We start from the raw sequence: 60,000 nt of genomic DNA on the forward strand, positions 1-60,000 counted from the left end.
TGCTCAAATTTTATAATCTTTCTTTGCCGGTGTAACTAAACTATTTTTTTTTATCTATGAGAGAGAAAAGCTATTTTATCGATTTTCCCTACTTATCAAATGAATTTTTGTACAAAGCTTATCTAAGAACACTGCAAGATATATAAATTAGCTTTGTGTGAAATTGGCAAAAGATATGCTCAGCTGTTTCGGAATCTATGAGGAAGTAACTTATATACTTGGTTATATTTTGGGAAAAAAATATTTCAGGAGAGTGCTTTATTATAAGGAAAACATTTTAAAATAAGAACATATTATTTATATTTTTAGTTTCAGAAAGTTTAGATGAGATAAGTCATCAGTACCGTCTGTTTCAAACCTGACAATAGGGAACCGTTTTCGGTCCCCATATCAAGCTTTCTTCAGCCAAGCGATCTCATCTGTTTATATTATTAACAGATAAGAAAGATCAGCTGAAGAAAGCTTGATATGGGGACCGAAAACGGTTCCCTATTGTCAGGTTTGAAACCGATGGTACTGATGACTTATCTCATCTAAACTTTCTGAAAATAAATAAATAAATATATATATATATATATATATATTCACAGCCAAACAACATTGCAGCTCACCAAAGCTATGACAGCCAACAAACCGGAAACATGTAAAGCAAGTACTCTGCCACTTGAGCAAGAGACTTAGTTTTTGAACCCTGAGTTCGGATGTGTTCAACTGATGAGCTCAAATAAGGGCAAAACTCGAGTGTTGGACTTCTGGTTTGTTGGCTGCCATAGCTTTGGTGAGCTGCAATATTGCTTGGCTGTGAAAATAATTATATCATCTCTTGCATTCTGAATATATATATATATATATATATAGAGAAAATAAAAAAGGAACAAACCGTATTATGTGTTCACCAACGTTTCGTCTTTATTTCGAGACTTCCTCTGGGTGAATGAGATTAAGAAACCAAAAAATATACCAGTACAAAAAATATTTTTTGTACTGGTATATTTTTTGGTTTCTTAATCTCATTCACCCAGAGGAAGTCTCGAAATAAAGACGAAACGTTGGTGAACACATAATACGGTTTGTTCCTTTTTTATTTTCTCTATTTTGTCGGAATACTATTTCCATTATTTTCATCATATATATATATATATATATATATATATATATATATATATTTATATATATATATGTTGCAAATAGAATTGTTGTTTTGTACACTTTTTTTTTTAATTCAAAGCAGTTATATTGATCTTTTATTTAAATAGTCTTTATTTTGATGAGTTGTTGAGGTGTGTCTTATTTTATATTAATTTAGTTTGAAAGACAGAATTTAAATTTTAAAAAATACAAATTTATTATCAAGATAGGAATGTGATTCAAATTCAAAAAGTATTTTCTGTTGGACATGTTAACGATTGTTTACGAAAAACATGCTAAACAGTTGTTGACAATCATTTACAATAAAACATGTTAACAACCATTTACGATAAAACATGTTTAGATTTGTTTATGATAAACCATTTTAGAATTGTTTAAATATGTTAACAATTGTTTACAATAAAACCTGTTAACAATTGTTTACAATAAAACATGTTAACAATCGTTTACAATAAAACATGTTAACAATCGCTTACAATAAAACATGTTAACAATCGTTTGCAATAAAACATGTTAACAATCGTTTACAATAAAACATGTTAACAATCGTTTACAATAAAACATGTTAACAATCGTTTGCAATAAAACATGTTAACAATCATTTACAATAAAACATGTTAACAATCGTTTGCAATAAAACATGTTAACAATCATTTACAATAAAACATGTTAACAATCGTTTGCAATAAAACATGTTAACAATCGTTTACAATAAAACATGTTAACAATCGTTTACAATAAAACATGTTAACAATCGTTTACAATAAAACATGTTAACAATCGTTTACAATAAAACATGTTAACAATCGTTTACAATAAAACATGTTAACAATCATTTATGATAAAACATGTTAACAATCATTTACAATAAAATATGTTAACAATCGTTTACAATAAAACATGTTAACAATCGTTTATGATAAAATATGTTAACAATAAGAAATTTGAAACAATAGAAAATCAAATCAAAACATTAGTTTGATTTTATATATATATGTATATATATATGTATATATATATATGGGAAAGGTAGTTTGCTCAAAACATTGCTGATAAACAAATATGGAGGAGTATAAGAATATGGTAAAGTCTTCTTATACTCTTCCACATATATATATTCATTGATTTTGTACCGTTATACTTTATACGCACTTCAATTCGAATAAAGTAAGTATTTTGTAATTTGTTTTTAAATCGACATACCCTCAGGTATTGCATGGCATATGCAATTGTAAAATTCATTGCAAATGTTTAGCTAAAACAAAAATTGGTAATTCAGAAAATTTCTATCCGCAAAAAGAAAATCAACTTAAATCATGTTTAAATAGATGTAAACATTCTTATAAATAATTGATAATTCTGAAGAAATTTTGAGGGCACCTTAGCAAAAACATTGTCTACCTTAATAAGGATGACAATCTTAAAAGAAAGCTGGCCAAGGAACGTAATGTTCAAAATCTGATAAAAATATAAATATCAGTTTTGATGAAGACAATTTTTGCTCTTGATCTCAAAATTTCTGACAAAAATAAACACTACATTGCTTGTTAAACTGTTGATTGTATTCACAAATGAATAAATATTTCATTTTGGTTAATTAAAAGATAGTAATAAATTAGCATTGGTAAAGTTACTAATTTGATGGGAATTTTATTTCTATAAATTAAACTAACATGGAATGAAATTTCAAAAAAATGTGTGATTAGTTTTGATTTTAATTTTATTTAATTTAGCTTTATTATTTTAACTTTTAAAAATTTGAATTCTATAATAATAAAACAGTATTTATAAACGATTTAGTTTAGTATTTTATCATTTGGACGATTTTAGTGCATGCAATGTATGAATTTATTTATACAAATATTGATTATATATGTGCATATGTTTCAGCTGTGATTTCTTTAAACCACAATCTCGGGCCACAGTCTTGACTGAAGGAATATATATATATGAAATTTTAAATAAAATAAAATAAATACAGGCATATATGAATTTATTTACCAGTTCAATAAGAAATAAAATCCTATAGAAAGAGGGGTTATAAACGTTCTTTATACCTAGGCATTTCAAAACCTAATGATGTTTTTCCTTATTGAACCAATAAATAAATTATATATATATATATATATATTTCTGTGGAAATATGATTTTTTCCATTATATATTACTATTTTTTGTATACCAATCCTTAATTTATGAAACTCAATGTAATTACAGAGCATATAACAAACAAATGACAAAAGTCTATATTCTCAAATGTTATTGTGTTGACCATCTTAATATTTATGCCTTTAATCACGCTGATATTTACAATTTTTGACAGCAACTGTCTCGTAGCGTAAAATCATTTATTTAATTATTATATCAATCAATGAATCTATTTTGCCCTTAACTTGTCAGAAGAAAAAGCAACTATGAATCCACCAAAAGTAAATAAAATGCATTTGGGCATGATTACAAAGTCTGAAAATTGGAAGAGAAGTTGCAATTACCTTTTATTTTATCTTTTATTACGCCACTGTCAAGAATTGTAAATGTCAACGTAATTGAAGGAATAAATTGTAAGATGGTCAACATCATGAAATTTGGAAGATAGACTTTTGTCATTTATATATATATATATATATATATATATATATATTTTATTTTGTCTTAAATTTCATTTTATGTTATGCTCCACCCCCTTTTGTTAAGTTTCTTATATCCTGATAAGTTTCTACATAAAGGATCTATCCGTATTCTTTAATGCATATGAATTTTATACAAGTTTACATCCTATGTTATCAATGGTTTCATAAACAACTGTACAAAACTTGTAATCATTAAAAACATTTTAAAATGGCTGAAGAACAATAAATCGGATTTAAGCTGAAAGTTTTTCATTTTTAAATGTTTTTCACCATGTTTTAATTGTTTGTGAAACCATTGCTATTTTATGGTCTAAAATGATGTACAATTCATGAATATTTATATTTTCCTCATAAAAGAATTGCATAATATTGGATTTATTTCCACACAACAGAAACTATATATAAGAAAATTGAAGTTGAGCTATATATATATATATATATTATATGGCTCAATTTGAATTTCCTTATATTTACAGTAGAAGCCCAGAATACGGCATTAATCCGTTCTGAGGTTGGGATCGTAAGGTGAAATCGCCATATGGCGGGGCCTAAGCAAAATTTTGTACAGTACATATCAAAAATTAGTAATCAAATACAGTACAGTATATAATCAAATAATATTATAAATAACACTGTAAGGCGGGGGAAAATACCATAACCAGGATCCGGGAAAACATTGTATTCTACATCGTAACCTGAAAAAAACTATCCTGAGGTTCTACTGTTATATATATATATATATGCATATATATATATATATATATATATATATATGCATATATATATATATATATATATGCATATATATATGCATTGTTTCTGTTGGATGAAAAAAAATCCAATAGTATGAAATTTTTTATATATATAAAGAATCCAAAATTTAAAATTTTATGACCAAAAAAAGTGCAGCATGTCTTGCAATACATGAACATATTTATTAAAATTAAATTCAATATTTTGATTCATAGCAGAATCTTCATCAGGAAATGCAGTTTTTTTTATAATTACGTGCCATGGTAATGCTTGGCACATCTTCAGATTTTGGTGACGTATAAGGTTTAGATGTCCAGTACAGTATGAGGTGCCAGTTGTTAAATAATAGAAAATCCACTGTTTATATATATATATATATATATATAGTCACCACTTATCACGGCTAAAAACCAGTTAAGGTTTAATGAAAATGATAGGGACTCACTTATGCAAAAGCAGGAAACACTTGTTAGACAACAGTCGATCCACTCTTTGGTGGTTATATTTAACAATATATATATATATATATATATATATATATTGTTAAATATATTGAGTAAAACGATTCATAATTGTGAATTATATATATATGTATATATATGTATGTATGTGTATATGTTTATATATTACTATATATAGGATTCGCTCTTATACTAATTAACCAATCATTATGAATTTTAGAATACAACTGTTAGGTGTTAGGGTTGGTAATGTCGGCTATATTTAGTTTTATGCAAAGAAGGCAAAGATAAAGTTAGAACCTTTTTAGATATATGCTTAATTTTTGTAGAATTTATACTGTAGGTATTAGATATAAAGTAATAAATATTCTCCAAATTTCTTTTTATTTTTTCAGTATTTGAAATGGCTTTTAAGGGGGCAAAATATGGACAAAAACTCCCATTTGAAAATTCAAATATTTCAGATTTGCATTAAATTTACTTGTAGCCATTAGGTACCAATTAAGTATGTTTTTTTTTTTTAATTTCACTTTCTTCTTAAGCTTTAAATTTGAAATATTTCTTAGTATTAAAATTATATAATAATATAAGTAATAAATTTTGATCACAATTAGAATAAGGATTCTAGACATCCGGTTTAGTATCATTACATCTTGACGTGAATCTTTGTAAAGGGACATAAAACTGTTGAATTTATGAATTAATTTTACCCTTCATGGAGTGTTTTTTTTTTAGTGTGTGTATATATATATATATATATATATATATGAATTAAAAATGGAAAAGGAAGATCCAATTACTCAACGTTTTGCCCAACTTTTTTGTGGGCTTTTTCAAGAGAAAAGAAAATAACTATTTATCATGCACCATTGTAGTGGTTTTCTTTGCTCTTGAAAAAGTCTATGAAACAGACAAATGTTGAGTAATTGGTTCTTCCTTTTCCATTTTTAATTCATATCATCAGATTTGTTTTTCATATATATATATATATATATATATATTATAATAATGAATAATACATTGCTCTTTTACACTCCCTCTCGGTATATTCTAATTAAACAGCTTTGCTTATTAACTAATAAATTTTATCCGAACACTTGTTTATGGGCATGATTCTGTTTCACTGATGCCAATTGATATTGTGATTGAAATCACTTAGCAACACATGAGAAAAAGAAATCTTTCAGGAAGATGTAATTACTTTTTGAATTAGCAGCATTACTTTTTGATTGTCCTGAATACAAGTTTTACTTTTCAATAAGAAAATTGTTTTCTGACTGATCCGTCATTATGTTAACTTCTGGTTAGTAAATCAAGGACTAATTAGGTTTCCTGAGAGGAAGAAATCTGATGTTTAGGAGACCTAAAACTTAAAAGCGCCAAACCATGCCATACAACGCTAAGGCATTGTTTGAATGTATTTTCATAACTATTTATCCATTATTTTAATTCAGTCTTTTATTTTCATATATTTCAATAAATGAAATGGATTTCAAAACAATGAATATTTGTGATCATTAATACAAGCGTTATTCCACTTTAAACTTTATCAATTATTTCATTTGATTCATAGCTTTTTAAAAATTTATTTTTACACAACCATTCATCACATTTATCATTGTTAGAGCAGAATCAACCAAAGAGCAGTTTTTGTTTTTCTTTTGTTTTTTTTTTGGGGGGGGGGAGTTAATATTAACTTTAGGAGCGTCTGAAAATAATTCAACTCGGCACTATTTCAAAACGTCTTGTCACATAAAACCATTTTATTCAATGTTTTTGACAAAAAATATGTGTAATTTAATTTCATAAAAATTACCATTGGTGTTTCTTCATGCTAATATAACTCTGTAGTGTTTAACTTGCTGATTGGAGATATTTCAAGATGGCAGTTCTACTGAGGGAATAAATTATAGGATTGATAGAATTTAAAAAAAAATCTTTTTTTTTTGTCAGAACAAATAACTTTGCAGAAAAATGAAATTACAAATTTAGTAAGTGAAACGTGTGTAGCAATGTTTTCTTTGTTTTAAATTTTTAATAAACAAACTGTTTTGAAACCACATTAAGATGCAAATATTTTATTAAAAAGATAAACACTCAATTCTTTTAAACTTTGAAATGTTATTAATTTTGGATAATAAAATATTCATCACCAAAGTAAAAAGAGTTTTTTTTTTTTTATTCTTCAAAAATGCATATACCCATGATGGAATGTAAGATGACTATCTTAAAATATCTCCAACCAGCATGTCAACCAGTGTAAACAAATGCATTCATTTTAAAATTAGTTTCAAATTAGTGGAACAAAACAGCCATGGTCATTATCATCATCATCATCAATTCTTTTTTTTTTTTTTTTTATTAATGTGCAGGTTGAGGGGTATCATATACACTATTGTCCCCCAATCCCCGTCCAGGTAACTGACTAGCTGCAAGCATGGTAGATCTCATGCCACACATCCAAGAAACTATTATGAGCAACAATTGCAGAAAGTTATGCAATCTCTGCAGTAGTTTTCTATCAAGATAACTTAGATCAACCTCTCTTTTGTTTACCAGGGACTTCTAAATCTCAAACTATCTTGATACCACTCTAGTGTCCCACATGTTCATACCAACAAAAACCTTTCCTTTATTAATGATAATATCAGTGTCCATGAGTCTAAGCTGTTCAACTGCCTTATCTTCTGGCTTGGATTCCAAATTTGTCTAATCGTTGCCCTGTCATTGTGCTGCAATCATTGCAGGTCAGCTTTGCCCAAATGCTCAATCTCACTTGCATGGACTATTACACTGCAAACAGTGGAGCTATAAGCGTGGCCACAAGTCTTTTTGACTCCTATTCTGCTGGCTAATTTACAACCCTAGAAGCTGAGCACATGTCTCCTAAATAGCAAACGGGAGCTGCCACCTCAAACTCATCAGAACCAGCTTAGACACTTGCCTGTGCTTAGCCATCATGGTAATTCTTTTAATTAAACTTTTGAAAATTATTATATTATTCACAGGCCTTTGAAGATGAGAGCATGTCTTCTAGATAGTCAAACCACCTTGAAGTTATCGGGGTCAGCTTGGACACTTGGTTAATCATCATGGTAATTTTGCTAATTAAATTAAAATTATTAAAATCTGTTAGAAACAAGAAAATAATTTTATTTGAAAAAAAAAAGTCTTGAATTGTGTTATCTGGTTTCTAACAGACGTTCATATTTTTCATTAACCGATGCATCTGATGTGGCGCTATTGCAGTCAATATCCATGCATATGTGCCACCATTTTTTCAGTACATCTATCCGTATATATATATATATATATATAAAATGCAGTCCCATTGGGTATCCTCAACAGTGACGTGATTAGAAGTTGTCAATGAAAAAAAAAAAAAAAATGAAAGCTGTCTATATATGAGCGAAAAAAGGCTTGCTGAATTTAATTTAATTTTTATATTTAAATAAATGTTTTCATTTATTTGAAAAAAAAAATTTCATCATGTTATCTGGTTTCTAACAGATTTTCATATTTTATTAAACGGTGCTTCTTGCAAAGTACTACTGCATTCAATCAAAGATTTTTTTAATAAAATGGTTTTATGTGTTAAGGTTTTTTGAAATAGTGTCAATCAACCTTTTTTTTCAATTCTCCTAATGTTTAATTGGTTCTTGTTCAGAATTCTCCCTACATTAAAAAAAATAACAAAAAAAAAACAAAAGTCTGTATAAGGTATATACCCATGATGAAACGAATATATCTTATTCCAAAAATCATGTAAATTGATCAAATAGTATTATTTTTATAAAGAAAATTATTTTAAAATGAATAATGGGAATTTGTAATTATCACAACATAAATTTCACAAGTTTGAATTATTGAGTTATCTCTCTTATTTATTTGTTTTTTTTTTAGATTATTTTCAAAATGGTAAACAAGACGGCTATTCTTCTGTTACTCATAAAATTTGATTTTTTTATTTAAAAATAAAATTACTTGCTCAATTTATATGATTTTTTGAATATGACATTTTCGTTTCATCACAGATATGTATATCATACAGACTTTTTTATTCTTGTTTTTTATGTGTGGAAATTCTGGACAAGAACCGTTGGGCATTTTTTACTATAGACAATAAACCAAAAAAATGGTTAAAAACAAATATATAAAACAAATAAATGTTACCAAAGGCAATATGAGTTACTCTTTTACCTACCTGGATAAAGTGTAGGTGTTTTAACTTATTTTAATCAATTTATTTAATTTAAAACGCAATTAGTGCTGAGCACTTAAATTAAAATGACAAAAAAGATGGCAGACATGAGGCTGTTACCTTTGGAGTCTTGAAAATCACTGAAAACTTGAAAATAAACAAAAATACTGGTAGAAATCTACCCAATAAATGTTATATGTGATATTTATTGGGTGAGTTTCTACCAGTATTTTGTTTATTTTTTTATTTTTGAGCAATTATTGAGACTTTAAAGATGACCATCTCATGTCAACCATTTTTTTCCCAAAAATAAGACTCCATCAAATTAATATGACTCTGATATTTATTTGTTATATATTTGTTCCTTGATCACTTTTTGGATATGTTGTCTATAATAAAACATGTTGAAGCCGTTAAATTTAATTTATTTTTGTGTTTTGTTATTTTAACACATCATTCGTCTAAACATCTGGCCTTTAAATAAAAAAAAAATGAAGCATATTTTTCAAATAAAATCAATTCTATAAAATTCATGTAAAAAACGTTTTTCAAACTAATTTCCACTTCTCGACATTCGACCATTTAATTTTAGTTATTTTGTTAAGATTTAATGTTGCATCATAAATAAAAGATTTATCCAAAACTTTGTTCCGACTTTCTTTATTTTTTTAATTGCAATACTCCAAATGCTATGATTATTGATGTATTAAAATGTTTTAATTTGGACCAAATATATTTTCAGCACCCCAAATTACAGTAGCATCTGAAATTAATGAATTTAGCATGACACTGTATTACTCGTTACCTGAGCAACAAGAGTTATTTTATTTTTTTTTCATATATTTGCAAGTAAATATAAATTGTTTTCGACGACTTAGATCTGGTGATCTCAGAGGAATATTAAATCCGAACAATATAGAGAAATGTGTGCAGAACAAGAGATTTCATTGGTTTGGCCACACTGAAAAAATGGATGAGAATGCTTGGGTTGTAGAACAGTTGCAGTCACAGAATCAGTTGATTGAGGAAAGCTAAGGAAAACATTGGAGGAAAGTGATGAAGATGGATCTGAGAGAAAGATGGATAAATAAAGACCTGATCAGAAATATATTGATTTGGAAGTCAGTTTCTAAAAGCTGTCCAAAACATGCCAGTATGTAAAATGGATGTTAAACCAAATATTATTATGATGATGATGATGATGATGATGACTGTATATGGAGATGTGTGCAGAACAGGAGACTTTGTAGGTTTGGTCACATTGAAAGAATGGATGATAATGGTTAGCAGGAGACGACCAAGCAAAACATGAAAGGATTTGAGAGAAACAGGGATGATAAAGATAGGTTAGTTTGGAAATTAATTTTTTTAATTCAGCCATCCAACCCATGTGAGAATGTAAAGCACATGTTAAATATGATGATGATGATGATGATGCTGTGATGAATTAAAAAACGGTTTTTCTCAGACCAAGTGAACACAATTAGTATTCAAGTAACTTATACAGTGTAATGCTAAACTTGTTCTTTTCAGCTGTCAGAATAATTGTGATGTCATATGTACATTTAGTCATTTTAATTTAATTTGCGATTTTTCTGTTTTAGTTTTTTTTTTTTCATTTTTATTCACAGTCTCCTTTTAGTTCTTTTGGTTGATTAAATTTCCATCCAAATAAAACTAAAGAAATAAATGGAACAGTTTTTAATATTATTCCCCAAATTTATTGGCAAAAGAAATTTCAAAAGTTAAAGCTATGATTTTTTTTTTTCCTAATGTCATATATTTTTAGAACAAATTAGTTTAACTTTGGTGGCAATTTGTTTAGGGTTGAATAAAAGTTAAGGAAAAAAAAATAAACAATAAACAAATTGGATAAATTCTGTAAAAAATTTGTTTAGGGTTGAATAAAAGTTAAGAAAAAAAAACAACAATAAACAAATTGGATAAATTCTGTAAAAAATTTGTTTAGGTTTGAATAAAAGTTAAGAAAAAAAAACAACAATAAACAAATTGGATAAATTCTGTAAAAAATTTGTTTAGGGTTGAATAAAAGTTAAGAAAAAAAAACAACAATAAACAAATTGGATAAATTCTGTAAAAAATTTGTTTAGGTTTGAATAAAAGTTAAGAAAAAAAAACAACAATAAACAAATTGGATAAATTCTGTAAAAAATTTGTTTAGGGTTGAATAAAAGTTAAGAAAAAAAAACAACAATAAACAAATTGGATAAATTCTGTAAAAAATTTGTTTAGGTTTGAATAAAAGTTAAGAAAAAAAAACAACAATAAACAAATTGGATAAATTCTGTAAAAATTTGTTTAGGTTTGAATAAAAGTTAAGAAAAAAAAACAACAATAAACAAATTGGATAAATTCTGTAAAAAATTTGTTTAGGGTTGAATAAAAGTTAAGAAAAAACAACAACAATAAACAAATTGGATAAATTCTGTAAAAAATTTGTTTAGGTTTGAATAAAAGTTAAGAAAAAAAAAACAACATTAAACAAATTGGATAAATTCTGTAAAAAATTTGTTTAGGGTTGAATAAAAGTTAAGAAAAAAAAAACAACAATAAACAAATTAGTAAAATAATAACTTTACATGGATATTTTTGGGGCCAATTTGATGAAAGATAGTCGTGAAGCATATTCAAGCAAAATCCTCTCTCGTGTTTTAATAAGAATTATTATTATTATTATTATTATTATTATTATTATTATTCGTATCATTATATTTCTTTTTTACTTTGAAATTATTTCATTGTATAAACTGCATGCACAAAGGTGAACTTTTGTAATATTTAAAAAAAAAAATGAAAAATTAATTATGAAAATAAAAATTAAATAGATTACAATATCTATTAATCCAACAAAAATGCACACAAGGAATTATAATTAAAAAATTCCTTAACCCATGGATTTTCAAAAATAGGCTCTTTTCATTAGAGATTAAAAATTAGCAAAAAAAAAAAAAATGTATCACTGATTCTATAAATTTGAAAAAAATATATATAAAAACCTTTTTGTGATCACAAGTGTTCATTTTATTTTGTAAAGGGAGTTTTTAAACCATAGTTTCGTATATGAATTAATTGGCATAAGTTTTTGGAACAAATTACTGAGTCAAGTCAGTTTAACTTCAGTAACAATTTGCCTTGTTTTGAGGTGAATAAATTTAAGGAAAATAAATGTATGAATTCCAAAATAATAGTAAAACTTTTTGTGAACTAGTGTTCGTTTTATTTCGTGAAGAAGTCTTTAAACCATACTTACATATATGAATTGGCATGAAGTAATTGTAATCATTTTGCTTGAAACTTCTTTTGATTATGAACGAATCAATCTGTTTTTCTAATATCTTTGCAACTATAAATAATCGAATTTTCTTTGTTAAAAAACTATAATTTTTGTCATTCAACTTGAAAAAAGAAAAAGTTAGCAATTAAGAAAAAAATCAATAAATCAAATTTATTTGATAACTTTTTTAAAGTTAGGATAATCTCAGTCGAACATTTAAGTTTTAGTATTTTTTCTGTGTCTGACTTTTTAATTTCAATTTTTCTTGTGATTTTTCCAAAGTTTTTAATTTGATTGTTTTAATTATTGAGCAACTAATCTAAAATGATAATAAAATTCAACCAAAAATGAACAGAAACCAGAAATGATAACGAAATGAGAAAAAAAAGAATTATGAATGCCTGCTTGACTTGAATGACGTCTCTATTCATAAAATTGAGTTATTCGTCCCACTAACAGTGGGATTCAAAGTAAAAAAAAAATAACTTTATATTAATCATGTGTATGTAACAAATGGCCAGAGGTTATGAGTGCTTTATGCCAAATTGATGGTTGAATATGGTTAAATTTGTGCTCATTTCTATGTTAAATATTAATTCCTATTAATCTCTAACTGCATTGAACAGATAACTGCACCTTATAACAAAGGTCAAAATTTTAGCCAGATTGGATCAGTAGTTTCCAAGAAAAAGTAGAACAGACTAAGAGAAATATTATATAGAAAATCTGTGCTTAACACAAAAAACCAATACCAGTATAACTGCTAACGTAATAACAACCTTATTGCTACAATTCTCTATTGATTATTATATTGTACCCAATATATAGTAGTGATTTTAAAAGTTAAAACAACATTAAAATATGACTTGGATGCCATCAGCTAGAATAGAAACCAAAACATATAGCTTCCCCGCTTTATTCGTTACCATCTGATCTAAGTCCATATGCATATAAGATTAAAAAAATAGCATTATGAAAGATATAAACGTATATGTGTGCGTGCATAGAAGTAACACGTTTAGTCAATTTATGCCTACTAAGTTTCAATTTTTTTTTTATTTTGACCCGTAGCAGTTATTTTTACCGTCTAAAAACCAAATTGAATTTGTTCAACAGGTCCGAATTCCTAATATATCTAGTTTCAAGCCTGTTGATCAGAAATTAATATAGTAGTATAGGAGACTATTCGAAGCACATAAACAGATAGATAAGGTCACTAATATATATATATATATATATCTGTTCATGAATTAACAGAAATTTAGATCTCCTGGAATCAAAGATACTGCGGCTAAAATCAAAATGTGCAACAAAAGGATCCGTGTAATCTGTTCTAAGATGGAAAAAATGGCCAACGAGCGAGAGAACAAATGAAACCCAACAATATTTTTTTTCAAGTTACATTTTAGTTGCAAAACCTTTGGTACTCTAAAATTTTGTAAAGTCAATAAAATGGATAAATATGCTTTTATCAAATAATTGAGCACTTTATGAATTTCTTTTCCACTAACTATATAATATATATGTATTGTATAATTTACTTTATTTATACACACATTATTGTCTAATTTGTATACATGTTTCAGCTGTGATTTCTTTTGAAATTCAATGTCATCCGGCTACTAGTCTTGACTAGTTTCACTTGCAACCAGTGGAAATTAGTGGATTGATGACATTGTATAAAAGAAAATTATGCAATAATACAACTCTACTTGTTATTGAGCACTATTTTATAAACATGAAAGTTTTATTAGATTAACATTTAGGAAACCATAGCAATACAAAACCCATATATATATATATATATATATATATATATATATATATATATATATACACACGCACACACACAAATAGATACATTGATTTTTATGATAGAGGGAGATGTGGTGTGCATGTGCATATATAAGTAAAGTCAGTTTCTTTTGTCATCGATATTTACAAAAATCTACAAAATCACTATTTGATTCTGGTCATTAATTTTGATTGTTGCAGTATGTTTTTAAAGACAATAAAATCTGATTCTTTCAAGAAAGTATTTTGCTGTGATTGGATTGGAATTATTTTCATCTTAAAAAAACAGGGGACGTAATTCTATATTCATCAATAAAGAGTTATTTCCTGTTGGAACAAAAACAGCATATTTGAAAAATAAAAAAAATTACAAGTAAAAATACTACTGCATAAATACGGTGTGTGTGTGTGTGTATTAAGACAACATTCTTTCATTTAAGCAAATAGATTTTCAAATACATTGCATACTGTGACACGACTTCTGATCTACATATTGGTTCATTGTTTTGGCATCTTTTCATGAATATTAGATGCTTTTTGACATTCTTTATTTTTCTACTGTTCTTTTTTTTTGTTCATTTATTTGGATCACCTGAAGATAAATCGAAAATGTTCATGATACATATGAAACATATGTTAAATTTTTTGATTTGAGCACAGAAAGAATCATTAGAAAAAGTGGAAAAAAAAAGTATAATAAAACAAGAATTCTGTTATGGTTAACATTATCTGCTTACATGCATATATATATATGTCTATGTGTGTGTGTGTGTGGTACAGAGGATCAAATTAACATTGGTACCGTCGGTTTTAGATCCAAACAAAGAGGACCAATCGTAAAATATGCTTAAATATAATATTTTAATTTGTTTAGATTTTGTAAAAATTATTATAGAGTCGTGATTTCAAAAGTAAAAATAAAAAAAGTATTTGGGTGCCTTCAGCTGGAATTAAAACTGAAACCAAAACTGAAGCATTCAAAGCTGGTGACGTTACCACTGTACCAAAGTGACACGCATATGAACTGATTAAAAATTAAAAATAAATTAAGATGAATGTACACAATGTATAATGATTTTTTTTCAATTTGGACCCATTTTTGACCCCGTAAAAACTAATTTAACTGGCTAAAGATCCATAAAAGTATGGCCCATAAAAAATCCAATCATTTGAGACCCTTAGCACTGCTCTGCGACTTTTAGTTTTGAACGAGATAAAGTTTGAAAATATGGAGATAGACAGACAGACATACATATATATAGCTTTTTATATATTAGATTTTCCAAAGGATTGTCTCCCTTACAACTAAAATGGTATTTCTTTTTTGTAAAAGTCTTAAAAAATGGCCAAGCAAATAATTAAAAAACTACACTGACTTTACTGTATTCTGGATGTTGGGTTAAGACAAGTTAATATGTCATTAAACAGATAAAACAAATCAATAAAGAAAATATTTCCACATAAAATAACTGAAAAGGGGTTGATATGCCATAAAACAATCCAAGCCAAACGTACACATGAACATAGAGTTCTTTATGCATAAATCAGAATAATGTTGCTACACAACGTTTCTTTTTGTTTTTGTTTTTTTGTTTTATTTTTTCAACTTAGTTTCATTCTACCAAAAGTAGGGGCAATAACCACACTGCTGCTACTACTACTAGCAGTACTACTACTACTACTACTACTACTTTACTATATATGCCACCGGTGGAACTCATTGAAAAGAGAGGAAAGAGAGAGAGGGAGAAAGAGGTGAAGAGAAAGATATAGAAAGAGAAGGATAAAGAAATAGAGAGGAGGGGGGAAACACAAAACTATGAAAAAAAAAAAAAAATGGATGATGAAAATTCAGAATCATCATTTATAAATTTAATTTATTTGATTCTTGAAATCATGAATGTTTAAAAATTTATTTTTGAAATAATTCGTTTCAATATTTACCCAAATGAAATTTGGAAATTTGTTTAAATTCAAATTCTTTAAAAGTTTAAAAAAAAAAAAAGTATCTTTTGTGCCAAAATATTTAATGTTACCAAAATGTGTAGCAATAATTTTTCCCCATCAACTTTCATTTCGCATTTAGCAAACAGAAAGGAATAATAATTTTTAAAAAGCCAAACCACTTCATTCTATTAATTTTTATTTATTTAATATGTATCTTTATATATAACAATCAACCACTGGCCTATCTAAGGTATACTAGATTAGCACTCATCCTGAACCAGGCATTGAACCTAATATATATATATATATTTCAAAACCCAAATCCTGTCTTCCTGTGCTCTATCTGTGCAAAGCAGTGTAGATCACACACCAGGCTTCACAGTCATCAACAGTCACAGTTAATTTAAAAAAAAAGATGAAGAAGACATCATCATCCACATGGATGGAATACCATAGCTTACTTATATATATATATATATATATATATATACACACACACACAGATCATCATATAATGATTAGATCACTCTGACAGACATTAAAAAACATTAAAAAAATAAATGTTTAAATTTCAACAGTATTTCTTGTGGTTAACGGTGGCCAAATGGATTAGGTCCTTGCTAATGAAGCCAGGGATGGCTTCTGTTGCTGGGTTTGAATCTATCGACCGGTGTTAATCATGACACCCTGCACTGATGATTGCCGAAAGGATGAAACACTAGTGTTTGTAGGTATTTAATAATTATTATAGTAAATAATTTTATATATATATACAGGGTGTTTCAAAAGTCTTGGGAACATAACGATTTTTAATATATGTATGTTTCAGATCTTACATAAAGTTTAAAAAAAAAAATGATTCATACATAGAAATTGAAAAGATCTTTCAACTCCAAACTTTAAATTTATATTTCATTTTTCTACCTGGAATAGTTCATGAGATATACGCATTTGTAATGTTCCCAAGACTTTTGAAACACCCTGTATATATATATATATATATATATATATAATACTATAGGGACTTATTGATATACACTTTTTATTCTTTAAATAAAAATTTGATCGTATTTATGTTAGTAGGGAAGCATCTACCACGTATGTAAATACAATGCGATGATGTATGAAGGTGAAAATTGGCCAGTGAGGGTTGAAGACATGCGTTGCATGGAGAGATATAATATAAGAATGATACTATGGTATAATGTGAGTCTTAAAACAGGCTAAGATCTAACGACCTCAGAAGAAGATTAACTGTGAATAATATAAAACAGGACTCTTTGATAGTATGGTCACATAGTTAGAAGGGAAACAAGTTTTTAGGATTAGTAGATATAGAACAGTTAACGTAGCATGTTTAGTTCAAAGAACGCAAGTGAAAACATGGGGAAAAATGGCAAAACTTGACTTGGAAGACAGAAGGGCTAAATAAAAACCTGGCCAATGATTAATTTATATTAAAATGCAGGACCGAAAGCAAGACAAAATGAAAGCAAAAGTGAAAAAACTTTTTCTATTTTAAAAACTTTCACCTTGTTATTTTTTATTATTAATCATACTTGTTTTCAGTGTCACTTGATGGTGGAGTCCTTATAATAATATTTCGGGGAAAATTCCCTTCTTCAGATGTTTGTTTTATTCTGATCTTAAAAGTTTTAAGTTTGATGATATATTGTAAGTTAAATTTTCTCATAAAATTGCCACGAAATAATTGCACCTATAAGAGACATTATTTGTGCATGTATTCACATATCATCACTACTAATATATGCTAGTAATTGGGGTGACGGAAAGCATCAATAGTGATATATATTTTGCTGAGCTTATCAAAGAATTTTAGATTTTTCAACATATTTATTACTTGCCAAACTAAAAATGCTCTGTCCCAAAGATTTCCTTTGTTTTATATTTTTAAATGCGAGAGAACATTTGTTTTTATTCATTATAGATCATGCTGCCTCGCACCTGATTGGATGTTGCAAAAGAGCAAACCAAATGTGATTTATCGATAATTTATATTGTCTATGCAGAATTTCCTCTTTTTTATCAAGTTGGCAAAATACTCTGGTGAAATGTAATTTGACAATATTATAACTTTATATGGCATAATCACATTGAGATACCGGTTTCTGTTAGATCACCAAAGTTAAGCAACGTTGAACCTGATTAATGAAAAAAAAATGGGTGACGATTTTTAATACCAGGTGCTGTATATGCTTTGAAATCTGGAGAAGGATGGGCGTCACCAGGCTAATCTTGCCCAAGAAACGCTGCATGAAATAATGTAGCAACCCCCACCCCTACGACTCTGGAGGTTTAAAGGACTCCTCTATCATCATCATTGTCCTTGTCATCATCATCATCATTATCACCATCCTCCTCCTCCGTAACTTCATGGATACCATGTTTTACCAAATTATTTGATAGTATTTTTATTGGATTTAATTATTAAAGATCAAACAACATCTATGTGGTGTTGTATCATCAACTGGAAAACAATACACAAATGATATACAATAGATTTATTGCGATAGGTACAATTATAGACGTTTGTGTCGGGTAGCAACAACTAGGTATTTAATTGGCAAATAAGCTACTAAGGTGTTTAATATAAATTTCCAATTCAGTTTCATCTGATAACTGTCAGTTTCACTCTCCTTAAATATACATGAACCGTAGCCATGTGTTTGAGCCACGTCAGAACAGATCAAGAATGCTTCTCATTTCTAACGAGAAAATTTAAAACCTATCACAGATTGAGTGAACATAATGTTGTGAAAACATAGAACCTTCATAATTATCCAAAGAAATGAATAATCTAATACAATCATGTTGTATATTCGAATGGAAAACAATACACAGAAATATTAATATAGAATAAATTTATTTTGATAGGCATAATAATAGACGTTTGTGTCGAGTAGCACCAACTGGTAATTGAGTTTGCAAGTAAATCGCTAAGGATTCGCTATAAGTTTGTATTTTTAACTCACAGCTACATTCTCTTTATATATACGTGAACCGTACTTATGTCTTCGAGTTTGTTTATTTACAAAGATCTTTGCATTATGCTAAGTAAGCAACAGGTGAGATCATTTATGACAGTGCTCTACCCAAGAAGGGTTAGGGTTTATATATAGTCATAGACATACTTATGTCTTCGAGTCGTGTCACACAACACATAAAATCAACTGCAAGTGGTGACTGCCACTTCCTCTTCCTGAGTTCATTAAATAACTGGCGAGGTGTACACAAGATGAGAAACTGTCGATCGCATCGTAAGTGCTGTTAATTCTCTGCCGACACTCTGGGAAAAAAATATGCATGCTCTATTATTGATATTGAAAACTATTCCTGTAAAAATGCAGTAACTAGTGCAACATAAATGTGCACAGAATAATGTAGAAAAAATACACCAGTTAAATACATTAGAAAGCTCCATAGCGTTATTATTGAGCACTATTAACAAAGACAGCAAACTTGATTTTAATTTGAATTATTTTTATAAAATTTAAGAAATTGTGTTTTTTTAATTATGACCCCCTCCCAATGCGATGTTCGTCCCTCATTTGTGAAGATGACCATGATCATGTACTTGTTTTATGCACTCAGAGATGGTTCATTAGCCTGATCCGAGCTCTGAAGTATCTCCCACATGTATCTGTGGGATAGTTCTATAGCAGAGATGCTAAATACTCTCCCTTTTCTAATAATACGTTTCCTCCTCTTGTGTTCTTCAAGGCATGCAGATTCAGCATTTGTGACTTCTTTGTGCCTTGTGGTATACAAGGAACATCTGATTTGGGCTAGTTTTTGTACAAATCAAAATACACCCCCAAATTAGTGTTTACATGAAAGAACCCCATAATCACTGTGTTTGATATCAAGTCTTGCGTTTTTAAATTTTTGTAAATAATATCATAATGCCCAACAATCATTGTTATAGTTGGTCAGCATCTTTTGTTATTGTCAAATACTGTATAATAAGTAAAAATTACTCTGCCACTAATTTCATTTTTTTTATTGTTTTCTTTTAATAATCGGATTTCTAGAATGCTAACCAATAAATTGAATGAAAAATAATTTTTATCGTTTGAGGTTTTTTCAGATTTTTATTTCTTTTATAAGTTGAAAGTTAACTTGTTCAAAATCTAGAAAAAGTGTTTGTGAATAGGATTATTTGAGGAAGAATCCAGTCCAAAAAACCAGATAGACATTTTTTGTTTTAACTTGTATCTGAACATTTTTCCATGAGAAGTTTAATAACAAACATTTTATGTGGCAACTGGTTTTTAATTCTGGCTGACCATTTTTTTTTTGTAGATACTACATTCTCTTTTATAAAATAAACTTTAAAGTCATGAAATAAAAATGAAAATTTTGATATACTGTATGTTCAAAAGTCAAAATACTCTCAATATGTATTGTATGAAGAGAAATTATAAGGATGCATTTGAGAAAAAAAAAAAAGCGATAAATAAAGATCTGACCTGAACAAAAATTAGATTGGAAGTCATTTTGTGAAAGCCATTCAATACATATTATTATGTAAAACAGGTTAAACTAGTAACAATATTATAACAATATAATAATAATTAACATTAACAACATTATAATAACAATATTATAACAGTATAAAAATAACAACATTACAATAACAATATGATAAATAACAATAAAAATATGATAATAATATAACAATAACAATATTATAATAACAATATTATAACAGTATAACAGTAACAATATTATAATAATATGATAATTATTGTTATATATAATATGATAATATTGTTATATTGTTATTTTACAATAACAATATAACAATAACATTATGATAATAACAACTAAAAACATGGGTCAATCATTTTTGTTTATTATCAAAAGTTATATATAATTTTGTTTATTTCAAATAGAATTAGTTCTTAACTTTTCAGTTTAACTTGACTGTGATTGGTCTGTTTATGTCCTGCGTGATTTCTCATCAAACTGCGGATTGTCCATTTATGTCCTGCGTGAGTTCTAATCAAACTGAGATTTGTCCGTTTATGGCCAACGTAATTTCTAATCAAACTGCGAATTGTCCATTTATGGCCAGCGTGATTTCTAATCAAATTGTGAATTGTCCATTTATGGCCAGCATGATTTCTAATCAAATTGTGAATTGTCCATTTATGGCCAGCGTGATTTCTAATCAAATTGTGAATTGTCCGTTTATGTCCTGTGTGATTTCTAATCCAGCTGCGATTGGTCCATTTATGTCCTGCCTGTTTTATAATCCAATCGTGAGGTCTATTTCTGTCCTGCGTTATTTCTAATCCAACTGTCATTGGTCCATTTATGTCTTGTGTGATTTCTAATCCAATTGCGATTTGCCGTTAATATCCTGCGTGATTTCTAATCCAACTACGATTGGTCTGTTAATGTCGTGTATGATTTTGAAACCAACCGCGATTCACACACACACACACGAACACACACACACACACACACACACAAATTGTGATTTGTAAATGATGATTAAGACTTTTCTTGTCAAAAACAAAGTTAATTTAAAATGGTTAGTTTAAGAAAAATGCTTATCGTTTGGAATAGAAGACACATTAAATTTCGGTTTTGTTTTGAATAAAAAAGAAAAGAAAAAAAATAGATTTTCTTCTTTTTCAAAATTCAATATGGCTTCTATTCCAAAACTAAAATGATTGAATATCATTAAAATCTGATGATTGATTTCCTGTGTTCTTGTTCTTCTTGCTGTCAGAATGATTGTCAGATAAATATACTTTAGATAAATAAACCGAATGCCCTTTTAAATCGACAAAAATGACAGAATTATATTTATGACATTTTATTCGATTTTAGAACAATTCATTTTGAAAATGAGTAAAACTTTTTACTTTTTCTTTTGCACTGAGTGACACTAAGTAATTGTTAATTATCTTAGACAATCGGACGATCTCATTTTGTCTTATATGGGTGTGGAAGGGTATAGCATATGTACAGACAAAGGTGTAAATGTATCGTTCTATTGATCTTGATAAGGTGCCAGGATTTGCAAATGTCAACTTTAATAAAACATTTTATATTGAATTTAATTCAAGAAATTTTTCAACGATAAAATTATCTGCAAAAATAAAAATAGAAAATGAATAAAATAATACTAATAAATTCATTAAACATTTCTTAGAATAATTTAATTCATGTGTCAGTTGTTTTCTAACAAAAAAAAAGATTAGAATATGTATTTCCTCTTTTTTTTCTTTTCTTATTTTTAAAATTTCTTGTTTTATTTTATTACTATTTTCAATTCCTGTTGATTTACTACTTCTGGTGTGTAAGAGGTGTATCAAATATAAATGCGTTTAAGAAGTAGAAGATAAAAAAAACAGGACCCCCCCCCTTCCCCCGGTGAGTTATTGCTCTCTACAAAAATATTAAGAAAATGAATTTTAATGACCATCTCTTCTGAAAAATTCTCTATTCAATATTTTTGTCGGAATCACCTTCATCCATTTGAATAAATAGCCATTAAATGACCATTAAACAGACGGTCATTAAATGACCATTAAACATTTGGCACCATTAAATAATCATTTAACACTGGGCCATTAAATGATCTTCAAGGAATGACCATTAAATGATCATTAAACACTTATTTTTTAAAATTATTTTCCCTTTTGCTAAAAGCCTTAGTAGATTATCCCACCCTTCTCTTTTTTCCCTACACCCTACACACTCCAATAAATGAAAGCCACTGCCTACTCTATCTTTATACCTATATATATATATATATATATATATATATATATATATATAAATGAATAAATAAAATGGTGCTTCTCAAGATAACAATGCTCAGTAAGTACAGTAAATAATTTTTAAATTTATCTCATGCAGGTTTGTTATTGTGTCTTTTTTTTTTTTTGTAGGATTTTCAAATTTTTAAATGACTGCCATTTTGAATGTTTACATGTAACAGAACTAAATTTCAGCAGAAATTTGCAATTCGGTCAGACTAAATCACGGTCAACTATTCAAAATGGCTGACTGCCAACTTCAATTTGTAAGCAAAGAAATATTAAATATAAATAAATATAAAACAAACTATTCTTTTATTTTCACTACAACTTGAAATGTTACTTTTCTACGTCAAATAAAAAGTCTGCATGAGGTAGAATCATAGTTCCTGAGGATTGTTATCCCAAGGAGTATCACACACACACATATATATATATCATACTCTTCTTTTTTAATTTTCTCACACATTTGTTTATTTGTTGAAAACTCATGTATAGTATTTGTGATCTCATACGTTCATTAACATAATTTTTATTGTTATTGTGATATATAAACAGGATGTTTTTTGACTCACCATTTCGGGTGGAATTAAAGCTGTAATTTTTTTATCAAAACTCACTCACAAAATTTCACTGAATGTTTAAAAAAACAATAAAAAAAGAACAATTGAAATATTTGATGCTGAAAAGCATTTGTAGAAAAAAAAAATATTTGTTTGCCTTGTTTTTGTTATCTTTTTTGGATTTTATTATTTTATTTTTTTATTATTTTATTTTTTTATTTTTCCAAAAAATTAAAAAAAGATATTTTTTGCTGTACATGTTTTGCGTAACAAAAACATTCAACTACATTGCGTCTCTGTTGTGAGACAAACAAATACATTGAAGATATTGCAAAAGATGCTGCAAAGAATATGGACTCTCTCTATCATACTAGAAAATTACTGACACTTAAGAGTATTCTATATCTCTACAAAGCCACCATTTGCACATGCATGGAGTATTGTTGCCACATCTGGGCTGGTGCATCTGCCATTAGTCTCTCACTCTTAAGGCAGGGTCCAAAATAGAGTCTCCAACCTAATATTTCCCGCACTATCACCCAAGCTCCAACTCTTGTCCCATCACCACAATGTTGCATCTCTGTGCCTGTTTTACAAGTACTTTAATGGAATGTGCTCTAACGGACTTATAGCACTTCTGCTCCCTCGACATACATGCTCTCGACTTACATGCTCTCGACATACATGCCCTCGACATACATGCTCTCGACTAACTCTGCAAGCAGCAATATCCCACCTTCCTACTCTTGCACTTCCTGGATACCGGAAAGCCTTCTACTTTAATTGTTTATTCCCTCGGACTGCTAGACTTTGGAATTCCCTTCCAGTTTCCTGCTTTCCTGACTGTACTAAGATGCAGAAATTTAAATGTCATGCGAACAAATATCTGGCATATTTCCTCACATCATTCCATGTAGACATGCTTCTAAATAATAACTCCTTTATGTGCAAGTGGCAATATCCATTGTCTCGAAGTGAACAAGTGTAAGAAAAAAAGCAGCAACAGAATAAATTTATTATACAAAATTGATCTGTAACAAGAAAATTGTTGCTAATCCTAATCCTAACCCTAAACCTAACCCTAAATCCTAACCCTAACCCTAAACCTAACCCTAAATCCTAACCCTAACCCTAAACCCACCCTAACCCTAAATCCTAACCCTAAACTCTAACCCTAACCCTAAACCCTAACCCTAACCCTAAACCCAATTGTACAAATGCTTAGTGTGGTTATATCTGGAATATGCTGTGCAAGCATGGAACCCTGTACTGCAAGACATTCAAAAGTTAGAAAAAGTACAATGAAGGGAACAAAAGAAATAAGGCACTTGTCATATGAGCAGAGACCAGCAAGGATAATTTTTTTTCTCACAAGAATGCCACTGTTTATCTAGGTCTGAAGGCCACTCAAGAATAACGATTAATGCATGCCAGGAGGTTGGTGAGACAACACTGTAATGATTGGTGGTGGTGGAATTTGGATAGAATTTGATTATTAAAGAGGACAGCTCAACAAAAACTTGTTTTTGACTTGAAGATGACCATGTTGTAGTCAGCTGGAAAGCAGCCCTGTGCTATAGGGTTCCACAGGCAGGCAGCTCTAGAAAAGAAACTTTGTTCATGGAATTTGCATTTAATTTTAGGCACAGATGAGTTTTTTTAAGAAAAGAAAGTTAAGGGGGGTGACTTTATAAAAACGTTCAGACTTCTGCATGGTTATAAATGTATAAATTCAAAGAAACGGTTTATTCATTTTAATTAAACAAAAAACAAAAAACAACCCATAGGTTGAAGCTGTTTTCTCTGCATGTCAGACTGGAAGTACAAAAACAGTTTTTCTCGTATACACACCAACACCAGATGATAGCTAAGGTTTTAGAAGCTTTGATTGATCATGGTTTGAAGCTGTTAGTTATCTAGTAACTCTGAAGGACTTTGATACAGCCAAACAATCTGCCTGTGAATCTTATATATATATATATATATATATATATATATATATATATATATATATATATATATATATATGTTACTTGTTTTTGTTGTGCGATACTTTTTAAACGAATTCAATTATTTATACAAAAGTGCATTTTTACCTAAATGTGAGTAGAGAATAATTTCCCCTTTGACCAATTATGTACCCCCAAATGGCATATGTATTGTTCCGATACAATTATCCACTGGCACGTGTTTCGTCATCTACGACTCATCAGAGTATTATTAAGTGCAACGGAGACACTTTTATTTTTTTCATAGGCATCACCACTTATCAAGGCCAAAAGGCCACTCGAGGATAAGGGTTAAAGAGTGTACAGTAGAAATTGGACAATATAGTAATCGTTAGTAATGGAAATTCGGTAAATTTGTTAACTTATATGGAACGGCTCATCAAAAACTTGTTTACGTTAGACTTGAAGACAACCATATTGTAATTAGCTAGAAAGCAGGAAAACGGAAGACAATTCCATAGGCGTGCAGTTCTAAGAATGAAGCTTTGCTCATGGAATCTACGTTTAGGTTTAGGCACAGATAAAGAGTGGGGGAAATTATTGATAGTGTTTTCTGCTAAACGGATGTTTATTGTGAAAGTTTGACAAGATGGGACCATAGATTGGAGCTCAGCTGAGCACTTGCCATGAAAATAACGATACAGTAGAGACAAACTCGCAACATCTCTTCTGTGAGAAAGAGGTTTCAGGGAAGAAAAAAGGACATCCCCTACAAGGCTACAAAGTCTATTTTGAACTCTATCAAGGCAGGATAAGTCCTCTCTAGCAGCTCCTGCCCAAATGTGGCAACAGTACTTCATCCTTGGACGTACATGGCTCTTATATAGATAGAGAATTGCATCAGCAGTAAGATATTTACTGGATCGATAGAAGGATCCCACCATTTTTCCAGCAGCCTTGGCAACGGATTTAATGTATGTGTTCCATTTAAGAGCAGGAGTAAAGGTCAAGCCCGGAAGCTTGTCAAAACATGAGGCCTCCCCAAGACGAGAGCCATTCATTTCAATTGATACCAGATGGGGATCAGAGCGTTGATGATGTAAAGATAAAAGCTTGGTTTTAGATGCATTAAAAGTAACCAGCCACTTCTTTCCCCATTGTACCACTTGCTCAAGATCAGAGGAGAGAGAATTGGAGAGAACTTGGTCGTTTACTTCAACTTACGGTCTTATATGTGCTACCACAGATAGTAGTGTCATCAGCATAAATGTCTACGAATGATGTAAGGATGTGATTTGAAAGATTATTGATGTAGATCGGGAAGAGAGTTGGGCCCAGGATGGACCCCTGAGGAACTCCAGCATTAATACCTTCTGATTTCTGCCCATCAACCACTACTACTTTGCTTTATGATTCTTTTTTTTTTAATTTTTAAATTTTCCATATATTCTTTTTTTTATATCAAAATCAAAAATATTAATAAAAGTTCCATAGTTACGAGCGTTTTCGATTCGTTCATGAATCATCTTCAGGTGTTGAAGTAAAAGTGTGAAAGAGCAAAAATGAGAATTAAAAGTGAAAACTAAAACATACCATAAATGACGTCAAGTGATGATAAGTTAAAATATATAGAGTCGATGAAAAGTCGATTAAAAATATATGGTGACTGAAAATTTGAGTATTAAAATCAGCAATTTCATGGGCACTGTTAACGAAGTCCGTCCACTACTAACTATGCAAGACATTTTAGAACGTTATTTCTTTTCTCGAATGCGATATCATTTATAGTGGCTCGAAGGGTTTTAATATATGACGCTTCAAGAATTTTTAATTTTTTAATATTATTTTCATGTTGTATATTTTTTATGTTGTCAACAACGAAGACCTTTCTAAGATTGGGGACGGTTATGTTCTTTTATCAAATGTTTATAAATAGCACTAGTATTATTTAGATGCATTGTTATTCGCCGGGACAATGTTGTTGTTGTATGCCCAATGTATGTATTATTTTCTGAGTTACATTCTCCCATAGAACATTTAAATTTATACACTACATTAGTTTGTTCCAACGTTTTTATAGCCGGCGAGGAGTTCTTTCTAATCACAAGGTTTTGTGTTCTAAACTTCTTGTAGTAGATAATAAATTTAATTTTAGAATTACTGTCAACAGGCGTCAGATATCTATGTACGATATTTTTAATTGCATTTTCTTCGATTCTGAAGTTAGGTGTCATTTGGTTTTGATAAAATATGTTAATCTCGAAAGTGAGAGCTAAATGCAAATATTTATTCAAAAACTATACATACATATTCCAAAGATGAACCAATCGTCTCATTGTATTGGAACAGCCTTCTGTGGTTGACTAATATCCGGTACAAATCATAAGGATCTGATGATTTCCCTCCTTCCACAAGGCGCTGATGATTTGTGTCGGATTTTAGTCAGCCACAAAAGGCTGTTCAAGTACAATGAAATCACTAGTTCGACTTTGGAATATGTATGTATAGTTTTATATATATATATATATATATATATATATATATATATATATATATATATATACTTCAGAATAAAGAGTATTACTCAAAATACAGATAGGATCACTTTACCACACTGCTCTCAAAGACATTCACTTCAGATTTTACCATGCAATTTGGATGTGAATTTTTATATCCTTTTCATTAACTTCCCTTACTCTATGACATTTAAATACTTAAAAAAAACTTTAATTGTGATTTTCCATGTCTCACTGACTTTAGCAAATAAGGTGTAAACCATTATAACTATTTGCTAATATTTTCTCCTCTGAAGAGATGGTAGACATCGAAATCCTATAGGATAAGGAGTTATATTTCAAATGTATTCTTTGTCTTACATAGAATAATAAAAATATTTGATTTGAAATTTAAACATTTCACGTCAGAGTCAGTGGAAAAGACAAAAGCTAAATCTTTATGTACATAAAAAACTTACTTTTTAGTTAACTTTTAAATTAAAAAATTGAGTTTAGTTTGTAAAATTGGATTTTAATTGTAATTTTAAATTATCTTATTATCGATTTTAAATTATTGTATTATATAAATTAAAAAAAAAACATCTATAAAAGCGAAAATGTATGTTCGCTTTTTGTGTATGTCCAAGAAAGGCTTTTTTCAGAGAAGCGGTCGGTCGCCTAACAACTTCTTAAAACTTTTTATATCACATATAAATCGTAATATCTCAGAGTTAACAACGGAGCTCGCCTGTCTATTTAATTTGCTCGACTTCGGGAAGATAAATGTTCAACATTTGTCGCTCGCCGCATGTGGGTTAGTCTTTTTCCTTGGGAAAATAAAAATAAAAAAAAGCGCTCCCGCAGTAAATGAAATACTATCCCGCAGTCAAAATTGACCTCATTAAATCATTAAAACGTACACCTGCCAAATCCAAGTAATTAAATAAATTCAAACGTGTTTCCATTAGCATCTCGCGGAGGCCCAATGGTTAAAACCGTCGCACTCTTTTTTTTTTTCATACTTTAATTTACAACTTTGCCTCAAGGGTTCGGGTTCGATCCTCATACTTACCTACCAAAACATTTTTTTTTATTTTACCCCCCCCTCCCCCCGGAGTTTTGATTTACCCAAAACCACACACACCTCCAAACACCTGGGCAACGCCGGGTACCCCTCGCTAGTACTTTATAAATCTAATTTACAATCTATTTCAATTTTTAAACTACAGGGAAAAATACAATAGTATTGAGATTAATATATTAGGAAAATCTCTTGGGCTAGATGGGTATCTCCCCCCCCCCCAAAAAAAAACTTTGAAAGAGTTGAAATTTTAAACGGATTTTTAAATGCATTTCGATATAATTAAATGGAATTTGACGTTTTTAATCGACATTGAGGCAAATTTTAAGCTTTAAATTTGGAAAAAAAATTAAAAAAAAAAATTTTTTAATGTTAAAATTTTAAAATTAATTTTGGTTTTAATATTAACATAAGAAATTTTAATTGAAATTAGATTTTAAATCTAATATAATTTAATTTTAAAGTTAATAAAATTATCACCATCCAATAAATAAAAAGGGGAGGGGTCCGCAAAACGAGAATTAAGCATGAACTCGTGATGTATATATATTTCCACTTCCGGTTATAAAATAGATGAGTATTGGCTGAAGAGAGCTTGATATGGATATCTAAAACGGTCCTAATTATTGTGTTTTAAACCGACGGTATCAATGACTTGTCTCATCTAAAACTTTCTGTAAACAAAAAATGTATAAAAATCTTATTATTGAAAATCAATTGAAATTTTCAAAAAACATTAAAAATCTGTCAGGAAGGTATACATAATTTTTAATTATCCGACAAGGAGTAAAAAATAAACTTGAAAGACCTTATTTTGTGGAGTTTTGAAAAATGCAATTCTTAACATCAGAGTTTAAAAGTTTTGAAAAATATACAATAAATTTTTCCGGTTAATGCATTAAAATAAACTACAGATATGGATTAAATCATATTTGCATAAAAAGATTTTAACAGTTAGTTTATAAAGTTTCATAATGATTATGAAAGTAGAAACAAGAAAAAAAGTAGAAGAATGAAAAGGATAAAAAATCCATTGAAAAAGAAGGTAAAATCCCGGAAGAAATAAGATAAATCCAAATAAGTCCATTGATAATCCATAAGAACGGGAAAGAGAATTACAGATGTCCAGAGTAAATTCAAGCTTCCAGAAAATCCATCAGATCACAGAGAAGTAAAATTCAAGTTTTTATATAGTCATCCACATGCAGTATTATTTCGCTATATCACAGCTCATCAGTGCGGTTAGACCAGCAACTACCTCAAGCCAGGATTGAAACTCGCCCAAGCGGCAGTTAGCATTTCGCACTGTTACGCTATTTGGCTGCTGCTGCTGCTGCTGCTGAGATGAGTATGCAAACTTACAATATTTAAACATTGTCCAAACGACCTAACCTCAGTTTGTTTACACAAAGAGCATTGCTTTTTTATGCTCGCGACAGTTTATTATTTCGTTCCCCAATATGCTCAACCCAAGATTAGAAGCATTTATAGTCATCTACATACAGTACTGTTTCACTGCATCACAGCTCATTAGTGCGGCTAGATTAATTGAAGTCTAGACAACAAATGATTATACTATGAATACAGATTCATCGTCCATCTTGAATCAATCTAAAGCAGTTTTTTATTTAAAATTTTTACCTTCACATCACATTAAAAACAAAACATGAACAAAACTATTAGTATCCTTTAGAAATACCAAATAATTACTTGATCAAAGATGAAATAATTTCTGACAGAAATGACTATTGCAATATGTTTACATGTAATATGTAACCATTCCACTGGAAGCGTTTTGTTTATCTACTTAGCACCAACCATTGTGACATCAGTAGAAAACAAGAAGGCCATCTCTTTACAAAGGTCATGGTTGTGTACCCAGCGATGTTAACAGTTTGTTTTCGGCCGTAAAAAACGTTTTCACACAGGAGGATATTGAGAAATACTCCTCCTCCTCCTCCTCCTCCTCCTCCTCCTCCTCCTCCTCCTCCTACTACTACTACTACTACTACTACTACTACTACTAAATGTCTTCAAATTTGTGCTTTTGTTAGTTTTTAGTACTTTTGGCGCCTCATATAAAATTGCACACAGCCTTTTCATTCGTTTAGATCGCATTTTAACAATACTTGCAAGTTGACATTGACATTAAAAGCCTACTTTTTCTATTAAAAAAAAAACATAAAAACGAAATTCTATTTATGCATAGTTTCTACATTCTGTATAATTGCGTAAAATTTAAGATGAAAACGTTCTAGCATATGGAAATATTCTCATATCTATCTCTCTCTCTCTCACTCTCTCTCTCTCTCTCTCTCTCTCTCTCTCTCTCTCTCTATATATATATATATATATATATATATATATATATATATATATATATATATATATATATATATATATATAAAGTGGTGGTTGTGTAGTTCCAATGACAGAAAAAAATGTATATTTAAAAGAGTGTAGCCATTAACAATTGTAGGCTTTTTAGACTTTTATCATTTTTTAATATTTAAAAAAAAATTTTTTGGCCAGAGAAAAATTTCCAAAAAGACATTACCTTAAAAAAACTTTATATAAAAATATCTGAAGAGAGCTGAATAAGGCTTGAAACGCGTTATAAAAATATTTGAAAATATTGAAAAATGATAAAAGTCTGAAAAGCCTACAATTGTTCATGGCTACACTCTTGTTGGTGTGTGTGCAAAAAGTCTCTACTAAACTCCTGTCTGAATATTTGGTATACAGAGTTGAAATTTGAAATATATGGTATCAGGTGGACAAAAAGTTTTTGCAGTTCCTAACTTTTCAATTCAGATGAACATCTCTTAACTCAAACAAAAATTTAATGATCGAAATAAGCACCATCAGAATCAACACACTTTAGCCAACACAAAACAAGTGTATTTATGTCAGTAACGTAAAAATCTTGCTTTCTGATGGCAATGAATTCGCTGAAGGCATTTTTGATATTGCTTCGGTTTTTGAAGCATTTCTCATGCAGAAAGTTGTCGAGATGATTGAAAAAGTGGCAGTCGGTAGGTGTGAGGTGTATGGCAGATGAGGTAGAGTTTCATAGCCCAATTCGTTCAACTTCTGCCAGGTCGGTTTAGCAACGTGCGGTCGGGCATTGCTGTGGAGGAGGATTGGGCCTTTTCTGTTGACTAATGCTGAGTGTTGTTGTCGAAGTTTCTGATGCATTTCATCCATTTGTTGACAGTACTTCTCTGCGATAATGATTTCACCTGTATCAAAATAACTATAATGGATGAGACCGATCGCAGACCATAAAATAGTTAGCATGACCTGTTTTTGGTGCAACTCTCACTTTGAGAAGTGTCATGGAGCTTCGTCAGTGTCTAACCACTGAGCTGAGCATTGTCCATTGTCATAAAGAACCCACTTTTCATTGCAAATCACAATCTGGTCGAGAGAAGGGTCGTTCTAGTTGCATAAAAAGGGAAGATGACACTTCATAACGGCGTTTCTTTTGGTTGTCGTTCAATTCACGAGGCACCCATTTATCAAGTTTTTTTGTTTTTCCAATCACTCTTAAGTTGTTGGAAATCGTTGTATGCGTTACGTCTAATTCAGAAGCAAGTTCTCAAATAGTTGTTGGCTTCGACTAAGACTCTTAATTGATTGCTGCCAACATCTGATGCCCGATCACTACACTCATTATCTTCAAGACTCTCGCCGCCACCATGAAATTACTTAAACCACTATTGTGCCGTGCATTCAGTAGTGGTTCCTGAACAAAACGCTTCATTGATATCGCGAGTTGTTTCAGCAGCTTTTTGGCCTAGCTTGAATTGAAATAAGAAAATTGTGTGATTTTTCTTTTTTCCATCTTGTATTTTACGTTCTGTAAAGAAGACAATTGTTTTAAAAATGATTGTAATTTAAACGATGAGAAAGAGTGAAAAACGCTCTTTAAAATGATATATTGAGTAAAGGTTTTATAACGAAAATTTATTCGAAAATACATCATTTGAAATCAAAATGAAAAATTTTGCAAGAAATTTTTTCTCAACCTTATATTTGGATCCGTAGCACACTTTTGATTTAGGTTTTCATCTGCAAAAATTACTTATAAGGAGTCCAAATTGAAACAACAGATAAGGTAAGTCGAAGAAAACATTACCTCTGCTATTACTGTTGGTCATTATACATTCATGGCTCAAAGTCGCTTAATTTTTAACCTTTCATACCCATCTGTCGGTAGCTCAGACGATAACGATGTGGGAGAGATAAATAATGACTAAGGCTGGAGCATTTAACGTTGTAGTTTCAGTTCTAGCGAATGGTACTCAAGTCATATTTTTGAAAACAATAACTTTTTTTTTTACATAGGCATAACCACTTATCAAGGCCCAGAGACCACTCGAGAATAAGGGTTAAGAGTGTACAGTAGTCAATTGGACAATATAGTAATCGTTAGTAATGGAAATTCGGTAAATTTGTTAACTTATATGGAACGGCTCATCAAAAACTTGTTTACGTTAGACTTGAAGACAGCCATATTGTAATTAGCTAGAAAGCAGGAAAACGGAAGACAATTCCACAGGCGTGCAGTTCTGAGAAAGAAGCTTTGTTCATGGAATTTACGTTTAGGTTTAGGCACAGATAAAGAGTGGGGGGAATTATTGATAGTGTTTACAGCTAGACGAGTGTTTCTTGTGAAAGTTTGGCGAGAGGGGACCATAGATTGAGGCTCAGTCGAGCACTTGCCATGAAAATAACGATAAAGCAGAGACAAACTCGCAACATCTCTTCTGTAAGATAGAGTTTGCAGGGAAGAGAAAAGGACGTCTCCTACGAGGCTACGAAGTCTATTTTGAACTCTATCAAGGCAGGATAAGTCCTCTCTAGCAGCTCCTGTCCAGATGTGGCAACAGTACTCCATCCTTGGACTTGAAATTATTACTATATATTAGATAATAATAAAAAATGAATTGGTTCTATAATAATTAAAAAAAAATACATGAATTAAAAATATAATATTTATGTGTATTTTACGACCAGATAACGCCGAGCGGCCTGCTAGTATTAATAAATTTTCAATTATGTTTTCCCTAAAAATCTTACACCCGGTCAATATATCGCCAACCTAACAACACAAAAATTGAGGGCGGACTAGTAACCTGGGTGTACCAACCAAGTTCGAATCCAGTTCGTTCCACAGAAACTCTTTTGCTTACAAATGTTCACGTGGCCCCTCTAGGTAAGTACCCGATGTTTTTCTATAAATATTTCGATGCTTGTTAAAATAAAGTCGACATATCGATTGTTAGAAAGCTCGTTTTAAACAAAACATACTTAATAATTGTCATGTCGAGAATAGTAACATATCCAAAAATTACGAAAATTCATCGAGTAGAAAGTTATTTATAGTTAAAATTATTTTTTACGGAAAATTGGGTAAAATTGCATTTTTCTTAGATGTCATAAAGTAGACGGTGAAGAATTCACGCACAGGCGACATAACCTGAAAAGCAAATTTTAGATTGCATTTTAATGGCGACCAACATTGTAACTTATAGCGATAGATTTTTTTTTTTTGTTACTAAAAACACAGTAGAAGCTATTCTCTGTTGTCGACTCTATTTCAACAAGCACCAATATTTCTAACTAGAAAAATACCAGGGAAACGAATGCCAACAATAATCGTATGTTTCATGTGAAATGAAAGAATGATGATCACCATCAAAACAGACACACAAAAAAACAACATTATCGTCACCATCGCGTAAATACTGCAAATTGTAAACGAAGCAAAATAATAAAAGCAAATAGCAATAAAAATAACAGAAAAGGACAAAATATAAAATAATCTTTCATTTATTGAAATTATGAAATAAGATAAAATACTTATTTGATCATTTTACAATGAATTCGGGTTAAAACAGATTTCTTCCTCTGAAAAAATATAAGATTATTCCAAATGTTTTCGCTTTCAATACCAAATCGATATGAATGCCATTGCGACCCTATTCATACACCCTTTCACTGCTCAGCATTAAAAAAATAAAATAAAATAAAATAGTCGTAATATTACGGTTGGTTCAAAACAGGTAGTTGCTGGCAGGTCAGATAAAAAGCCGAAAACATCTTTAGGACCTCGAAGTGAGGGCTCATTTTACAATAAGTTAACACCAAAAACAGAACCCTTACATATTAATGACAGTAACTTATGAAAAAAAAAACATGTTTCCGATAATTGTGATCTTTGGTTAATAATAAATAGTAAACTGAAGAAATATTACAAACAAATCAATAAAATTCTTTTCGATGTGGATGTTTGATTCGAAGTTCATCTCAGTTATTTATTTATTTATTTTGCCAACTTTCACCTCAAATAAAGCATATTGCATCTTGGACCATAATGGCTACTATTTGGGATCGTGTCTAACTGTCTAACAGATGACTGTGGGAGATTGAGCAGCAAGATGTCTGTTCCATTATATTTAAACTTCCATATGTTAGAATAGTCAGGGAAGCAGGAAGGGATTTTTCAAAATCTAGCAGTCCGAGAGAATAAACAATAGAGTAGAAAGCTTTCCAACATTTAGGAACCGCAACAATAAAGGGGTGGAATTTTGCTGCTTGCTATATTAGTACATCGAGAGGGCACAAGTGCTATGTGTTCATCAGACACATTCCATTAAAGTACTTGTATGTAGGTACAGGGTTGCCGTATTGTAACAATTGAACAGCGGTTGGAACTTAGCCAACAATGCTGGACCTATTATATTTGAAACTTCATTTTAAACTCTGTTTATGAGTGAAAGACTAGTGGTTGATGCTCCAGCCCAGATGTGGCATCAATACTCTATACATGGATGAATTGTAACTTTGGAAAGTTGTACGATGCTCTCTGGTGTGAGTAATTTTCTAGCACGGTATAAGGAGCACACTTTCTTTGCAGAAGCCTTGGCATTGCCCCCAGCATTTAGAAACCCTGTGAAGAATTATCCAGCCAAAAGCAACTAGTTAAGAAAATGGACATCAATTAGAATGTATTTTAAGATTGTATGTTTCACGATGCATAAACATTTCAAAATTAACCTTGACCACCGATGAACCAATGATCATAGGCCGATGTGTGAGTACTTCTTGGATATCGTGGTTAATTAATCGAATATTTATACAGATAGAATCATGTCGACACATTAACTGTAGTTAAGCAACGTTTAGTTTCGTCAGAATTTAGATTAGTGATCAGGTGGTGTATATAACAACTGGTCTTAGTAGCCTTCTAAGCCAGGGGCTACTACTACTACTACTACTACTAGTCTGCATCAACACGTTTCTTGTCTGTTGTGCTCTGCTTCTACTATACATTTACCGCTGATGGCAGATCGCTTTTACATATTAGAAATGCACATATTAATAGAATGCACTTTCTTGCTTTAATATTCCTGAAGTGTTTGAACAATATGAACAAATAATTTAACAGATTTTAAAAAATATTTGAGAAATTTCAATTTACAAATCGATATCATTATGTCAAATCAGTCTTTCGATTTTCATCAAATATAAATATATTTCGATTTTCATCAAATATAAATATATTTCGATTTTCATCAACTATAATTATCGTTCGATTTTCATCAACTATAATTATATTTCGATTTTCATCAACTATAATTATATTTCGATTTTCATCAAATATAAATATATTTCGATTTGCATCAACTAAAAATATATTTCGATTTTCATCAACTATAATTATATTTCGATTTTCATCAACTATAATTATAGTTCGATTTTCATCAACTAAAAATATATTTCGATTTTCATCAACTATAATTATAGTTCGATTTTCATCAACTAAAAATATATTTCGATTTTCATCAACTATAATTATAGTTCGATTTTCATCAAATATAAATATATTTCGATTTTCATCAACTAAAAATATATTTCGATTTTCATCAACTATACTTATAGTTCGATTTTCATCAACTAAAAATATATTTCGATTTTCATCAACTATAAATATATTTCGATTTTCATCAACTAAAAATATATATGAAACCATTGCCAAAAGAGAAAATATGATGGAAAAAATAAAATCTGCTTCATTCGAAACCTTAACCCTGATCTAATAATTATTTTTTTAAAAACAAACATTTTCATCTGGTCAAAATGATAAGACCACTGATAATTTATCTAACAAAAGGCAATTATAAATTACTAAAAAGGGTCTCAGTATTTAGTATAGCCTCCATTATTACGAATTACTTCAAAAATTCTCTTCGGCATGCTTGCGACTAAGTTTTTTATCAGTTGCGAAGGAATTTTATCCCATGTACTGAAAACTGAATCAGAAAGTTCCTTTATCGAATCATACTGGGTTCCATCCTTGAACACTTCTTCTGCCATTCATCCCCAAAGATTTTCAATGGGATTGAGGTCCGAAGAACATGCTAGATGATCTAACAATTTTATATCATTTGAAGAAAAGTATTCTCGTGCTTGTCGAGAAGTGTGTATCGCAGCGTTGTCTTGCTGGAAAATCTAATTTCTTCCACACAGACGTGGACCTTCAGTCCTGATAGAAGCATTTTCAAGCATTGAAATGTACTTCAATGATGTTTGCCGGCCTTTCACTACTTGCAACTTTAGGGTCCCAGCTGATGATAAAGCACCCCAGATCATCAAAGACCCTCCTCCACTATGCCGAGTTGAAAAAATCTCTTTGGGCAAATTTTTATCATGCCAATAGTGTTGAAATCCATCTGGACCATCTAGATTAAACTTTTTCTTATCAGAGAAAATTACATTTTCCCACTTCTCTTCATCCCAAGTCTGGTATTTGGCGGCATATTTAAGTCGATTAGTTTTGTGCTGTTCAAGAAGACGTGGTTTCTGCAGTCGCTTTAAATGATTGAAACCCTTCATTTTCAGATGCCTTCTGATGGTTTTAGGACTACATTCTGCTGCTGTTTGGTTTTTCAATCGACTTGAGCTCATACTAGAGTTTTTTTTTTTAAACTTCTTCTGATACGGCGATCCAGTGATGGGTTTTTTTTTTTTTTTTGGTCGACCTGGACTCTTTTTGTGCCCATATTGATCTGGATTTCTTAAAAAATTTGTGATGACCGTTTTGCTACGATTCACTTCGTTTGCAATGGATCTATAGGAGAGTCCACCCCTATTAAGCTCAAAGATCCTTCCTCCCTCAAACTCTGATAATGGTTTCCCTTTTGCCATTTATAATTTAGTAAGATGTTTTTTTATCCACTAACAAGTTGCTTTTAGTAACATAGAAAGCTTTTCGTATTCATTTTTTTCAAAATTAGCCGATTTTATTAAAGTGGTCTTATCATTTTTACCAGGTGAAAATGTTTGTTTTTCAAAAAATAATTATTAGATCAGGGTTAAGGTTTCGAATGAAGCAGAATTCATTTTTTTCCATCATATTTTCCCTTTTGGCAATGGTTTCAACCATTTGTTTGATTAAAAATTCGATAATATGCGTAAACGCTTACTTTCTTAAGTGGTCTTATGATTTTGACCAGGACTATATATATATATATATATATATATATATATATATATATATATATATATATATATATATATATCTCGATAATTCATTAATAATATGTTTTACATTTAATACTACTTATCAGGTCGCTGCGCCATTTTTCGAAGTTGGGCAGATTCTTACATAAGAGTTCAGCACACAATTGCTGCAAATCGTTTGAGCATCGAAATGTTTAGCCGACAATTAATTTTCGTCACATGTCCCTTCAATAAATCTTTTTGTAGTTTTTTTTTTATTCATTATATAATTTTGAGCTGTCGTTTTTTTTAGTTGATATTCATAAAATGCCAATACATTATTAAATGTTTTCAGGGCGTTTCCGGTATTTATTTCAATAGGTCACAATGTAGTAGTAGTAGTAGTAGTAGTAATAATAATAATAATAATAATAATAATAATAATAATAATAATAATAATAATTGTTAGTGCGTGTTCTGTACTTACTCAAAAAGAATACAAATGTCGCCATGACAAAGTTTGTACAAATCTGCACTAGAGTGTGTGCCAAAAGTTTGGAATCCAAGTGACGGACAAATGGTACCAACATCACCCTGAAGGGGTAGTGGAAAATGAGGACATTAAGATTCTCTGGGGTTTCATGATTCAGCGTGACCGAAAGATAACTAACAGGAAACCGAATATTGTAATTGTAAACAAAAAGATCAATAAATGCCAACTTATTGATATGGCTTGTCCAAACGACATCAACTTAACAGACAAGAAAAATGAGAAAATATCAGTAACTGAGGATGAAGATTATGGAATAAGAAAACTTCCATCATGCCAATAATCATAGGTGAGCTTGGCTTAATTCCTGATGATCTTATGAAACAGCTAAACCCCTTGGGAATCAGATACAACATCACTGTACTCCAGAAGTCAGTTCTGCTTGACTCAGCAAGCATCCTACGCCAGGTGCTTTCCATCAAATTGACTTTTTGACTATCCTCACTAGCTTTGGTGTAAGAGCCCTCTCTTGAGAAAAACAACAACAAAAAAAAAAAACGGTGTAAAACATCACAACACTGTGAAGTTAATGTAATAATAATAATAATAATAATAATAATAATAATAATAACAATAACAATAATAATAATAATGATAATAATAATAATAGTAAATAACCATAACAACAACAACAACAACAACAACAACAACAACAACAATAATAATAATAATAATAATAATAATAATAATAATGTGATCAATCCTCAGAAGATAAATCTGCTGTTGCACCAGCATTGATTGATACCACAGAAAATAAGCGTGAAAGGTCTGTGAAGATGGAAAGAAAGCACCGTTCACACCTCCACGGGAAGGGCATGCTGCTGTGATAACGCAAAGCTATTTACTAAGGTAATAGAAAGAGGTCGAGAATACTGGAAATCTGGACTCCAGGGAACACCACCGGTTCTTGTCAGTGAGTGATTTCTGATAATATCATATGTGAGAACTCCTAGTGAGTACAATTATATTGATTACGCTATTCCCTGTATTATTCGTTTGGACAGCGCCTCTTCTCTTGCTGCGATGATCTGCCGTTCTGTGTTCTGTGTTCTGTGTTCTGCGTTATGCATTTTTTCGGTTTTTTGTGCGTTTTTGTCGACACAGTAATCTTTACTCATCTGTCCTCTCTCTTCATTGATTTTACAGAAAGTGGATCAGTATAATCCTTTGAGTATGATGCACTGTGCATGATAGATTCTGTTATTATCATCATCACTATTATTATTATTATTTTTATTATCATCATTAATATTATTATTTTTATTATTTGTATTATTATTATGATAACTATTATTATTATTTTTATTATTATTATCACTATTATTATTATTATCATCATCATTAATATTATTATTATTTTTATTATTTGTATTATTATTATGATAACTATTATTATTATTTTTATTATTATTATCACTATTATTATTATTATCATTATCATTATTATTATTATCATCACTATTATTATTGTTATTATTATTATTATTATTGTAATTGTTATTGTTATTATTATTATTATTATTATTATTATTATTATTATTATTATTATTATTATTATTATTATTATTATTATTATTTTATTTTATTTTTTTTCTACCTATGGATTGAGACTTTTGAAATGAAGATTTCAAAGTAGGTTTTAAATAGTTGACTCATTTGGATAAATATATAATCATGATACATGCAGGCTTTATATATATATATATATATATATATATATATATATATATATATATATATATATATATATACATACTTGTATATGTTGTGCTCCTTGTACTTAAATCGTGTCAATATCACCTCCAGTAAAAGGACAGCGAATATATTAACTGGAGTTTTGTCTATTTTCTTTTCGCGCCAATTGGTCCTTGTGAGAAAATTTGAACTTCATGTTTTGTGGCCAAAACGCTGATCTTGAAGATAGGGCGACCGAATTAATGGCCCCTCTCTTCGTTGTACGTGTTCATTCTTTTTTAAGAATTGTGTGTCCCAATCGACAGTGTGTATTTGTTCTTTGAAGAAATCGGAGCAAAAAGTCAATAGTTTATGGGACTTTTTGTAAATCTGAATTTGAGGTCATTAGGAGGATGGTACTGCAAACCTGGCTGAATGTCAAACGAATCAGATGGATATTCGATTGTGTACTTGCTAAGGATCTAAAACAAGAGAAAAGAAATACATGTATTTAGAAAAGATAGGTATATAAATAAATATTTAATATATAACATATATATTGTTACGGATGCATAAAGTCGCATGAATATGCCTATAAAATATTCTAAAATGAAATAAAAGAAATACATGTATATAGAAAATATGTGTACATAAAAATATATAGGTTTATGGGAAAATATGCATTTTCAATTATATTTCACCCTTTATTTATAGCAATCTTTTCATTTATGAAGCTCGATATGTGTTAAATGTAACTATAGAGCACATACAAATAGATGAAACAGCCATATTTAAAATTTCAAGATGTTACTCATCTTACTAGTTATTTCTTTCCATATTTTTAAATGCCCAAATATTAACAGTATCTGTTTTGTGGCGCAGGAACAATATTATTATTATGTCAATTATGAATATTTTCAGCATAAACTCCTCGCCAGGAACTTTTTTAACTTAAAAAAAATAAAATAAAATGGCGTGATTTCATAAATCCGAAAAAAAAAATCGAAAGAAATGTTTGCATTATGTGTCATAATATATATATATATATATATATATATATATATATATATATATATATATATATATATATATATATATATATAATGTCTAAAGAAGCTTTGAATAAAAAAATGCAAAATAAAAATAAAGCATGCAGTTTAAATTCCCGGAAGGAGAAAAAAAAATTAACTTTATCGCAGACTTAGCACCTACATAATCCGACTTCTAAAAAGTTTATAATGACAAAAGAGAATTCATTTATATAAGGATGAAAAAAAAACGAAAGCCAGTAACTAAAATTGTTAAATAAAAATAGACTTAGCACTTGCATAAGCCGATTTCACAAAAGTCTTCAATTTTTTAAACAGAATTTTACTACATAATGATGAAAAGAGGAAACCTTAACTAAAATTTTGTAAATAGAAAACGGAGATCATCAGCTGCTTACCATGTAGCTGTTTCGCTGTACATATATATATATATATATATATATATATATATATGTGTGTGTGTGTGTGTGTGTGTGTGTGTGTGGGTGTGTGGGTGTGTACAGCGGTTAAAGGGAAAATTATTCCCAACTCGTATTTAGGTAAAAATGCACTTTTGTAAATAATTGAATTCATTCAAAACATATCGCTAAAACCAAACACAAACAACATCTAAGTAAATCGCGATATATCCACACAGTCGTACGAGATAGGTGAGCGGTAAGGGCTTTAAGCTCATTGCCGTGGGTCTCGATTTCGAATCTCGCTAGATTCAACCACTATGATGAGTCGTAGACAACGAAACACGTGTCAGTGGATAATTATATTTTAAAAATAATATATATACCGCTTCCCATGTGTGTGTGTGGGGGGGGAGTAACAAATTGGTGAAAGGGAAAATTATTCCCAACTCGCATTTAGATAAAAATGCACTTTCGTAAATAATTGAATTCATTCCAAATATATCGCTAAAACCAAAACAAACAACATCTACACACACACACACACACACACACACACCTATATATATATATATATATATATATATATATATATATATATATATATATATATATATATATATATATATATATACGAATACAGGAGATCACGTTAATATACTAATAAAATATTCGAGGTCACGTTAATATACAAATAAAATATTCGTTCCTTTAATAACTAAATAAATTTCATTTTACTACAATCCAGATTTTCACATAAATATTTTTTTAAAAACTTCAAAGTTATTTTTATCTACGATCGATTGTTCTTAAAATATAAAATGGATAAAAACTGTTTACTTTTCAGATTGAATGAACATTTTTTTTATATTTTTAAGCGTTAGCAATCGTCTTTACTTCGTACAAATATCACCCAAAAGTCATATCTTGATCCATGTTTAGAAAAAAAAAAAAAAAAAAAAAAAAAAAAGAATGGACCAATCCGTTTGGATTCTACGTTTTTTTGGGTAACGTTTCTTAATCTTTTTGAAATGGATTCTGATAACTTGGAAACTGATCTTAAGTTTTTGGAAATCGATGTTGATAATTTGCAATTGAATCATAATATATTAAAAGAAAAATTAGTTCCCCCCCCCCACCAAAAAAAAAAAAAAAACCCCAAGGCATATCGCCACTGAAATTTAAAGACTTACTGTCTTACGTTTCGAGTCTAAATTTATGAGGTCATCCTAAGATATTTATTGTGTCAAGATAGGACATTGAAAATTGTTGCATATTGGTAGAGTCAGAAAAGCAGGGAGCAGGGAGGATTTCAAGTCAGATGATTTGCAGCACAAGAATTGGCGCCCTTTTGCGGAGTTGAGTTTCCCCATATTAAAGGTGGACCTCATGGGGAGGCAAAGAAGTAAAAACCCGCTGTTAACGTATTTCGTCAATTAAATTTCTTTTGACGTGGAAATGACAATTGTTTTTAATACTCAAGGCTATTGAATGCGTCGAAAAGTCGGAAATATCTACAGAGTCCGATATACCAAGAGCAATAAGTCGCTTTGTTCTCATTTCAGGTTAAGCATGAGTTAAAATATCTTTTTTAAGTAAACGGTGTTCGTGCTGGTCATAGCACCTATACAATATAGGTATTGCACTCATCATGTGTGTGGCCACTGTAGCACTTTTGAAGTCCCTATCGACACCACAAATCGGCACCACAAATCGGCACTTTCAAATACTATATCAATCTCTGTACAATAAATATGAATTTAAAGATTTGCGGTTTGACGTCGATGAATTGATGGAATGCAAAACACTCTTTGTTTTCTTTTTATTTCCTCTCTTTATTTTGTCCTGCATTACTCATCTTTCTTTTTGTTGGACTTTCTTTCGATGTCTCCCTTTAGGAAGGAAAAAAAAACAGGCAGTCAAAATTTCGTTACCAAGAGTAGACGCGTGCCTAGCGTCGACCAAACACGTTTTATTTTTTTCCTAAATGCGGCAATGAAAAATAAATTCTATTTTTTTTTCTCCGGAGAGAATTAATGACGCCATTCGACGAGTGAATGTATTATTTGACATGATTCATTCAGGCCGTTGAGGATCGAGACAACATGGGTTCGAGAGGCAGAACAGTCAACCTCTGCTCGAAACAAAGATCTGATTAATTCCAACTTGGGTGGCTTTTATGCCTCCCTAGGAGCTGGTTAAATTGTGTTCAGTGTTCAGGAGGAGAGGATAACACTCGGGATATTTCTGTGGGCGCATAATTATTGCAAGGGACGTCCCCACGGCACAGATGCACTAAGACACTCCACGGACCACGATAGTGTCACAGTCTGAAAAAAATCTATTAGGATAGAAAGTTTCCGGAAATTGGGGATCGATACTATGAAATGGCGGGATTTTTCTGCTAGTCGGGTTTGTCGGGAGTACTTATAATAAAGGGGCTCAAGTGCAGTAAGTTCGCCCAGGCATGTTAAGCGAAAGTACTTAGAAAATAAGAACAAAAGATGCAACACTGTGGTCAGGGGACAGAGGCTGGAACTTAGTAGACAGTACGGGATTTCTTAGATTAAAGACTACTTTTTGTACCCTGTATAAGAAGGAGGGATTATTGATTGGTGCATTAACTCAGATTTGGAAACACTTCCCCCATGGGTGAATGCTGGATTTATAGAAATTTAAAAAATTTTACTGGCGGTTGAGGAAGCCAACCTTCTTTGCAGTAAACCCATAATGCTAATGAATGATCAAGCAATGTGTTTAAACGTTGAACTATCGGGAAAAGTTAGGGTTTAGGGCAAGCGTTAGGAAAGATGCTATCAGCCATGGCGATCGGTTGTTTAAAAGCGTGTTTATAATTGTTAAAGGAACGAAAGTTTAATCGTTTGTTGATAGCATTAAATGTAACCATTTATTTATGTCTCCATTCTAGTACGGCGTAATCATGTTGACACACTGGTTTCCGTTAGAACACCCAAATTAAGCAACGTTGAGCCAGGCCAGTACTAAAATGGGTGACCATTTGGGAATTCCAGGTGTTGCACGTGCTCTTCGCTTATCTCGGCATTGTTTTCAGTTGTCCTGGACTTCTCCTTGCCACTGGACTCAAGCAGTGCCGATTCAGAAGAGGTGTGGTTGGATATTGCGCAACCATTGCTTCATAATTACACGCGCATCTACCGTTAGACAAAGTATCCATTATCTTTCGAGACTGAACGAAAGCATCGATTCTATTACTGATTGAGAATCATTTTTAAGGATTCAACTATTGTCTTGCATGTGTGTGTGTGTGTGTGTGTGTGTGTGTGTTCGATTTACCCACATGCTTAGAATAGAGCGTCATACAGTCAGAAAATATATCCATCTCGGACGGAATTGCATCAGGTCATTTATGAAGTTTAGGACCATGAGAAACACTTGCATTCATTCGGTATAGTTTTGGTGTACAGCAATCGGGAACGAACCGAATCTTTCAGCTAGACAATCTGATTATATTAAATATCCGTTCAGGAATACCAATACCACATGAATTAATTTTCACGAGAAGCTTTGGATGTCAAGCGATACCGATATACATTATGCATTCATAAATGACCATTCAGGTATTTGCACTAATGCAATATTGCCTAGAAGTGGTCGCGGGATTGATTTATGATTCAAAGATATTTGCGATAAGCGAGAATATGATAAAAAAATTTGGAGGTCAGCTCTTTTACTAATGTATTTAAAACGTATCACTGACGGAATGTTTTAGCGAATAGAGAGACAACCATTTAGCGAGGTATTTGCTATATTGTTTGCAAATGGAAGGGAATATATGAATCTTACTAATTTACTAATAAAACTTGATATTTTGTTAATGGATTTAAAAATTGAAAATGCATGTTTCTAATTTAGAAATGGACCTTATTATTTCGAAAACAGTTCCTATTATTTGGGAAATTAATCGTAATAATTTAGAAATGGATTTCAGTATTTCAGAAATTGATCTTAATATTTTGGAAACGGATTATATTATTTTGGTAATGGATCTTAATTAGAATACGATATGCCGATTTTGTCGGTTGTTATTGTATCCAGTTTGTCTATCACGCACACCCTCATTCGATGATCTTAAGAGACGATATGACACCGAGATGTGTGATATTTCTTTGTTGAGCTTACCTTCGTTATCAATAAGTAAGCCTCTGTGAGAGCAATCCTTTTGCCGAGACAGCTTCTCGGACCAAAACCAAACTGAGTCACCGCAAACGGATGGGCACAATTCATCTGATCCGAATTTCTCATCCATCTTTCCGGTTTGAATTCCGATGGATTTGCAAATTGATTTTCATCCTCTGATGGATAGACATGATGCATCTTCACGTATGTCTAGAAACACAGAAAAGCAGTGAATGGAGAGACGTAATTTTTTTTTTAGATAATGTTAGGATTATAATAAGACATTCAATAACGCACTAAATTCACAACAAGAACAAAACAAACGTGACTGTGAAATTTCTGAAGCATTGGAATATATAACAGGGCCAAGAGGTGAGGAGAAAAGAATTGGTGATTGACAAGCTATTTATTTATTTATTTATTAGATTTTCTAAGATGAAATTATTATTTACATAAGCAATCTTTTAGAAATGGAAATTATTATTATTATTATTATTATTATTATTATTATTATTATTATTATTGTTGTTGTTGTTGTTGTTCTTGCTGCTGCTGTTGTTGTTGTTGTTGTTGTTATTATTATTAAAAATTAAAAAAAAAAACACACACCAAATAACCCCGGTCATAGTTGGTATGCTAAGAGTAGTATCAAATCGTCTGGAAGGACAATTGATAAAAACTACGAAACCCCGATGTTTTAGGCGACCTTCAGACCTGCTATTGTAAGTATCACCAACATTCTTAGGAAAACCCTTGATCTTTGAAGCTCCTAGTTTGGAAGGAAATCCTCTGGAAATGAATCCCATCCCTTTACAGGGAGAGGTTGATAAACATCATCATCATAATAATAATAATAATAATAATAATAATAATAATAATAATAATAATAATAAGAAGAAGAAGAAGAATAAGAATAAGAAGAAGAGGAAGAATTATTATTATTATTATTATTATTAATTATCATTATTATTATTATTATTATTATTATTATTATTATTATTATTATTATTATTATTATTATTTGTACTTACTAGGAGTTCTCACACATATCATCATCAGACATTACTCACTGATAATAACTGATGGTGTTCCTGGAGTTTGAGTGACAACAAATCTCCTCAGATTTCCAGTGCATTCCACCTCTTTTGATAACATTTGCAAATGAATTTGCATCATCGTAACAGCCGCTTTCCATTGACTTCTCATTGGCAGTGACCATCACTGGAATTTAGGTAGGAATAAGCCTCCCCAAAGTCCCAGTATTCTTCGCACTGCTCCATTGGAGGTTTGGTTAGTGCTTTATCTCCTCGGTTTTTCCATCCTAACTGACCCTTCTCGATTATTTATTGTGGTTTCAGTTGATGCCACCATACATTTTTGATGCCACCATACATTTTTGATGCCACCACTACATTTTTGATGCCACCATACATTTTTGATGCCACCATACATTTTTGATGCCACCATACATTTTTGATGCCACCACTACATTTTTGATGCCACCATACATTTTTGATGCCACCATACATTTTTGATGCCACCATACATTTTTGATGCCACCATACATTTTTGATGCCACCACTACATTTTTGATGCCACCACTATATTTTTGATGCCACCATACATTTTTGATGCCACCATACATTTTTGATGCCACCACTACATTTTTGATGCCACCATACATTTTTGATGCCACCATACATTTTTGATGCCACCATACATTTTTGATGCCACCACTACATTTTTGATGCCACCATACATTTTTGATGCCACCATACATTTTTGATGCCACCACTACATTTTTGATGCCACCATACATTTTTGATGCCACCATACATTTTTGATGCCACCATACATTTTTGATGCCACCACTACATTTTTGATGCCACCATACATTTTTGATGCCACCATACATTTTTGATGCCACCATACATTTTTGATGCCACCACTACATTTTTGATGCCACCATACATTTTTGATGCCACCACTACATTTTTGATGCCACCATACATTTTTGATGCCACCATACATTTTTGATGCCACCATACATTTTTGATGCCACCACTACATTTTTGATGCCACCATACATTTTTGATGCCACCATACATTTTTGATGCCACCATACATTTTTGATGCCACCACTACATTTTTGATGCCACCATACATTTTTGATGCCACCACTACATTTTTGATGCCACCACTACATTTTTGATGCCACCATACATTTTTGATGCCACCATACATTTTTGATGCCACCATACATTTTTGATGCCACCATACATTTTTGATGCCACCATACATTTTTGATGCCACCACTACATTTTTGATGCCACCATACATTTTTGATGCCACCATACATTTTTGATGCCACCATACATTTTTGATGCCACCACTATATTTTTGATGCCACCATACATTTTTGATGCCACCATACATTTTTGATGCCACCATACATTTTTGATGCCACCACTACATTTTTGATGCCACCATACATTTTTGATGCCACCACTACATTTTTGATGCCACCATACATTTTTGATGCCACCATACATTTTTGATGCCACCATACATTTTTGATGCCACCACTACATTTTTGATGCCACCATACATTTTTGATGCCACCATACATTTTTGATGCCACTATACATTTTTGATGCCACCACTACATTTTTGATGCCACCATACATTTTTGATGCCACCATACATTTTTGATGCCACCATACATTTTTGATGCCACCACTACATTTTTGATGCCACCATACATTTTTGATGCCACCACTACATTTTTGATGCCACCACTACATTTTTGATGCCACCATACATTTTTGATGCCACCATACATTTTTGATGCCACCATACATTTTTGATGCCACCACTACATTTTTGATGCCACCATACATTTTTGATGCCACCACTACATTTTTGATGCCACCATACATTTTTGATGCCACCACTACATTTTTGATGCCACCACTACATTTTTGATGCCACCATACATTTTTGATGCCACCATACATTTTTGATGCCACCACTACATTTTTGATGCCACCATACATTTTTGATGCCACAACTACATTTTTGATGCCACCATGCTTCTCTATCTTTTGCTTTACTTCTGTTGCTATATGATCGGTTAACGTTTGTAGTTCATGTGTATTAGCCTCCACATTCAAGAGTTTTCCTTTATATTTCAGCTGCTTTCATTAGTACCACCCCCTGATTCCAATTTCTTCCATTCTCGTTTTGACATTTTGGATTGTTCCTAGTGCTCCTACGATTATTGGTGTTATCCTGACATTTTTCATTTTCCATATGATTTTCAGCTAGGTCCTTGTATTTGCTTTCCTTCTACATCTCTTGTATAGACACCCTGTAGTCTGCTGGACGATGAAATCTACGATCTGTCAGGACTTTTTCCTCTTGTTAACTATTATGGCATCTGGTCTCCTTGCTTAGATGAGTGTATCTGTTTTTACATCCATGTCTACAAGATTTTATGATTTCCGTTTTTAAGTACTGCTGCTGCTGGTTTGTGCTTGTACCATTTGTTTGGGTGTTCAAGATGCAGTATTTGCATATTTCCCAGTATATTATTTTCCTCGCGTCTATTCTTATATTCTTTTGAGGCTAGTTTGCCGCATTCACTTATTATGTGGTTTATCATTCCGTCCTTTTGTCCACAAGGTCTGCATTTGTTTTTTTTTTGTTTTTGTTTTTTTGGCTTGTTGATCTTTGCTTTGATAACGTTGGTTCTTATTGCATTAAACTGTGCCTCTGTTATTAGTTATTCAGTTTTTCTGTTTAGGTTTCCTTTTCGTAGCCATGTCCAAGTATTTTTGTTAGTCTCATCTTTATGAATCATCCGTGTAACTGTTTCTCTTCTTATTTTCCTTCTCTCGTCTTATCTCTTGTTTCTTTGTTTTCTGTTTTGTTCATTTTTTACGGTGTCTCTTGCTGCGGTAATTAGCCCTTCTGTATTCTGCGTTATGTATTTGTTCTAATTTTATTTATGTCATTCACACAGTCTTTTATAATAACTGACCCCTTTTCTCATTTTTCCTTTTTACGCTGAGTCGGTCGGCATCATCCTTTTGATGTAATGCGTGTTGATGCTCATAAGTTTCCTGGTCCTCTGGAGATGCCTTAGTTCTTCTTTCATCCAAAAACTCTATTCAACATTTACATTTTTAATAAAACAAACAAAAGCGTAAACCAAATATAACATGACTTAAAAAATACTTACGCCTTCGGTTAGTACGAAATCTTTTATTCGCAAATCTTTGTCCAATTTTCTTACGTTGCCTGGGATAACCGGGTAGCACCTGACAGCAAAAACATTTAAAAACATGTTTGTTATGGACATATTAAGCAAATTGTCAAAAAAATTTTAACACATAATTCATTTTGTAGTTGTTCCCTGAAACTCATCAACATCTATAATATAAATATCACCTGTCTGCTTAAATGTATGTATGTATGTATGTATGTATGTATGTATGTATGTATGTATGTATGCCTAAAGCTTTCGACAAAGGCGACGGGTTTTTACGAGATCGGTATCATTTTGAAGCTCGACATCTCGGACAACAAATATTGAATAATTGGCTAAACACATTAATTCCTTCACCCTAAACTGGACACATTTCTACAAAGAAGGGTCGCTTTTTTCGCCAATATTTTCGAAAGTCATCTCCTCTTTTCGATTGATTAGCCTTAATTTAAAACTTCGCCACTTCCGGTTTGGCGATGGACGCAACGGCAAAGACACCACATTTTTCCACGTTCTTTTCCTCCTTCGCGGTACAGGTTCGAGCCTGCCTGCCTCTATCACTTTTTTTTTTTTTTGCTCAACACCACTCCAAACACCCGGGCAACGCCCGGTCCTGGATATGACCTAAAACTACATCCGATGGTGAGGCCCCAGCTTGCGGGCCTTGGGGAGTGTGGAGCCACCCTTTAATTGTCATTGCTCCCAGGTCCACTCTGACCCGGAGTGGTAGTACCTGTTAGGGTCCCAACTATGGGTTAAATAGAATCCAACTTAAAAAACAAATATACTCCATTAAAAATCGTTCCTCAAAATAATTAGATTCGGCATTAAATAACCTGAAAAAGGTTGATATGCCGTAAAGCAAAAACTACCAACCGGGCAACGCCGGGCACCCAGGTTAGCTGTGATAATAAAATATGAAGTTGAAAAGTCGAGAATTCGAGGCGTAGATCCAAATTTCAAAATTTTAAAGGGCTCTGTCGGTATAACCTGAGAGGAGGATATTTTTCCCTACAAGTAATCCATGATCAAATATTGAAAATAACATAATATTTGCGGCCCAAATAAGATCTCCTCGATATGGTTGGCTCACACTGGCTTTTACAAGAAATATTACATCTTTTCCAAGTGATGTTAACTCAAGTAACAATACGAAGCTGGATACTCCACTAGACTAAATGAATTCTTGCCCTGGAATCTGGTATGACTAAGAGACGACAATTACAATAGACAATCAAAAACTCTCCAAAATAATTGGTGATTATAAACCCAGATACCTATATACTAATGTAAAAACCCATAAACCCAACTCTTCCCTCTGCCCCATTATTTTACAAGTAACAACTTCTATTTATAAATTAACCAAAATAATCAATGATCTCATAACCCCTTACCTACAAAGCAAATACAGTGTAAAATCTAGCGAATAACTTATACAAATTCTCCAAACAACAAAAGTTAATAACAAAATCACTGCCTCACTAGACGTAGAAAACCTATTCACCAACGTCCCAGTTCACGAAACTATTGATATCATCATGGACAATATATACAAAAATCCATCTCTCCCTCCACTGAAAATCAACCCTAAAATCCTAAAAAAAATATTACTAATATGTAAAACCGAGGTCTTCTTTTATGATCATATAGGCAACATTTACACACAAATAGGGGAGCAATGAGGTCCGTATTGGGACCCACCTTTAGCAACTTAATAAAATATTTAATACAATTAAAAACTGTCTATTTACGTCAGGTGCGTTAGATATTTTTATTCAGCTATAATAACGAAATAATAGAAACTAAAAAAAAAAAATCATTTTCAAACAAATTACGTGCTAGCTTTCACTTATGAATTAAATTCAAACAATAGTATTCCATTTCTTGACGTTCTCATAGACTTCAGTAAAGATGAATTCATTACTTCTCCGTATAAAAAGACTATTGCAACCAACCACTGTACCTTAAACTTCAAAAGTGAATGTCCCTACCGTTACAAGACAGCAATTATAAAAAAATCTTATTAATCGAGCCAAATTGATCTCCTCAAAAAAAAAAAAAAAAAAAAAAAATTCTAAATTAAAGAATATCAAACAGGTCTGGATTAATAGCCAATTCCTTAATTCCTTAGTAAATAAACAAGCTAACAATTAGAAACCTAAACCAAACTAATAATAACAAAGTTAACAATCCCCACCCCATCAATATATTCTATCGCAACCACAACTTTAAATCAAATGAAAAGGTACTAAGAAATATAATACATCAATCAATAAGATCCGATTTATCATCTACTACAAGAATTTAATAACTGCTAACCTTATAATTAAAAAGAACACTTCCCAGGCAACAAAATCAGTCGATGAAACCAATGTAGTCTACCAATTAATGTTCCCAATTTATTGTCCAGACGATTTGCCCTACACCTGTCCGATACAAGCTCGATTTGCCAACACATGAAACAACATGGCTGCCCACATTCCCGGTTTAGAAAGTTCCTAGTTGAAAACACAAAAATCATCCACAAATACTGGAAGCACTATGTATAAAAACTAAATAGCGAAAAATCAACAATGTAAATTTTGAAAATAATAGTAACAATTTGAAGTGCCTGAGTACGTAACAATACAATATATATATATATATATATATATATATATATATATATATATATATATATATATATATATATATATATATATATATATATATATATATAGGATAGTTACGTACTCAGGCACTTCAAATTGTTACTATTATTTTCAAAATTTACATTGTTGATTTTTCGCTATTTAGTTTTTATACATAGTGCTTCCAGTATTTTTAATCTTATATATACATACATATATATATATATATATATATATATATATATATATATATATATATATATATATATTGTAATGTAAAGTTATTATAAATATAAAAAACAACTGTAAATTCTATACCATTTTGTAAATCACACCTTTAAAACCATTGTACATTTATTTTAGCCACGTTGTTAACATGTTAAATATATATATATATATATATATATATATATATATATATATATATATATATATATATATATATATATATTCGCACACGAGACGCTTCACTAGTTCAAGAAATTTGTTGGCTAGTATATTCGCGCGATTTTCTGCACCTTCAGTTCCTTGTGAATGATTGTGTGTACAGTTCGCACACTGACATGAAACTGTGCACTTATTGTTTTTATAGACACACGACGGTCATTATCTATGAAATTCTTTATTTGGTCAATCGACTCTGGTGTTCTGACTTCCTTAATCCTCCAACACCTCCATCATCTCTCACAGACTCCCTGCCTTCCTTGAATCACTTATGCCACTCAGAAACTGATGCTCGATTCATGTAATATGGTTCAAAAGCAGTCTGAAACATTACATACGTTTCAGTGGCATTTTTTTTCAAGTCTAAAACATAATTTTTTTGCATATCTTTCTTCTAAAGCGTCCTCATGTCCAGATTGCATTTTTGAAATTAACCAGCCGTGACAATCAGCTTTAGTAGGGTGTATTCCAATTCTTGCTGTAGCTGTTCATTTGAACCTAAAATCATAAAAATTGTTCAGTCACCCCATAAGATGTATAGCAATAAGATACTGAATTTTCAAGCCTCTACAACAATTTTAAATGCCCGTACAAAAAAGTCTTAAAACCTACTTTAACCACCTCATACATTGCCACTGAGATGTAAAGAGTTACTGTGATTAATTGGCATTCTAATCTGCATAGGTTATGCAGCAATATGTTTGTTTACATTACATTTATTAGTACATAGAGAAAGAACCTGCTCAGAGTTTCTTTCCTGCCTTGACAGGGTATAAAACCGACTTCGAAATCTGGTGAGCGATGTCTTTTTCTCATCCCTGCTGCCTCTTTCTCATAGAAGGAACGTTGTCAGCCTCTCTTTGCTCTATCCTTATTTTCATTGTAGGTGCTCGACTGAGCTTCACTCTATGGTTCCCTCCGGCTAGTAACAATAACTGCCAGCGATTTCTCTTATTCTCTATCTGTGCCTAAATCTAAGCGAAAATTCCACCAGAAGAGATTCTTTTTACCTACAACTGCTCGTCTGTAGAACACAACACCACAGAACTGCTTCCCGGTTGATTATAACATGGTCACTTTCAAGTCCATCGTGATGCAAAAAAAAGCAGCAAGGTGTTTGTTCACATTACATTGATTTTTTTTTAGTATGTTGATACAGTCGAAGAAACAGGAACGAAAAAAAAAATTCAAAAGGCAAGAAGCTCGAAGAAAGAAGCTGCCAGAGCATTTTGGGCCTCCAGAGAGAAGAGATTAGATTTTGCTGTATATCACGTCTGTCGAGGGTATTTGCGTTGAGGGAGTACAAGCGCATAAAGTTCATTATTAGCCAACATATTTTTAATCATACTTGACAGTATCGTCTATATATTTATTCTAATCCATGTTTCCTGTCAATGTTTATGTTAGGCTGCAAAGTTTGAACGTTGGATTCTCTGGGAAGGTTGTCATCGGCCATGATAATTGGTGGTCGAAAATTTTCTCATAATTATTAAAGAAAAGGATTTTTATCTGTATTATTGGAATCTTTTGGAGATGAGCAGTTTATACCTTTATTTATTAATTTATTTATTAATTTATGTATTAATTTATTTATTTATTAATTAATTAATTTATGTATTTATTTATTTGCGGACTATTATTCCCATTTTCATAGCTGTTGTTTCACAACGTTTCGGCCAACTATTCCTCTGGCCTTCGTCAAGTGGTTAATCGTGAAAGGATAGGAATGCTGAATCTCTTAACTGTATCCTCAATAATTACTGCCTTCCATAGTTGTTGTCATCTCACGGCGTTTTGGCCAAGTAATCCTCTAGGATTGAAACCGTTATCTTTAGACAATATTCACCTGGAAGCGTAAAGATTCAACGTCTTTACCCACTGCACCACGGCCTCTGAAGACGTGGTGAGATGACAACAACTATGGAAGGCAGTAATTACTGAGGATATATTAAAGAGACTCTGTATTCGTATCCCGTCGGTGTTTACCACTTGACGAAGGCCATAGGAATAGTTGGGCGAAACGTTGTAAAACAACAACTAGAAGATGAGGATAATAGTCCGCAAATAATTAAATAAATAAATAAATTAATAAATAAATTAATAAATAAATAAATAAATTAATTAATAAATAAATTAATAAATAAGTAAATTAATTAATTAATAAATAAATAAATAAATTAATTAATTAATAAATTAATTAACTAATAAATAATTAAATAAATAAATTAATTAATAAATAAATTAATAAATAAATAAATAAATAAATAAATAAATTAATAAATAAATAAAAAAATTAATTAATTAATAAATAAATAAATAAATTAATTAATAAATAAATAAATAATTAAATAAGTAAATAATTAAATAAATTAATAAATAAAAATTAATAAATAATTAAATGAATAAATTAATAAATAAATTAATAGATAAATAAATTAATAATTAAATAAATTAATTAATAAATAAATAAATAAATAAATTAATAAATAATTGCATAAATAAATAAATTAATAAATAAATTAATTAATAAATAAAAAATAAAAAATAAATAAATTAATTAATAAATAATTAAATAAATAAATAAATAAATTAATAAATTAATAAATAACTAAATTAATAAATTAATAAATAACTAAATGATTAAATAAATAAATTAATAAATAAATAAATTATTAAATAAATAAATTAATTAATAAATAAATTAATAGATAAAAAATTAATAAATAATTTAATAAATAAATTAATAAATAAATTAATATATAAATTAATAAATAATTAAATAAATAAATAAATAAATTTATTAATAAATAAATTATTAAATAAATAAATAAATAAATAAATTATTAAATTAATAAATAAAACATAAATAAATTAATAAATAATTAAATAAATAAATAATTAAATAAATTAATAAATTAATAAATAAATAAATAAATAAATTAATAAATAAATAATTAATTAAATAAATTAATAAATAAATAGATTATTAAATAAATAAATTTATAAATAAATGAATTAATAAATAAAAAAATAATAAATAATTAAATTAATAAATAAATAAATTAATAAATAATTTAATAAATAATTAAATAAATAAATTAATAAATTAATAAATTAATTAATAAAGGGGATTTTGATCTTCATTGTTTAAAAAAAAAGACGTGTCCCTTAAAACTCCTGGATTGTAACGACGCTTCATTATTTAATGCGTGTCTTGAGCAAGATAGCCTGGCTCGAGGCTCCGAGCACATCCAGCACCTGATTTTACCAAATGGTCACCCATTTTAGTATTGGTCAAGCTCAACGTCGCTTAACTTCGGTGATCGGCGTGTCAACGTAATTATGTCGTATATATTTTTTTCACGTTGATAAAACACTCATTCTTAGTGTTACTTGTTTTTTGCACAAAAGAAAACGCGAAATTGTTTTTGCGGTAAGACATTTTCTGGTACTTATGCAGAATACGGAACGTGCTGAAATAATAACGTTATTATTTAGAAACCTATTCTTTAAGATATGGAGAGAAGGGTCTTTTGTAGCTTTTCTGTATTTTCACTTAACAATTTAATCAACAAAAGATACCGTAAAAATTGAATTTAACTCGGAAATCCAATCTAAAAAGTAGCACGATCCATATTCTGCATAAATAACTTTTATTGTTCTAAAACAGGGGTCTCCAAAGTCCATTTTGCTGACTTTTTAGAGCTATATGGGCCAACATGAAAAAAAAAAATACTGTTTTGCTCATTAGTTTTACTTTTTTAATGAAACTGGTTCTTCGAAACCTCATTTTTTAATTATTTCTTTTAACAAAAAGAAAAACTACCACACTATTTTCACACATTTTCATTTAAAAGAATTTTCCTGAATATTTTTACATTTTCTATAAAATTAATTAAAAACTTTGACGGGCCAGATCTGGCTCGCAGGCCGTAGTTTGAGGAAACCGGTTCTAAAGAACTAATCTGTGTATCTTTTCCCGAAGGTTCGTATTCTTTAGAAGTAGTCATTTTCTTTGACACACATACTGGATAAATATTTTTTTTTAATATTTTTTTAGAAAGGACTCTTGCATACACATTCAAATGTAGATTACAGCAAAACGAAAAAAAATAGTAAAAGAAATCAAGTATATAGCAAATAAATGTTTGAACAACAAGTAGTGTCGAATGTTACGTGAGAACAAAGAAAAATAACCGGCATGAGAATGTTACATTTTTAGAGTCCGTATAATTTTTCAAAGATTAAAAAGTAACGCTATAATTGTCGCAAGAACATTATCGTCAAGCGTTAATAAATCAAAGACTCGTTAGTAAATCAAAGAAACTCACATTACGCGCATGCTTCCGGTCTAAACATGCTTTAAAAGGCCACAATAACAAACTTCCTTTTGAAGCGTTTCAGAAAATTTACCCAAGTGATTTAATGCAAATATTTCAAAAAGACTAAAAATATTATTTCTCACTAGCGCCAGTCTCTATCTTTCAAGTTGAGTCTATGAAGTCCAGACTTATTGTATTTCTCTTCCACTCAACGACATGCGTTTAAAATAAACATCAGTTTGCACTAAATGGAAATAAAAAAATATATAGAAAGTAAGATGGCTGATTTTTACGCGCGCGCACACACACACACACACACACACACACACACACACACACACACACACACACACACACACATATATATATATGTGTGTGTGTGTGTGTGTGTGTGTGTGCGCGTGTGTGCGTGTGCGTGTGTGTGCGTGTGTGTCTCAATGTATTCAAACTCTATCTCTCCCAAAACTAAAAATCGCAGAGCAGCGCTAGGCGCCTCAAATGATAGGATTTTTATGGACCGTTCTATTATGAGTCTTTAGCCGGTTAAAATAGTATTTACGGGGTCAAAAATGGGTCAAAATTGAAAAAACAATCGTTATACATTGTGTACATTCATCTTATTTTTAATTTTTAATAAGTTCATATGCGTATCACTTTGGTAGAGTGGTAACGTCACCAGCTTTGAATGCTACGGATTTGCTTTCGGTTTCGATTCTAGCTGATGGCACTCAAGTACCTTTTTTTACTTTTGAAATCACGACTCTATAATAATATATACGAAATCTGAACTGGACTCATTAAAATATCAGATTTAGGCGTATTTTTATATATATATGCTAGTGCGTACATTATATATATATACATACATATATATATATATATATATATATATATATATATGTATATACGTTTGTAAACAAACGTATATATACATATATATATATATGTGTGTATTTAATATATATATAGAGCTGAATGTGTGTAGGTATACATATATATATATATATATATATATATATATATATATATATATATATATATATATATATAGAGAGAGAGAGAGAGAGAGAGAGATAATTAGATTGATAGGTTCGAAGTAAATAAATTCATAACATTTTCATCTAATACGTCACAAGAATTCAACATAAACAATAGTTTCGTGTACGGTCGTTTCTGAGCTGATACGGATTTTATAAATATCGAGTTTCATCATCAACATATTGTATAGACACCGAGTTTAAAGTTAAAATAGAACATCAAGATTAAAGTATAGTTCACTCTCAGTTATACAACCATGCAAGACAGTTAGGGAGGGTTCTGATATGACTCCACTTGTAATCTATCTATCTATCTATCTATCTATCTATATATATATATATATATATATATACATATATATATATATATATATATATATATATATATATATATATATATATATATATATATATAAGTGGCGTTCCAAAAGTAATGCCTTCTTATTTTTTGTTTCACCCCAATGGAGCAAAAGTAATTGCAACTTGCATTGTTTTGATGACTGAACTTATGTATTCAGAACATGAAAATTTCATCTCTCTGTTGCACATATTAACGGTATGGGACTCTAAGAAACCAACTCTTGTCCTTGGAGTTCGTCAGAAGCAGAGATACATCATTGAATTCATAGAAAAATGCATTGAGAATGGTGGTGACAATGTAGAAAAATATATTCTGAAACACAAAAAGTTGCTCGTTTTAATAGTATCACCCCCGTCTTCATAGATCTTAAACTTTTGGAGTTAAAAAAAAAATAGAAGGCCTTACTTTTGGAACGACCCTCGTATAATAAAGCGCACCCCAGGCGACCTTTCACAACCATCGTTTATTGCCAACAGAAGGAAT

The 60,000-nt window shown here is 30.5% G+C and overlaps 1 protein-coding gene and 1 long non-coding RNA gene across 3 annotated transcripts in view; one reads left to right on the top strand and one right to left on the bottom strand.

Moving 5' to 3' along the window:
* The first annotated feature begins 8,313 nt into the window (after positions 1 to 8,313).
* On the top strand, positions 8,314 to 16,372 carry LOC145284937 (uncharacterized). The gene is made up of 2 exons (XR_013868909.1): positions 8,314 to 11,446; positions 11,731 to 16,372. It is a non-coding gene; the product is annotated as an uncharacterized LOC145284937 (long non-coding RNA).
* Positions 16,373 to 41,018: 24,646 nt separating this feature from the next.
* Positions 41,019 to 60,000, bottom strand: part of LOC145284941 (putative cytochrome P450 12a5, mitochondrial) — a 95,993-nt gene continuing 77,011 nt past the window's right edge. Inside the window, exons 8-10 of one of the 2 annotated variants that reach the window (XM_080134037.1) lie at positions 50,697 to 50,775; positions 46,457 to 46,663; positions 41,019 to 41,330 (exon numbers count right to left, since the gene is read on the bottom strand). In XM_080134037.1, coding sequence (XP_079990163.1) covers positions 41,211 to 41,330; positions 46,457 to 46,663; positions 50,697 to 50,775 — 406 coding nt within the window. In that variant the 3' untranslated portion in view covers positions 41,019 to 41,210. The remainder of the gene's footprint in view (positions 41,331 to 46,456; positions 46,664 to 50,696; positions 50,776 to 60,000) is intronic. The other variant, XM_080134038.1, reaches the window with a different exon arrangement.

This window comes from Euprymna scolopes, chromosome 9, assembly GCF_053919585.1.
Source record: "Euprymna scolopes isolate OS-2025 chromosome 9, ASM5391958v1, whole genome shotgun sequence".
Classification (NCBI taxonomy): Eukaryota; Metazoa; Mollusca; class Cephalopoda; order Sepiida; family Sepiolidae; genus Euprymna; species Euprymna scolopes.